This window comes from Salmo salar, chromosome 04, assembly GCF_965601325.2.
Source record: "Salmo salar chromosome 04, fSalSal1, whole genome shotgun sequence".
NCBI classification, from domain to species: Eukaryota; Metazoa; Chordata; class Actinopteri; order Salmoniformes; family Salmonidae; genus Salmo; species Salmo salar.
In genome coordinates this window covers 72,800,015-72,872,103 of record NC_138294.1, presented here as the reverse complement: position 1 = coordinate 72,872,103, position 72,089 = coordinate 72,800,015, and the positions used below count along the sequence as shown (strand labels likewise).

The window sequence follows — 72,089 nt, the reverse complement described above, 5'->3', positions numbered from 1 at the left end:
AGGGACATGCTCGGGCAGGGTGTGGTGGTGTACATCGATGACATCCTGATCTGCTCCGCCACACGCGCCGAGCATGTGTCCCTGGTGCGTAAAGTGCTTGGGCGGCTGCTGGAGCATAACCTATACGTCAAGGCTGAGAAATGTGAGTTCTTCAAACGAGCCGTCTCATTTCTAGGATATCGCATTTCCACCTCGGGGGTGGAGGTGGAGTGTGACCGCGTGACGGCTGTGCGTAATTGGCCAACCCCAGCCACGGTGAAGGAGGTGCAGCGGTTCTTGGGGTTCGCTAATTATTATCGGAGGTTTATCCGGGGTTTTGGCCAAGTGGCAGCTCCCATTACCTCACTGATGAAGGGGGGGCCGGTGCGGCTACGATGGTCGGCAGAGGCGGACAGAGCCTTCCATCGTCTGAAGGTTCTGTTTACCAATGCACCTGTTCTGGCGCATCCGGACCCCTCTTTGCCATTCATAGTGGAGGTGGACGCGTCCGAGGCTGGGGTAGGAGCTGTGCTGTCGCAGCACTAGGGCGTTCCTCCGAAGCTCCACCCATGTGCGTTCTTTTCTAAGAAGCTGAGCCCGGCGGAGCGCAACTATGATGTGGGGGACCGGGAGCTGTTAGCCGTGGTCAGGGCTATGACGGTGTGGAGACATTGGCTTGAGGGGGCACGTCACCCTTTTCTCATCTGGACCGACCACCGTAACCTGGAGTATATTCGGGCAGCGAGGAGACTTAATCCCCGTCAGGCAAGGTGGGCCATGTTTTTTACGAGGTTTAACTTTACCCTCTCGTACATTCCAGGTTCCCGGAACCGGAAGGCTGACGCACTGTCGCGTCTCTACGACACCGAGGAGCGGACCATCGATCCTACTCCCATACTTCCCGCCTCCTGTCTGGTGGCACCGGTGGTATGGGAGGTGGATGCGGACATCGAGCGGGCGGGCCGGTCAGAACCCACTCCACCGCAGTGTCCCGTGGGCTGGAAATACGTTCCGCTTGGTGTTCGTGATCGCCTGATCCGATGGTCCCATACTCTACCCTCCTCGGGTCATCCTGGGGTGGAATGGACAGTGCGGGGCCTGAAGGGAAGGTACTGGTGGCCCACCTTGGCTGAGGATGTTCGGCGTTATGTCTCTTCCTGTTCGGTGTGCGCTCAGTGTAAGGCTCCGAGGCACCTACCTCGAGGGAAATTACAGCCCCTCCCCGTTCCACAACGGCGCTGGACTCACCTCTCGGTGGATTTCCTTACGGATCTCCCGCCGTCTCAGGGGAACACGGCGATCCTGGTCGTTGTGGACAGGTTCTCTAAGTCCTGCCGTCTGCTCCCTTTGCCCGGTCTTCCTACGGCCCTGCAGACCGCGGAGGCCCTGTTCACCCACGTCTTCCGGCACTACGGGGTGCCCGAGGACATCGTATCTGATCGGGGTCCCCAGTTTACGTCCAGGGTGTGGAGATCGTTTATGGAGAGGCTGGGGGTCTCGGTCAGCCTGACCTCGGGTTTCCACCCCGAGAGTAATGGGCAGGTAGAGCGCATTAACCAGGATGTGGGCAGGGTCCTGCGGTCGTATTCCCGGGACCGGCCAGGGGAGTGGGCGCAGTTCGTGCCATGGGCCGAGATGGCCCAGAACTCTCAGCGCCACTCCTCCACTAACCTGTCACCCTTCCAGGTGGTGCTGGGGTATCAGCCGGTCCTGGTGCCATGGCAACAGAGCCAGACAGAGGCTCCTGTGGTGGAGGCATGGGTCAAGCGCTCTAAGGAGACCTGGAACGCGGTCCAGGAATGTTTAAAGAGGGCTAGCGAACGTCACAAGGAGAGCGCTGACCACCACCGCAGTGACGCCCCCGTGTACAATCCGGGGGATAGAGTCTGGCTCTCGACCCGGAACCTGCCTCTCCGCCTGCCCTGCCGGAAGCTGGGTCCGCGGTTTGTGGGGCCGTTCAAAGTCCTGAGGAGGATAAACGAGGTGTGTTACAGGTTACAACTCCCTGCGTATTACCGCATTAACCCCTCGTTTCATGTGTCTCTCCTCAGGCTGGTGGTAGCTGGTCCGCTGCAGGACAATGAGGTGCTGGAGGTCCCCCCGCCCCCCCTGGACATCGGGGGGGGTCCCGGCGTACACAGTCCGAGCCATCCTGGACTCCCGACGTCGGGTAGGGGGCCTGCAGTACCTCGTGGACTGGGAGGGGTACGGTCTGGAGGAGAGGTGCTGGGTTCCGGCGGCGGACGTTCTGGACCCCCCTATGCTGCTGGATTTCCACCGTTGTCGACCGGATCGGCCGGCGCCTCGCCCTCCGGGCCGTCCCCGAGGCCGGCGTCAGGGGAGGGGTACTGTCACAGGATCCAACGAAAGTGGCGCCCCTCCTCGGTCGGGCGGCGCTCGGCGGTCGTCGTCGCCGGCCTATTAGCTGCCACCGATCGTTGGTTCTGTGTCTTCTGGTTTCGTCTGTCTGTTCCGCACCTGTTTTGTGTCTGTCATTAGTGGGGCCTTATTTAGTGTGTGTTTTCAGTTGGGGTTTTGTGCGGGATTGTTGATTGTCCACTCAGGACGGTGGTCCGTGTTTTATTACGGGTTTGTTTCTGACAGTTTCACGAAGAGAGGATTTACCGGGCTGCGCCCCGTGCCTTTTTGTGCCGCTTATACAGTGGGGGAAAAAAGTATTTAGTCAGCCACCAATTGTGCAAGTTCTCCCACTTAAAAAGATGAGAGAGGCCTGTAATATTCATTATAGGTACACGTCAACAATGACAGACAAAATGAGAAAAAAATATCCAGAAAATCACATTGTAGGATTTTTTATGAATTTATTAGCAAATTATGGTGGAAAATAAGTATTTGGTCACCTACAAACAAGCAAGATTTCTGGCTCTCACAGACCTGTAACTTCTTCTTTAAGAGGCTCCTCTGTCCTCCACTCGTTACCTGTATTAATGGCACCTGTTTGAACTTGTTATCAGTATAAAAGACACCTGTCCACAACCTCAAACAGTCACACTCCAAACTCCACTATGGCCAAGACCAAAGAGCTGTCAAAGGACACCAGAAAAAAATTGTAGACCTGCACCAGGCTGGGAAGACTGAATCTGCAATAGGTAAGCAGCTTCGTTTGAAGAAATCAACTGTGGGAGCAATTATTAGGAAATGGAAGACATACAAGACCACTGATAATCTCCCTCGATCTGGGGCTCCACGCAAGATCTCACCCCGTGGGGTCAAAATGATCACAAGAACGGTGAGCAAAAATCCCAGAACCACACGGGGGGACCTAGTGAATGACCTGCAGAGAGCTGGGACCAAAGTAACAAAGCCTACCATCAGTAACACACTACGCCGCCAGGGACTCAAATCCTGCAGTGCCAGACGTGTCCCCCTGCTTAAGCCAGTACATGTCCAGGCCCGTCTGAAGTTTGCTAGAGAGCATTTGGATGATCCAGAAAAGGATTGGGAGAATGTCATATGGTCAGATGAAACCAAAATAGAACTTTTTGGTAAAAACTCAACTCGTCGTGTTTGGAGGACAAAGAATGCTGAGTTGCATCCAAAGAACACCATACCTACTGTGAAGCATGGGGGTGGAAACATCATGCTTTGGGGCTGTTTTTCTGCAAAGGGACCAGGACGACTGATCCGTGTAAAGGAAAGAATGAATGGGGCCATGTATTGTGAGATTTTGAGTGAAAACCTCCTTCCATCAGCAAGGGCATTGAAGATGAAATGTGGCTGGGTCTTTCAGCATGACAATGATCCCAAACACACCGCCCGGGCAACGAAGAAGTGGCTTCGTAAGAAGCATTTCAAGGTCCTGGAGTGGCCTAGCCAGTCTCCAGATCTCAACCCCATAGAAAATCTTTGGAGGGAGTTGAAAGTCCGTGTTGCCCAGCGACAGCCCCAAAACATCACTGCTCTAGAGGAGATCTGCATGGAGGAATGGGCCAAAATACCAGCAACAGTGTGTGAAAACCTTGTGAAGACTTACAGAAAACGTTTGACCTGTGTCATTGCCAACAAAGGGTATATAACAAAGTATTGAGATAAACTTTTGTTATTTACCAAATACTTATTTTCCACCATAATTTGCAAATAAATTCATAAAAAATCCTACAATGTGATTTTCTGGATTTTTTTCTCTCATTTTGTCTGTCATTGTTGACGTGTACCTATGATGAAAATTACAGGCCTCTCTCATCTTTTTAAGTGGGAGAACTTGTACAATTGGTGGCTGACTAAATACTTTTTTCCCCCACTGTATATATATTTTGTTCGCAATATTGGGAATGTGTTTTTCCCAGGCAGTCTGTCTGTAGTGCCCTGTGCCTCGCCGGTTTTTGTTTTGTGTGTCAAATTATTAAAAAGGACACTCACCTCCAGCACCTGCCTCCTGCATCTGATTCCGCCTTACACCAGTCCAAGTCAACTGTGACATACACACAATCTAGTAAAGGAATGGGATAAGAATATATAAGTATAAAATATATGGATGAGCACTGACACAGCGGCTAAGATGAAATAGATAGTAAAGAATAGATAGACTCAGCAAAAAAAGAAACGTCCTCTCACTGTCAACTGCGTTTATTTTCAGCAAACTTAACATGTGTAAATATTTGTAAGAACATAACAAGATTCAACAACTGAGACATAAACTGAACATGTTCCACAGACATGTGACTAACAGAAATGGAATAATATGTCCCTGAACAAAGGGGGTCAAAAGTAACAGCATTTCCTCCTCATGGACTACACCAGATTTGGCAGTTCTTGCTGTGAGATGTTACCCCACACTTCCACCAAGACACCTGCAAGTTCATGGACATTTCTGGGGGGAATGGCCCTAGCCCTCACTCTCCGATCCAACAGGTCCCAGACGTGCTCAATGGGATTGAGATCCAGGCTCTTCACTGGCCATGGCAGAACACTGACATTCCTGTCTTGCAGGAAATCACGCACAGAATGAGCAGTATGGCTGGTGGCATTGTCATGCTGGAGGGTCATGTCAGGATGATGTCAGGATACCACATGAGGGAGGAGGATATCTTCCCAGTAATGCACAGTGTTGAGATTGCCTGCAATGACAACAAGCTCAGTCCGATGATGCTGTGACACACCGCCCCAGACCATAACGGACAGCTCCACCTCCAAATCGATCCCGCTTCAGAGTACAGGCCTCGGTGTAACGCTCATTCCTTCGACGATAAACGCGAATCTGACCACCATCCCTGGTGAGATAAAACCGCGACTCGTCAGTGAAGAGCACTTTTTGCCAGTCCTGTCTGGTCCAGCGATGGTGGGTTTGTGCCCATAGGCGACATGTAGGCGACATAGGCGACATGATGTCTGGTGAGGACCTGCCTTACGACAGGCATACAAGCCCTCAGTCCAGCCTCTCTCAGCCTGAACACTGATGGAGGGATTGTGCGTTCCTGGTGTAACTCGGGCAGTTGTTGTTGCCATCCTGTACCTGTCCCGCAGGTGTGATGTTCGGATGTACCGATCCTGTGCAGGTGTTGTTACACGTGGTCTGCCACTGCGAGGACGATCAGCTGTCCGTCCTGTCTCCTTGTAGCGCTGTCTTAGGCGTCTTACAGGACGGACATTTCAATTTATTGCCCTGACCACATCTGCAGTCCTCATGCCTCCATGCAGCATGCCTAAGGCACGTTCACGCCGATGAGCAGGGACCCTGGGCATCTTTCTTTTGGTGTTTTTCAGTCAGTAGTAAGGCCTCTTTAGTGTCCTAAGTTTTCATAACTGTGACCTTAATTGCCTACCGTCTGTAAGCTGTTAGTGTCTTAACGACCGTTCCACAGGTGCATGTTCATTAATTGTTTATGGTTCATTGAACAAGCATGGGAAACAGTGTTTAAACCTTTTACAATGAAGATCTGTGAAGTTATTTGGATTTTTATGAAATATCTTTGAAAGACAGGGTCCTGAAAAAGGGATGTTTCTTTTTTTGCTGAGTTTGTGAGATGAGTAATGCGAGATATGTAAGCATTCCTAAAGTGGCATTATTAAAGTGACTAGTGTTCCATTTATTAAAGAGGCCAATGATATCAAGTCTGTAGATAGGCAGCCGCCTCTCTGTGCTAGTGTTGGCTGTTTTACAATCTGATGGCCTTGAGATAGAAGCTGTTTTTCAAACTCTCTGTCCCAGCTTTGATGCACCTGTGCTGACCTCGCCTTCTCGATGGAAGCGGGGTGAACAGATAGTGGCTTGGGTGGTTATTGCCCTTGATTATCTTTTTTGCCTTCCTGTGACATCGGGTGTTGTAGATGTCCTGGAGGGCAGGTAGTTTGCCCCCGGTGATGCGTTGTGCAGACCGCACCACCCTCTGGAGAGCCCTACGGTTGTGGGCGGTGCAGTTACCGTACCAGGTGGTGATACAGCCTGACAGGATGCTCTCAATTGTGCACCTGTAAAAGTTAATGAGGGTTTTCGGTGACAAGCCAATTTTTTCAGCCTCCTGAGGTTGAAGAGGTGCTGTGCGTGGACCATTTCAGTTTGTCCGTGACATGTACACCGAGGAACTTAAAAAATTCCACTTTCTCCACTGCTGTCCCGTCGATGTGGATATGGGGGTGCTCCCTTTGCTGTTTCCTGAAGTCCACGATCATCTCATTTGTTTTGCTGACATTGAGTGAGAGGTTATTTTCCTGACACCACATTCCAAGGGCCTTCCCCTCCTCCCTGTAGGCTGTCTCGTCATTGTTGGTAATCAAGCCTACCATTGTAGTGTCGTTTGCAAACTTAATGATTGAGTTGGAGGCGTGCATGACCACGCAGTCGTGGGTGAACAGGAAGTACAGAAGGGGGCTGAGAACGCACCCTTGTAGGGCCCCAGTGTTGAGGATCAGCGGAGTGGAGATGTTGTTTCCTACCTTCACCACCTGGAGATGGCCTGTCAGGAAGTCCAGGACCCAGTTGCACAGGGTGGGGTTGAGACCTGGTTGAGACCTAGCAAGACATTGATGTCCGCGACGGGACTGGTTTTCTTTTTGTAATCCGTGATTGTCTGTAGACCCTGCCACATACGTCTCGTGTTTGAGCCGTTGAATTGCGACTCGCTTTGTCTCAATACTGACGCTTTGCTTGTTTGATTGCCATACGGAGGGAATAACTACACTGTTTGTATTCGGCCATGTTTCCAGTCACCTTGCCATGATTAAATGCGGTGGTATGTGCTTTCAGTTTTGCGCGAATGCTGCCATCAATCCACGGTTTCTGGTTAGGGGAGGTTTTAATAGTCACAGTGGGTACAACATCTCCTATACACTTCCTTATAAACTCGCTCACCGCGCCAGCGTATACGTCAATGTTATTGTCTGAGGCTACCCGGAACATATCCCAGTCCATGTGAGAGAAGTGTCGTGTCTTTGGCATCATTAAACTGAAGACATGTTTATCAAATAACTCTCTGTAATTATTATTACGCGATTAACTGATTAATCGTGTAACTGTAATTAACTAGGAGGTTGGGGCACCAATTTTATAATTTTCCTAATATAACTCTTAGATATGATAATATCTGATCGATTAGTCTTCTGATTTAATTATGTATTTTTTACCTCGCGTCAGTCTCATTCCAAACGTCGTAAATTGTTGTTTATCTGCACGAACCCTGTCTTCACTAAGTCATCCATACATCAATTGTCTTAAAATAATTGATTTACTAAACTAAGTAATTCACAGAAAGCATACAAAACAGTAGGTATCGTTACAAAGAAATGGTACAGGCATGTGCCCTAGTGGGCTAAAACGGCATGGCGGCTTGTTAAACAAATGAGTTGGTTCAAAGTTGAATATTATACAATTGATATGCTAATCCTTTGCACATGAACGCTCACTCATTCGGGAACAATTGCATCAATATATATATTTACGCTCAGTGTGTCGTCGGGGTCTTTGTTGGAGAGTTTGGTTCTGTTGGAAAGTTTCGTCCTTGCGTTCTCTCTCTCTCTCTCTCTCTCTCTCTCGGTTAGAATGGATATTTCAACGTGACATTCATTAATGTCGTTATAGAATGGATGTTTCGGCGGTCTTTGCGTTCAATGATACCGAATTCCTAGCTGCAGACTAGTAATTAATATCAAAGACTTGTTCTTATTCTGTCGGTAGTCTAATAGTTTAACCACGTGGTATGGTTAAAGTTCAGAAGAGGAATGCATGGTCAAACCTTGGCCCTCTCGTTATTGAGGTAAGCTGGTCTGCAACCTTTAGCCACTCGTAATGGAGGTAAGCTCGGTCTGAGGAATGAAACCCTGGGTGGGGGATCATATACTGAAAGTAGAAAAGGCTGTCACATGACGCCTTGTCCTGTCTGTGTCCCTGGGGGCGTGCCGGTGACTTGGTAAAACTTTAAACAGAAAATACAATTCTCTCACATTAACATCTTACAAGCATCCCAACATATTCCAAATAGGTTAATCCTTATTCATTAATTTTAAACAACCATTAGATGTAAGTCTCATTGCTGAGGCTAGTATATAAACTTTATTATGGTAATATTGCCGTATTGTCTCTCATGAGTTTCACAACATTGTACCAAACGGACCAGCTCGTAGCTGGATTCTTTACCGATCTTTTATACCTTCTCCAGAACATAAATGTCGTTTGGTTCCCCCATACTGTGAGGTGGAAGAATTCCTTTGTCTCTCTATGAAACCACTCTGTCTCAACACTGTGGCCATGAGGCAGGACATTCCCTTTGGAATTTACGACCGCCTTCTGACCACAGCAGCCTGGGTGTAGGAGACAGAGGGAGATGGTGCAGAAGTAGGGGGATGGTGCAGGGGTAGGTGGTCAACTGTGCTTGCTGTACTCAGAGGGCAACGTCATGACAGAAGCAATCTTGAAGCGTGGAATCCGATTGGTCAGACCAGCATTGGATAGACCTAAGCACGGGCACTTCCTGTTTCAGTTTCTGCCTATAGTAGAGGAGCAACAAGATGGAGTCATGGTCAGATTTGCCAAAAGGAGGGCTGGGGAGGGCCTTGATTGCATCGCGGAAGTTAGAGTAGCAATGGTCGAGCGTATTACTCACTTGTTTATTGCAATCGATGCTGATAGAATTTAGGCAGTCTTGTTCTCAAATTAGCTTTGTTGAAATTCCCAGCTACAATAAATGCAGCCTCAGGATATATGGTTTCCAGTTTGCATAAAGTCCAGTGAAGTTCCTTGATGGCCATCTTGGTATCCGCTTGCGGGGGGATATACACAACTGTGACGATAACCGAGGAGAGTCCCATTGGGAGATAATACGGTCAGCATTTGATTGTGAGGAATTCTAGGTTAGGTGAACAAAAGGACTTGAGTTATTGTATGTTGTTACAATTACACCATGAGTCGTTAATCATGAAACATACACCCACGTCCTTCTTCTTACCGGAGAGATGTTTGTTCCTGTTGGCGCGATGTACTGAAAATCCCGTTGGCTGTACGGACTCCAACAGCATGTCCCCAGCTAGCCATGTCGCCGTGAAACAGAGTATGTTACAATCCCAGATATCTCTTTGGAAAGCAACTCTTGCCCTAATTTCGTCGACTTTGATCACTAGGGACTGGACTTTAGAGTAATATACTCAAAAGCGGTGGGCAGTGTGCGCGCACTGGAAGCACCCTCTCCTCCGACGGCATTGTTTTGGGTCGGCCTCTGGAATCAGTTAAAATGCCCTGGGAGGTGCAGACAAAGGATACGCTTTGGGAAAGTCGTATTCCTGGTCGTAGTGCTGGTTGTGCTTGTAAATTGACATCTCTCTGATATCCAATAGTTCTTCCCGTCTGTATGTAATAACACTTAAGGTTTTCAGGGCTAAAAATTTAAGAAATAATACATACAAAACAAAATACTGCACAGTTTCTTAAGGACTAGAAGCGAAGCTGCCATCTCTATCGGTGCTATCATTTCTTACCAGAAATACTAATATAGACGTCTTTAGCGCGGGCATATTTTTAAGCAATCCACCCCCCCGCAGGGGTTATATGGTGTTGGGTTCTGAGAATATGAAATATACTTATTCATGTCACTGAGGTTTAGAGGGTCTACAACAGAAGTTAATGGCTATCTGTAGGAGGAAGGTATATAGTGTGTGCAATTAAGCTTAGAATGTACTGAGTGTAGGGAACGTGATCACGTGACAGGCATTGATAAGGGGAGAGAGCCATGGATTAATGATGAGGGGGGGTCGAGATCCGGTCAGGTCATGTTAAGGGAGAAATACAAGTTTATGGACCGTATTACTTAGTTTCCTGCTTAAGCAATAAAGAAACAACGTTTGTTCAGATGTACAGTGAGGGAAAAAAGTATTTGATCCCCTGCTGATTTTGTACGTTTGCCCACTGACAAAGAAATTATCAGTCTATAATTTTAATGGTAGGTTTATTTGAACAGTGAGAGACAGAATAACAACAAAAAAATCCAGAAAAATGCATGTAAAAAAATGTTATAAATTGATTTGCATTTTATTGAGGGAAATAAGTATTTGACCCCCTCTCAATCAGAAAGATTTCTGGCTCCCAGGTGTCTTTTATACAGGTAACGAGCTGAGATTAGGAGCACACTCTAAAAGGGAGTGCTCCTAATCTCAGTTTGTTACCTGTATAGAAGACCCCTGTCCACAGAAGCAATCAATCAACCAGATTCCAAACTCTCCACCATGGCCAAGACCAAAGAGCTCTCCAAGGATGTCAGGGACAAGATTGTAGACCTACACATTTACATTTACATTTTAGTCATTTAGCAGACGCTCTTATCCAGAGCGACTTACAGTAGTGAATGCATACATTTCATACAATTTCTTTTTTTTTTGTACTACACAAGGCTGGAATGGGCTACAAGACCATCGCCAAGCAGCTTGCTGTGAAGGTGACAACAGTTGGTGCGATTATTCGCAAATGGAAGAAACACAAAAGAACTGTCAATCTCCCTCAGCCTGGGGCTCCATGCAAGATCTCACCTCGTGGAGTTGCAATGATCATGAGAACGGTGAGGAATCAGTCCAGAACTACACGGGAGGATCTTGTCAATGATCTCAAGGTAGCTGGGACCATAGTCACCAAGAAAACTATTGGTAACACACTACGCCATGAAGGACTGGAATCCTGCAGTGCCCGCAAGGTCCCCCTGCTCAAGAAAGCACATATACATGCCCGTCTGAAGTTTGTCAATGAACATCTGAATGATTCAGAGGACAACTGGGTGAAAGTGTTGTGGTCAGATGAGACCAAAATGGAGCTCTTTGGCATCAACTCAACTCACCATGTTTGGAGGAGGAGGAATGCTGCCTATGACCCCAAGAAAACCATCCCCACCGTCTAACATGGAGGTGGAAACATTATGCTTTGGGGGTGTTTTTCTGCTAAGGGGACAGGACAACTTCACCGCATCAAAGGGACGATGGACGGGGCCATGTACCGTCAAATCTTGGGTGAGAACCTCCTTCCCTCAGCCAAGGCATTGAAAATGGGTCATGGATGGGTATTCCAGCATGACAATGACCCAAAACACACGGCCAAGGCAACAAAGGAGTGGCTCAAGAAGAAGCACATTAAGGTCCTGGAGTGGCCTAGTCAGTCTCCAGACCTTAATCCCATAAAAAATCTGTGGAGGGAGCTGAAGGTTTGAATTGCCAAACGTCAGCCTTGAAACCTTAATGACTTGGAGAAGATCTGCAAAGAGGAGTGGGACAAAATCCCTCCTGAGATGTGTGCAAACCTGGTGGCCAACTACAAGAAACATCTGACCTCTGTGATTGCCAACAAGGGTTTTGCCACCAAGTACTAAGTCATGTTCTGAAGAGGGGTCAAATACTTATTTCCCTCATTAAAATGCAAATCAATTTATAACATTTTTGACATGCGTTTTTCAGGATTTTTTTGTTGTTATTCTGTCTCTCACTGTTCAAATAAACCTACCATTAAAATTATAGACTGATCCTTTCTTTGTCAGTGGGCAAACATTTAAAAAAATTCCCTCACTGTATAGGAGGAGACTCAACATAGAGAAATGGTTAAATATCAGTGATTGTGTGAACAATGTCTTTGTCTAAATGCAGTTTTATTGACCCTCTGGGAAGAATAAACTTGGGTTAAGCTTTCATAGTGTGCGTTTAGTCTTTACTCTGAGAATTAGAACCTAACAATGGGTAGGCAACAACAATAAAAATCTAGACTAAAATCATTCCAAACCTGATTAAAATGCATTGGCTGTGTATGAATTGGATGGCTTCAGGACCATGTGGACCATTGCTCAGAGAGCAGCTGCCAGCCTGTGAAACTTTTCTGTCACTTTTAGAAAGCAGAGGGCAGAGACAGGGCCATTTGCTTTGCAGGTCAGCTGTTTAGGCAATGCACCAATTGCTTTGAATTTGATGTTGGCATTTGAAGTTGGCCTTGTAAGCCTTGTTGTAATCTGATAGCCAGGGGTTCATTTAATTGGGAGGTAGGGAACCTCCCTTTTGGTGACCATTCGAAACCAAAAGCTGTTTTATTGCTATTAAAATATAGGTTTTGATAGCTGTAAGCATAATTGTTATTTTCATTTATTCGCCAAGTAGGCTAGTGAAATTTGGTTTCATGTAGACCTATTGGTATGAAAATAAACAACTGGACAACTTGGTATTTAAAGCATTTCCTCAAAACACATGCCTTGTTTTTGGCTTCAAAGACAGTAACAATTGTAGGCTATAACAAATGTGTGTTGTCATGCAGTGACAGAATGATAATTGATATAATAGCGCTGGCTACTATATTGCAATATTAATATTCTCGGAGCAGTATTGTTAATACAACATGTTTCAATATTCTAATAACCGCCTAGTTCATTGATACAATGTTTCAATATTCTCAGAAACCTTGTTGATGCAATGCTTCGATATTTGCAGAATGATTCCCTTCCTGGCGAATAATGCAGACAGGCAAATACAAAAATGAGCTGGGCGCACACATTATAAGGAACGTCTCTGAATGCAGAAGCAACAATGTCGGGGGGAAGAGCACCCGCGGCATTCCACAAGGGTGACTTCATATAGCCTATAGCTGGGGATCTGCACCTTTGTCATATGAGTGACAATTTACAATTGATCCTACAATTTCTAAAGATCTGCGGGCACATTATCATTTTCATATAAGCATTGTAGGCTATCTCAACTGTGCCCAGAAAAACTGCCCACAAACTGAATAGCCTAATTCTAGCTGGCTACCGGATAGAGAAACTGTCCATTCAGCAGTGCGGAATCACAGGCAACACCTTAATGTGTTGATTTTTCCTCATTCCTTGGTTGAGTTTGTCTTTATGGGTCCTTGTCGATTGTAGGCCTAAGTAATTCCTTTGATGTATGCCTTTTATTTTAACGCATGTGTAGGATTTATCTGCCAAAGTTTGCAGTCAGCTGTTTTATGCTCCGGTTACCTTCACATTGATGTCAGTATTTGAAGTCGGCCTTGATAGCGTGTATTATGCATCTATTTCATGTTGCACCGTATGCACTTTTCCACAAGTATGCTAAATGAGTCAATGTAGCCAATGTATGATGAGGATGAGCAGTACATTGTACATGACATTCTACATTACACCTGCCAAACCCAATATCAAATAAATATGGAAATGATAATATCTGGGAGACATTTTTTTTTAATTTTTGAGTTTTCAAATTGTGTAGAAGTACAGTAAATGAGCTTCAACTGGTGGAAGATGGTGCATCATACATGTCAACATGTACAGTTGGCTAATTTACTGAAGGGGCTTTTTTTTGGAAGAACATTTGCGCTATGTTAGTCCCAAACATGTGGCAGGGACATCATGCTCTCCCTGGAGAGATAACAATCATACCTTGGGAGAAAATACAAAAATTAGTCCTCTGCGAGTCCTGTCACCTCTGCGTGAACCCCCTGCCATCTTTCATCATTGGGAGTTGTGGTTTGACCCTGTTGTCTAAAAACCTGTTTTCGCTTTGTCATTATGGGGTATTGTGTGTAGATTTGAGGGGGGAAATTATTTTATCAATTTTAGAATAAGGCTGTAACGTAACAAAATGTGGAAAAAGTCAAGGAGTCTGATTTACTTTCTGAACGCACTGCATGTGGTACATTTTCATAACCCTTAGTACAAAACTCAAAACTGGTCACACGTAACGCAGCCAAGCTTTCATTAAAAACCTGCCATTGTGCATTCATTTGGATTGTAAACATCTCTCACCAAACGACCATGGATTGAAAATATAAGTTGTGAAATGTAATGAGAACATTGGTTTAATCACCGAAACACAAAATAATGATATATTTTCAAGTTGTTTTAACTACCAGTTAATCCAATAGCAAACCATGCAAGATACACGTTTCAAATCGCCCTTAGAAGTGCTGAAAGTAATATGCTACAGTACTGTAAATTACAGTTTTCACTTTAGGCAATACACTTACGTTACCAAACAAAATGTACAGAAAATTGATAATTTCCATAATATCTATGCAATGTGTAATCAAAGGTGATTTCAATGAAGACATCCTCTACAATCACTCATGCAAAAAATAAAATAATCTGATATAATTGCAACATATAGGTGTACTGTCTGTAATCAAATGTAAGAAATTAAATTAAACTAATTAAATGAATGTCACAACTAATTAAATGAATGTCACAGTGAATGTCCTCATTGTTTGTGCACCCTGGGAAAAACCTTTTGGCATGGCAAATCCAAGTTTAACGTTGTGTGCCTCATCCATGGCCAGAAGTAGGGTGGCACGCTCATGGGGATGATGATCGTAAACACATTCCACCTCTATGCTGAAAGAAATAGGGTTGAGGAAAGGAGTGTATGGGGGCCGGTATAGGGTCAAGAATTGGGGAAGGGCCCAAAACCATTCCTGAAAAACCTCTGCATGGTGGAACCTGACATTGTCCCACACAATGACATAGGTGACCCCTTCACCTTGACAGGCCTGCTCAATTTCATTGAGAAACACAATGGGGTGCACAGCATTATAGGATCCAAGTAATGGCCTACGTTCTACCATACCATCGTCATAGATAGCTGTGCACATGGAGATGTTTCTCCCACGTTGTCCAGGCACTTGGACGGTCGCCCATTTACCAATGAGGTTCTGCCCACGGCGCTGAGTTTTGGCCATTTTGAAGCCTGCTTCATCAACAAAGATATACTTGTGATGGTTCAAAGCAGCATCAAGCACCATCACCCTCTAAAAATATATTTTGATGAGTTATTTTTACAATATAGATCCAATATGGTATTGTGAAGTAACACGTGCATCATTTTAACAGTAATACAGTATATAGTGCTGTACCCGAACATCCTTGGCCAGCAATTGTTTCACCCGGTCGTTGTTTCTCTCAAAAGGTACCAGGTAAATGTGTTTCATAGATACCTGGTGCCGCCTCAAAAGGCGGGGTGATTGTTGGTAGGCTGATGGATGCCACATCGGCAAAGATGTCATCGTTCTCCTCAATAGCCTGCTTTATTTCGGACAGCCATATGCCATTCCTGGCCCTCACCCTTTCAACCACTGCTGGACGGTCAGCACACGGCAACCACCATAGTGTCTTCTATTACTTCTGAGGGTAGGACAGAGTATACAGTCAATAAATCATACTGTACGAATACCATAACATGTTCCGTGAATTTACACTAATTATAATGTCATTTACTGTAAATGTAATGGTAAAGCATAGTACATATCCTGCAGACTTATCGGTTTAGTTGGTGAAATGTTTCCATGATTGAATTGACAGTTGATCTTGTCAGACTGAGGTGAACTAATCTGTCAGCCTCTGCCATGGTAATGCCTCTTTTTGCCACATGGTCAACAATGATGGCCCGGAAATCATTAGACACAATGTCACGTCCTGACCATAGTAAGATGTTATTTTCTATGGTAGAGTAGGTCAGGGCGTGACAGGGGGTGTTTTTCTATGTTTTGTATTTCTATGTTCATGTTATAGTTTTGTATTTCTATGTTTGTTTTGTTTGGGATGATCTCCAATTAGAGGCAACTGGTCCTCGTTGTCTCTAATTGGAGATCATACTTAAGCTGTTTTTTTTTTCTTCCACCTGGTGTCGTGGGATCTTGTTTTTGTACAGCTCTGTAAAGCCTGCAGAACGTGACGTTCGTTTTCCGTTATTTGTTGTTTTGCTTTAGTGTTCTGAGTTTAAATAAATATTTATCATGAGCACTCAACACGCTGCACCTTGGTCTACTCCTTTTGACGAGCGTCACACACAACAGTTCCCTCTCTCTTATGTCCACATCTTTGACGGGGCCCATGCCCATCTCTCTGACGGGCCCCTTGTCTACAAGCTCTTTGATTTCTTCCTCTCCCTTGCTATCTATCCTGCTCTATATTGAAAGAAATTGCAAGTGTTCACACACACTCTTTTATATGGTGAACATATTGTGGTTATAACTATGTGAAATCAATTAGCAATAACGAGTAGTCATTATGTATGGTTATCAGGTATCATACACGTAATTTAGATGTTTATACCTAACAAACACACATTTTATTTCTGTAGTTCTCAAAATCCATTTATAGTAGACAAACCAGTTTAAAATCTATAGGTTTACCAAATGGTGAAGTGATTAAACTTTAAGCGCAGTTGGATTAAGTGATGGTCAAATGTATTTAAACAAATGAGAAGAGAATCATATGAAAAGTACTGTGACCATTGCATTGTGAAAGGCAATTACTTTATATGAAAGGTATTTCTAGATTAGGTTTGGTGAAAAAGTTACTGTGTGATTTTGTGACAACACACTGGTACCATCTGCTGGAAGCTTTAAAGCACTGCAGGGTTGTGCCCCTGCTGGGTAGACCAAGGGCATTGTTTAAAAACATACTTCCTTCCATCCTTTCACACTTCCTTGAAGTAATCACCTATCTAACATCAAGATTTCCACTACATTAATTTCACCAATTCACATAAGCTCAAGGGAGGAAGGAAGGGAGGAAAGATGCATGTTGTGTGTATTTGAACAAGGCCCATACCTGAATAGGAAAGGATCCCAATCTACTTGGTTGCTCTAGCATCAATATCACCAAACTCATGTGTTAGTATGTGCTGATAGTATATGTGTTAATAGACAATGCTGCATATAGACATGGTTTACGTCCCAAATGGCACCCTATTCCCTATATAGTGCACTACTTTTGACCAGAGCACAGGGTCAGCCACAGCAGCTCCGCTGGATGGAGAGCAATTTAGGGTTAGGTGCTTTACACAAGGGCACAATAGCATTGATTTGTATGGTTTCAGGGAAATTCTTAGGATTTGGGATGTAAATTTGTATCCCTCCATTTATATGGATGAATTGGACGTCGTAACGTATTATACGTCTTGCTCTGAGACCAGGCTGCTTGTTGCTTCGTTAGAATTTATGATAAAGACAAAGTTCAGGAGAATTTATGTTGCAGCTTAAGAGAACTAATGACAAAGTTTAGGAGAATTTATGTTGCAGTTTAAGAGAACTATTGACAAAGTTTAGGAGAATTTACGTAGCAGGTTTGGATAGATAACGCAGCAGGTTAAGAGATTTAGGTTAAGGTTCGGAAAAGGGTTAGCTAAGGGGTGCCAAATTCCAGTGACTTTCCCCAAATTCTGTTTGGAGGAATTTTGCAACCCTATGACTGAGAAACTGTTAGATCCTATTTTTACCCCATTGCACCCCCACCCAAATCAAAATTCACAACAATAAAGACTGACCTATATTTGCTCAAATCAAAATATCAACATTGTTGTTACAAAGGCTGCTTAACTGTTATAACCATGTAACGACACATTGTTACATCGTCTACCCTCAGCTGTGCCTTGCATTTTATAACACATACAATTTTTGTTTTTATCTACGATTTAGATGTGCAAACATTTGACTTCCTTTACTTCTTATACACTTTAATATTAGGCTATACACTTTTGGCCTAGTCCTGATTTTATTTGCAACATAGTTGTAATTAGGCTAGTCCAAGTCTACAATACCAAAAGTGATGTCCAATTAACTCTACCCTTTGGAATAATTTATTCATATGAATCTTCATATCATAAAAAATGGCCAGGCTCCCGATTTGACTAGAGAAGGTATATTGGTCGATCTGTAGGCTAGCCTACAATAATCCCAATTTGTGCACCTGCTCTGGAGTGATGCCTGTGGTTGGGAGAATACCTTAAAAATGGATTGATGCATTGGAGAGCGTGGCGGGGTGTTTGTTTATCTAAATACTGGCTTAGGCTATAGCTAACCAATCGGGATAGCGCCGATCGTAATGTACTGTAACGGTTTGGATACAAATGCAAGAACAAACAATAGGCTACATAAATGATGCAGTAGACATAAGACATATTGAAGATGGGTCAGTGATTTAAACCCGCTCATTCCCTCTGCAGTTTTGGATAGGTTTATTTTACGCTCAAGTTTACGCTCATAAAATAGGCAGTGCGTTTTCGATCGGTGGATGTGTCAGTAAGCGTCTTTGACGGGAGAATTGGCGCATCCCACGGAGCAGCCACCAGGACAATCGGGTTATGAACGATTCGGCCTTTTCGTGCAAAATACCCTATGTTTTCCCGTGGAGTGATGCAATCACCGTCGGTTGCATGCAGGACAGCGATGGGGCATTGGTAGATCATACAGTTGTATTATTATAAACGGGGACGCTCCTCCCGAAGCCATATTTGTTTTGTATGCCAAACTGAGGCAGGGGGTGGAGAGGCGCTACAGAAACATTGGGCTTTGGCCAAACATCACCCTGTGTTAGTCCATAATTTACGTTTAGTCGTGGGTTTGCGTTCCTTTTCGTGCAAAATTACCGAATTGAGCGAATTTTGCCAGAGAAATGCAGCTTGCTTGAGGACACCCCCGATATCGGTTGGCTGCTGCAACCATGATTGGCAGAAGTCTCCTCTCGATCACGGCTTCGCGGGTTGGAGAAGAAGCAGATTGATTTGGACCTGGTCTCAGCTGCGGAACTGCCGATGTCGAATGTTATTATCAGTGGAGCCTGATCCTGTAAATATTAGAAGCGCAAACAAAGAGTAATTCTGGAAAAACTCAGGGAAAATGTCTTCTCGTTCTGCGTTACCGTCTGGGATCGACAGGGGCACGGACCATGTAAGTGGAATTATTAGGCTATCCCCATAATTTGTGTGCATGCAGAAATTCTGCATCCTATGTGGATTATTGTTTTATGTCTCATAATATGGTGCCTTACATTCACCATATTTATTTGTAGCGCTTATTATATGGTGTGCATTTTGGTTGTTTGAAAAGGGAACCTGTTTATGAGAGTGGATGGCTATTTAGCATAGCAGGTTCTCTCAAAATGGGCCGTATCCTTGAACGTCTTAACAGCGAAAGAGATGATGGCTATAGGCGAACAGACCGGGATGAGTCCATCCGCATACGATAACACTCAGTCAGTGGATATGCGCAGAAGCTTCATACTAACCGTCACCTATTTATAACGCTGTATAGATAGTGATGTCACGTACTGCCGGTGTATTCCAGCCGTTATGACTGGCATATTGTCGCACCCTATTAATAAAAACGAGAAAACTTCCCCAGTCCGATTGATTTTAAGATAACTCTTTCGGATCATTGCATACAATGTTGTGCAAATTAAATTGATTGCTGCGTATAGCGGACTATATACACAGCTATCGGGTTAAACAGCGCAGCGCCATCCGCTACAGCCTCTAGCCAGTAGCAGTCGGGCCCGCACAAGCAACAATAGAGATTAGTAATAAACATAATCTATCTATCTACAGCGCCTTCGGAAAGAATTCAGACCCTTGACTTTTTCCACATTTTGTTACATTGCAGCCTTATTCTAAAATGGATTAAATAAAAATAAAAAATCCGCAATCTACACACAATACCCTATAATGACAAAGCGAAAACAGGTTTTTAGACATTTTTGCAAATACTGAAATATGTAATTTACATAAGTATTCAGACCCTTTACTTAGTACTTTGTTGAAGCACCTTCTACAGCGATTACAGCCTTGAGTCTACTTGGTTCCTTGATAACCATGACACTACAAGCTTGGCACACCTATATTTGGGGAGTTTCTCCCATTCTTCCCTGCAGATCCTCTCAAGCTCTGTCAGATTGGATGGGGAGCATTGCTGCACAGCTATTTTCAGGTCTCACCAGAGATGTTTGATGGGTTCTAGTCCAGGCTCTGGCTAGGCCACTCAAGGACATTCAGAGAATTGTCCCGAAGCCACTCCTGCGTTGTCTTGGCTGTGTGCATAGGGTTGTTGTCCTGTTGGAAGGTGAACCTTCATCCCAGTCAGGTCCTGAGCGCTCTGGAGCAGGTTTTCATCAAGGATCTCTATGTACTTTTCTCCATTCATCTTTCCCTAGATCCTGACTAATCTCCCAGTCCCTGCTGCTGAAAAACATCCCCACAGTATGACGCTGCTGCCACCGTGCTTCACCGTAGGGATGGTGCTAGGTTTCCTCCAGACGTGACGCTTGGCATTCAGGCCATCTTAGTTTCATCAGACCAGAGAATCTTGTTTGTCATGGTTTGAGAGTCCTTTAGGTGCCTTTTGGCAAACTCCAAGTGGGCTGTCATGTGCCTTTTACTGAGGAGTGGCTTCCGTCTGGCCACTCTACTATAAAGGCCTGATTGGTGGAGTGCTCCAGAGATGGTTGTCCTTCTGGAAGGTTCTCCCATCTCCACAGAGGAACTCTGGAGCTCTGTCAGAGTGACCATCGGGTTCTTGCTCTAGGAAGAGTTCTGGTGGTTCTAAACTTCTTCCATTTAAGAATGATGGAGGCCACTGTGTTCTTGGGGACCATCAATGCTGCCGAAAGTTTGCGGTACCCTTCCCCGGATTTGTGCCTCGACACAATCCAGTCTAGGAGCTCTACGGACAATTCCTTCGACTTCATGGCTTGGTTTTTGCTCTGACATGTACAGTCAACTGTGGGACCTTATATAGACAGGTGTGTGCCTTTCCAAATCATGTCCAATCAATTTACCACAGGTGGACTCCAATCAAGTTGTAGAAACATCTCAAGGATGATCAATGGAAACATGTGCACCTGAGCTCAATTTCGAGTCTCATAGCAAAGGGTCTGAATAATTATGTAAATAAGGTATTTCTGTTTTAAATTTTTAATACATTTGCAGAAATGTCTAAACCTGTTTTTGATTTGTCATTACGGGGTATTGTGTGTAGATTGATGAGGAAAAGTTGTATTTAATCAATTTTAGAATAAGGCTGTAAGATAACAAAATGTGGAAAAGGGGAAGGGGCCTGAATTCTTTCCAAATGCACTGTAGGCATATCTAATTTGCTTAACGTACTATCCACTTGTGTATGGGGGTTCCTCTTTAGATGTGATTCCATAAATGGTCATTTCTCTGCTGAAATGTGTGTTTATCAAGGAACTGTTTGATGAAGCAATCTGTCATTATTACGAATCCCAAATATTTGTGTGGAGACTGGGTCTGAATCCCAAATGGCACCCTATTCCCTATAAAGTGCAGTACTTTTGACCAGAGCCCCAATGGGCCTCTTCCTTATTTAGTGGACATAAGTATTTCGCTACACTCGCAATAACATCTGCTAACCATGTGTATGTGACCAATAAAATTTGATTTGATTTGATACTTTTGACCAGATGGGCCCTATTCAAATGTAGTGCATTTTAAAGGGAATAGGTTGCCATTCAGGCAGAGAGCAGGAGGACATGCTGAGGGGATGGAAGTGTTAAGCCTCAGGCTCGAGACCGGCCAGGGACTACTGTGCCTGCATCTGCTCTCTCGCTCACTCTCTCTCTCTCTCTCTCTCTCTCTCTCTCTCTCTCTCTCTCTCTCTCGTGCTCTCTCTCGTGCTCTCTCTCTCTCTCTACCTCTCTCTCTCTTTGCAACTCTGCCTCTCTCTCTCTCTCTGCGCCGCTCTCTCTCTCCGCCTTTCTCTCTCGCCGCATCTCTCTCTCTCCGCCTCTCTCTCTCTGCGCTTCTCTCTCTCGCCGCATCTCTCTCTCGCTCTCTCTCTCTGTTTCTCTCTCTTTTCTCTCCCTCTCTTACTGGCATCTTATTCTCATGTTTTTTGGGCCCTGTTTCCTTTTGATCACATGACAAGGAGCTGTACATTTTATATTTTTTCCTGTAAAAAGTATATTGGTGTCTTTTTTCTTATGCTTTGCTGCCTGCCTGAATGACTGAAAATTAGCCATGACTCAAGCTTTGGATTGGATCTTCACGGCACCTATTACTAAACCTGTTGGGTTCTGGAATCGAGCACTTACTAGCATGTGATGCATACCAGACCTGGGTTCAAATTGTATTTGAAATCATTTCAAATACTTTAGCTGTGTTTGATTGAGCTTACCTCTTGCAATAGAGCTGATAGAAAACTCCCAAAATTGTAAATCCTGCACAAATGTCACTCCAGGCAGTCTAAAACAAACACTCAAAATATTTGAAAGATTTCAAATAGTATTTCAAACCAGGTTTGATGTACACGAGCTCAGTATTTGTAGTGCTAGAAGTAACATCAGTGATCTTGGCATCTTGGCCCCTGACTAAGTATTTAACACGGACATTATGTGACTGGTCACCAGTGGTGTAAATTACTTAAGTAAAAATACTTTAAAGTACTACTTAAGTCGTTTTTGGGGGTATCTGTACTTTACTATTTATATTTTTGACAACATTTCCTTTTACTCCACTACATTCCTAAAGAAAATATGTACTTTTACTCCATACATTTTCCCTGACACCCAAAAGTACTTGTTACATTTAGAATGCTCAGGCAGGGTAGCAATATGGTCTAATTCACTCACCTATCAATATAACGCGATGTCATACCTACTGCCTCTGATCTGGCGGACTCACTAAACACAAATACTGCGTTTGTAAATGATGTCTGAGTGTGCTTCTGTTTGTCCCTAAATAAAAAGAAAACATGAAAATGGTGCCATCTGGTTTGCTTAATATAGGAATTTTGATGTATTGCATTTACTTGTACTTTTTACTTTTACTCAAGTATGACAATTGAATACTTTTTCCACCACTGTACTAAAGTACATTTAGAACCGGATACGTTTAGACATTTACTCAAGTAGTATTTTGCTGGGTGATTTTCACTTAAGTCATTTTAAATTAAGGTACCTTTATTTTTTACTCAAGTAGAACAATTGGGTGCTTTTCCCACCACTGATAGTCACCTCACACAGTAGTACGTTTGTCCCAGGTATCAGACAGATCAGAAAGTCCAAAATTGGCACAAGCTGTTCTATGACAGTAGTATTTATAATTTAACATATTCATATGGTCAGCAACATCTGTTACCAAGAAGTGAATGATCTCACGTATTTCTATTCAAGCTGCACTAGGGCCACGTTCCATAGGTAAACCTTGAGCGTCGCAAATATAAATATGAATAGAACATGGTTCCTTAGTCTACATGTTTGTAGAGAGACATCTGTTCTACATGATATGTTTCTATCTAAACGTTCCTGTCACGCCCTGACCTTAGAGATCCTTGTTATTCTCTATGTTTGGTTAGATCAGGGTGTGACACGGGTGGGAAATTCTATGTTTTCTGTTTCTTTGTTTTTGGGAATCATACTTAGGCAGCCTGTTTTCAACCTGAGTTTGTGGGATCTTGTTTTCTGTTTAGTATCTGTGCCTGACAGAACTGTGCACTTTTGTTTTGTTACTTTGGTATTTTGTTGAAGTGTTTTTGTGAATAAAAGTATCATGAACACTTACCACGCTGCGCCTTGGTCCACTTCTACCACCAATGAGAGCCGTTACAGTTCCACAATATTGTGCCCTGTTGAACACAGCCCAGGCATGATGTTGTCCAAATCAAAGATAATATAACAACTTAGAATATAATTTCAGTGTAGAACTATGGCGTACCAGCAGTCCTGGGTGTTGCTTTCAGTCCATTAAACCTTCGCCTACAGTTGAAGTCAGAAGTTAACATACACTTAGGTTGGAGTCATTCAAAGTTGTTGTTCAACCACTCCACAAATTTCTTGTTAACTTCATCGGGGTAGGGGGCAGTATTTTGATGTCCGGATGAAAAGCATGCCCGTAGTAAACTGCCTGATACTCAGGCCCAGAAGGTAGGATATGCATATTATTAGTAGATTTGGATGGAAAACACTCTGAAGTTTATAAAACTGTTTGAATGATGTCTGTGAGTATAACAGAACTCATATGGCAGGCAAAAACCTGAGAAAAAATCCAACCAGGAAGTGTGGAAATCTGTGGTTTGTAGTTTTTCAAGTGATTGCCTATCTAATACACAGTGTCTGTGGGGTCATTTTGCACTTCCTAAGGCTTCCACTAGATGTCAACAGTCTTTAGAACATTGTTTCATGCTTATACTGTGAATAGGGAGAGAATAAGAGCCATTGGAGTCAGATGACTGAGAAAATGACATGAGCTCAATCGTGCACGCTCCCGTGCGAGTTAGGTGTGTTCCTTTTCATTTCTGAAGACAAAGGAATCGTCCGGTTGGAATATTATGGAAGATTTATGATAAAAACATCCTAAAGATTGATTCTATATATCGTTTGACATGTTTCTACGAACTGTAATATAACTTTTTTGACTTTTCGTCTGAAGTTACTGCGCGAGCACAGTGAATTTGGATTACTCGACTGAACGCGCAAACAAAATGGAGGTATTTGGACATAAAGATGAACTTTATCGAACAAAACTAACATTTATTATGGAACTGGGATTCCTGGGAGTGCTTTCCGATGAAGATCATCAAAGTTAAGTGAATATTTATAATGCTATTTGTGACTTCTGTTGACTCCAAAATGGCGGGTATCTGTGTGGCTTGTTTTGATGTCTGAGCGCTGTACTCAGATTATTGCAAAGTTTGCTTTGTTACATTTTTGAAATCGGACAGTGTGGTTGGATTAACCTGTTAGGGCTAGGGGGCAGTATTGACACGGCTGGATAAAAAACGTACCCGATTTAATCTGGTTACTACTCCTGCCCAGTAACTAGAATATGCATATACTTATTGGCTTTGGATAGAAAACACCCTAAAGTTTCTAAAACTGTTTGAATGGTGTCTGTGAGTATAACAGAACTCATATGGCAGGCCAAAACCTGAGAAGATTCCATGCAGGAAGTGGCCTGTCTGACAATTTCTTGCCCTTCTTGATTATCTCTATCCATTACAGAGGATCTCTGCTGTTACGTGACACTTCCTACGGCTCCCATGGGCTCTCAGAAGGCGTCAAAAAGCTGAATCGTGGCTTTGCAGGCTCTGGTTGAAAAAAAGTAGCGCGTTTGGGTAGTGGCTGGTTACAGTACTGTGAGACTCAGGCGCGTGCCCGCGTCGACCCCATGCTTTGTTTTCTTTTGTCTGTTTACCTAAACGCAGATTGCCGGTCGGAATATTATCGCTTTTTTACGAGAAAAATGGCATAAAAATGGATTTTAAACAGCGGTTGACATGCTTCGAAGTATGGTAATGGGATATTTAGAATTTTTTTGTCACGAATTGCGCCATGCTCGTGACCCTTATTTACACTTCGGATAGTGTCTTGAACGCACGAACAAAACGCCGCTATTTGGATATAACGATGGATTATTTTGGACCAAACCAACATTTGTTATTGAAGTAGCAGTCCTGGGAGTGCATTCTGACGAAGAAGATCAAAGGTAATCAAACTTTTGTAATAGTAAATCGGAGTTTGGTCAGGGCTAAACTTGGTGGGTGTCTAAATAGCTAGCCGTGATGGCTGGGCTATCTACTCAGAATATTGCAAAATGTGCTTTCACCGAAAAGCTATTTTAAAATCGGACACCTCGATTGCACAAAGGAGTTCTGTATCTATAATTCTTAAAATAATTGTTATATTTTTTGTGAACGTTTATCGTGAGTAATTTAGTAAATTCCTCCGGAGGTTTGCTAGTTCTGAACTTCACATGCTAATGTAAAAGCTGGTTTTTGATATAAATATGAACTTGATTGAACAAAACATGCATGTATTGTATAACATAATGTCCTAGGTGTGTCATCTGATGAAGATCATCAAAGGTTAGTGTTGCATTTAGCTGTCTTCTGGGTTTTTGTGACATTATATGCTAGCTTGAAAAATGGGTGTCTGATTATTTCTGGCTGGGTACTCTGCTGACATAATCTAATGTTTTGCTTTCGTTGTAAAGCCTTTTTGAAATCGGACAGTGTGGTTAGATTAACGAGAGTCTTGTCTTTAAAATGGTGTAAAATAGTCATATGTTTGAGAAATTGAAGTAATAGCATTTCTAAGGTATTTGAAAATCGTGCCACGGGATTACACTGGCTGTTGTGTAGGTGGGACGATTTCGTCCCGCCTAGCCCAGAGAGGTTAACGAGAAGTGTATCTTTAAAATGGGATATAATAGTTGTATGTTTGAGAAATTTGAATTATGAGATTTTTGTTGTTTTGAATTTGGCACCCTGCTATTTCACTGGCTTTTGATGAGTGTATCCCGCAGGTGGGACGCTCGCGTCCCACATACCCCAGAGAGGTTAACAAACTATAGTTTTGGCAAATCGGTTAGGACATCTACTTTGTGCATGACACAAGTAATTTTTCCAACATCTGTTTACAGACAAATTATTTCACTTATAATTTACTGTACCACAATTCCAGTGGGTCAGAAGTTTACATACACTAAGCTGACAGTGCCTTTAAACAGCTTGGAAAAGCTAGCCACCGAGGCTAGGGATCTCCGAGGTCAGGGCTAGATGCCAACCCGGACCCTCCCCTATAGAGTCAGGTTCTGCGGCCGGAGTCCGCAACTTTGGGGGGGTGGGGGGGGGGGGGGGGGGGGGTGGTACTGTCACGCCCTGACCTTAGAGATCCCTTTTATTCTCTATTTGGTTAGGTCAGGGTGTGACTAGGGTGGCAAATCTATGTTTCTATTTCTTTGTTGGCCTAGTATGGTTCCCAATCAGAGACAGCTGTTTGTCGTTGTCTCTGATTGGGGATCATACTTAGGCAGCCCTTTTTCCCACCTTAGATTGTGGGATCTTGTTTTTGGTACTGTGCTGTATGCCCTACTGAACGTTACGTTTTCGTTTTGTATTTATTTGGGTTTTGTTTCGGTGTTTATCTAATAAAGAAAGATGTACGCTTACCACGCTGCACCTTGGTCTAGTTCTTCCCTCAATGAACGTAACAGCTCTAATCTATGGATTTCGCAATACTGGGCAGGGGTGCAGCCACGGGTGGGCTGGGGGGGCATCATCCACTGGAGAGCTAGGCCCAGCCAATCAGAATGAGTTTGTGGAGGTCCTGGGCTGGCGTAGTTACACATGCTCTGGGGTTGTGAGGCTGTTTGGACGTACTGCCAAATTCTCTAAAACGGCGTTGGAGGCAGCTTACGGTAGAAAAATGTACATTCAATTCTCTGGCAACAGCTCTGGTGGACATTCCTGCAGTCAGCATGCCAATTGCACACTCTCTCAAAACTTGAGACATCTGTGGCATTGTGTTGTGTGGCAAAACTGCACATTTTACACACCTGTATAATGAACATGCTGTTTAATCAGCTTCTTGATATGCAACACCTGTCAGGTGGATGGATTATCTTGTCGAAGGATAAATGCTCACTAACAAGGATGTAGACACATTTGTTCACCAAATTTGAGAGAAATAAGATTTTGCGTGTATGTACTGTAGCATTTCTGGGAATTATTTGATCAGCTCATGAAACATGGGACCAACACTTTAAATGTTGCAATTTATATTTTTGTTCAGTGTATGTTTCGGGTCACCAGTATAGTGTGAAAAGAGTTTGAGTTCCCAGGCTTTGCATGGTCATTGTCATCGGGGTGCTGGTGGTGACCCCCCCCCCCCCTTTTCCCATATATTCTCTCCCCCCAGCATGTGTCCCTGGCTGCCAGCCGCTCAGACAAGGGAACCAGCCTGTCCAGCCGCTCGCTGGGTGCCCGCTGCAGGAACTCCATGGCCTCCTGCTCTGACGAGACTCCGCACATCGGCAACTACCGCCTGCTCAAGACCATCGGCAAGGGCAACTTTGCCAAGGTCAAGCTGGCGCGCCACATCCTGACGGGCAAGGAGGTGAGGCTGGGGGACGGGAAGGGTGGGGGGTTGTTGGGTAAGGTACATGATGCAAAGGAAGGGTGCTAGTCATAGAAAGCATAGAAATAGTGTATATTTCTATGGTAATGAGTTGGACGGATGCATGGGGCCCAATCCCAAATCGACCCCTAGACCCAGCATAGCCAGAAGCTTCACCCTAGTGTTTATACCAAGCAAATTATCTCAAATCTCTTCAGGTGCAAAGGATGTAAAGTCTAGGGCAGGGATCATCAACTAGATTCAGTCGCGGGCCGATTTGTTTTCTTGAGCGGCTGGTCGGGGGCCAGAACATAATTACAAATAATTTGTAGACTGCAAGAAGCCTAAACAGATATAATATTTGAATTAAACATAATCATTTCAAACCTTGCTTACATTTGTATAGGATCACGTCTCTCTATTATGCTTGGGAATACTTGGGAACAGATTTCCAAAATTAAAATCACTTGGAGCTGATTTCCTGGAGTTTTTACATTATTTTATGTCCATCAATTACAGAGAGTGGCACAGAGAGAGAGAAAGAGCGGCACAGAGAGAGAGGGAGAGAGCAGCGTGGAGAGAGGGAGAGAGAGGAGGAGGGAGAGAGAAAGCGAGAGAGATGGAGAGAGAGCAAGCGAGGCAAAGAGAGAGGGGGAGGTGGGGAAAAAAACCACCCATGGGTCGTCAGTTGGGGAACCCTGGTCTTGGGATTGGGTTGTTCTAGTGACTTGGTCATGGATAGGAGGGGTAGGAAGTGGATGGGAGGGGGATCTGTATCTGTGGTTGTTCTTTTATTTAGATGGATCCCCATTAGCTTTGGCCTTAGCGACCACTAGTTTTACTACTGCAATGTTTTTGTCTTCTTGTTGTGCTTTTTTGTAAAATGTCCTTCTTTGCTTTCTCTGACCCCAAGTCCTCCTCATGTCTCCTCCAGGTTGCAATAAAAATCATTGACAAAACTCAGTTGAATCCAACCAGCCTACAAAAGGTGAGTATTGGCCATTTGCGTTTTTAAATGATCAATCTGTTTTATCTCAGTCACAGTGGACATGACTTTAATAAACGCTTAATGAACAATTAATAAATGCTTAATAAACTCCCTCTTTTCCCATTGACATTACACTGAGTAAGAACACCATAAGTCTCACAATCAGGCAGGGGCATCTTTATTAAGTGAGTTTTATCAATGACTGAATTTCTAAAGTGAAGTACCTGGAAACCTGCAGCAGGATCAGTGTTTTTGTGGAGCGCGGCTACTCTGGTCTCCTGTTTAGTGAGAGAGCAAGAGAGAGAGAGGGACGTGATACTGTTTGGCAGGTGCTGTGAACTGGATGACTGGATAACTGACTGAAAGGAAGGATGTCTGGATGACTGGATAACTGACTGAAAGGCAGGATGTCTGGATGACTGGATGACTAGATGGAAGGACGACTGGATGACGAGTTGACTGCATAATTATATGACTGGGTGACTGGATTACTGGGTGACTGGATAACTGGATTACTAGATGGAAGGATGGCTGGCTGACTGGATAGAAGGATGACTGGATGACTGACTGGGTGACTGGGTGACTGGAAGATGGAACAGCTGTGGATTTGAAGGTGTATATATTGGTTGTTGCTGTGAAAGCAGCTATTTTGTTTTGCGGTTGGCATGAGTTGCAAGAGTGTCTTTGGGAATGCTGAGGTCTGTCACAGTGAGATGATTTGATGTTCATCAGCATGTTCAGGGTATATCCCGAATGATAGACAGTGGACACTTGGGTTTTACCAGAACCAGAATGGTGGACAAACAGGCTAGTTGTTCCTGTGCATAAATGGAAGACACACAATGGACGCTCAGGGTTTGCTGTGCATGAAGGGTATAAGTAACATGGCTGACAATTAGGGATCATTGACCGTTGGCTACGTTCCAATGTCCATACTAGCACATCGCTTTCAATGCATGCCCAATATATTGCCTAATTTGAAGTCGTATGCTTGTATATGGATATTGGAACAGAGCCTTCAGGATGACTCCAAGATTTTTCCTGGCTCAAAAAAGGGAGTAGGTGGTAACTCAGTGAGGCAGTAGTTACGGTCAGCCAACCTAAGAATTCACCATGCAGGGAAACTGTAAAGACATGAAGACACATATAGTACTTTAGTAGTGCACATGGTAACATTGACTCATAACCCCCCACATGCACATACAGTGAGGGGAAAAAGTATTTGATCCCCTGCTGATTTTGTACGTTTGCCCACAGACAAAGAAATGATCAGTCTATCATTTTAATGGCAGGTTTATTTGAACAGTGAGAGACAGAATAACAACAAGAAAATCCAGAAATGTCAAAAATGTTATAAATTGATTAGCATTTTATTGAGGGAAATAAATATTTGACCCCCTCTCAATCAGAAAGATTTCTGGCTCCCAGGTGTCTTTTATACAGGTAACGAGCTGAGATTAGGAGCACACTCTAAAAGGGAGTGCTCCTAATCTCAATTTGTGACCTGTATAAAAGACACCTGTCCACAGAAGCAATCAATCAATCAGATTCCAAACTCTCCACCATGGCCAAGACCAAAGAGCTCTCCAAGGATGTCAGGGACAAGATTGTAGACCTACACAAGGCTGGAATGGGCTGCAAGACCATCGCCAAGCAGCTTGGTGAGAAGGTGACAACAGTTGGTGTGATTATTCGCAAATGGAAGAAACACAAAAGAACTGTCAATCTCCCTCGGCCTGGGGCTCCATGCAAGATCTCACCTTGTGGAGTTGCAATGACCATGAGAACGGTGAGGAATCAGCACAGAACTACACGGGAGGATCTTGTCAAGGATCTCAAGGCAGCTGGGACCATAGTCACCAAGAAAACTATTGGTAACACACTACGCCGTGAAGGACTGAAATCCTGCAGCGTCCGCAAGGTCCCCCTGCTCAAGAAAACACATATACATGCCCGTCTGAAGTTTGCCAATGAACATCTGAATGATTCAGAGGACAACTGGGTGAAAGTGTTGTGGTCAGATGAGACCAAAATGGAGCTCTTTGGCATCAACTCAACTCGCCGTGTTTGGAGGAGGAGGAATGCTGCCTATGACCCCAAGAAAACCATCCCCACCGTCAAACATGGAGGTGGAAACATTATGCTTTGGGGGTGTTTTTCTGCTAAGGTGACAGGACAACTTCACCGCATCAAAGGGACGATGGACGGGGCCATGTACCGTCAAATCTTGGGTGAGAACCTCCTTCCCTCAGCCAGGGCATTGAAAATGGGTCATGGATAGGTATTCCAGCATGACAATGACCCAAAACACATGACCAAGGCAACAAAGGAGTGGCTCAAGAAGAAGAACATTAAGGTCCTGGAGTGGCCTAGCCAGTCTCCAGACCTTAATCCCATAGAAAATCTGTGGAGGGAGCTGAAGGTTCGAGTTGCCATACGTCAGTCTCGAAACCTTAATGACTTGGAGAAGATCTGCAAAGCGGAGTGGGACAAAATCCCTCCTGAGATGTGTGCAAACCTAGTGGCCAACTACAAGAAACGTCTGACCTCTGTGATTCCCAACAAGGGTTTTGCCACCAAGTACTAAGTCATGTTTTGCAGAGGGGTGAAATATTTATTTCCCTCATTAAAATGCAAATAATTTTATAACATTTTTGACATGTGTTTTTCTGGATTTTTTTGTTTGTTATTCTGTCTCTCACTGTTCAAATAAACCTACCATTAAAATTATAGACTGATCATTTCTTTGTCAGTGGGCAAATGTACAAAATCAGATCAAATTTTCCCTCACTGTACATGTTTGTTTCACGTTTGTTTTATTATACTTGTTGGGTCCAAACAATTGATTCCCATTCAAAATCCTGTTTCCCTTACCCCTAACTTAACCCTAAGATTTTGATGGCGCTGACGGAGATGGCTGCATCGTGACCAGCTCTTAAGCAACTCTGCAGTATTTTGTTGTTTATGTAGTATTTCTTCCATCATTAGCTCAGAAATTGTTTTGTGTCATTACATACAGCCGGGAAGAACTATTGGATATTAGAGCGGCGGTAACTCACCAGAACTTCCAGCATTACGACCAGGATTACAATTTCCCTGAAGAGGATCCTTTGTTTGCTCTCCCCAGAGCAATTGAACTCATTCCAGTGGCTGACCCAAAACAACGCTGGCGAAGGAGAGGTACTCGAGGCGGTCTTCTGGTCCGACTTAGGAAGCGTGCACAACACCCACCGCTCCCGAGTGTTTTACTTGCTAATGTCCAACCTCTGGATAATACAATTGATGAGCTCAAGGTGAGAGTTGCTTTTCAGAGAGACACCAGGGATTGTAACATACTCTGCTTCACGGAAACATGGCTCTCGCGATATACAGTCTGACTCTGTAAAACCAGTTGGGTTCTCAGTACATCGCGCCGACAGGAACAAACATCTCTCCGGGAAACAGAAGGGTGGAGGTATATGTTTTATGTTTAACGACTTATAGTGTAACTGTCATAACATACAGGAAATCAAGTCCTTCTGTTCACCCGACCTAGAATATCTCACAATCAAATGCCGACCGTACTATCTCCCGAGAGAATTTTCGTCAATAATAGCCACAGCGGTCTATATCCCCCCAAGCGGATACCACGATGGCCCTCAAAGAACTTCACTGGACTTTATGCAAACTGAAAACCACATATCCTGAAGCTGCATTTATTGTAGCTGGGGATTTTATCAAAGCCAATTTGAGGAAAAGGCTCCCGAAATTCTATCAACATATTGATTGTTGTACTTGCGCTGCTAAAACGCTCGACCATTGCTATACTACCTTCCAGAATGCATATAAGGCCCTCCCCCGCCCTCCATTCGGCAAATCGGACCACGATACCGTCTTGCTCCTCCCATCCTATAGGCAGAAACTCAAACAGGAAGCACCCGTGGTAAGGACTATTCAACGCTTGTCTGACCAATCGGAATCCACGCTTCAATGTTTTGATCACGCGGACTGGGATATGTTCAGAATAGCTTCAGAAAATATTATCGACACATATACCGATACGGTGAATGAGTTTATCAGGATGTGCATAGGAGATTGTTGCATAGGAGATTGAGTCAGTTGTACCCACTGTGACTATTAAAACCTACCCCAACCAGAAACCGTGGCTAGATGGGAGCATTCACACAAAAAACTGAAAGCGCGAACCATCGCATTTAACCAGGGCAAGAAGACTGGGAATATGGAAGAATACAAGCAGTGTACTTATTCCCTCTGCAAAGCAATCAAGCAGGCTCAACATCGGTATAGGGACAAAGTTGAGTCCCAGTTCAAAGCTTAGTCACTTTAATTAATTGTGTGTAAATATTGCATCACCCATCTCATATATATACTGTACTCTCTACTATGCCATTGTATCTTATCCAATGCCTCTCTGACATATATGGATTTATATTCTTAATCCATTCCTTACTTAGATTTACACGTATTTTGGGCATATGTTGTGAAACTGTTAGATATTACTGCACTGTCGGAGCTAGCATTTTGCTACACCCGCAATAACATCTGCTAAACACGTGTATGTGACCAATAAAATTTGATTTGATTTGATAACCTCAAACCCCTAACCCTGACATCTAACCCCTAACCCCTTCTGGTCCCCACAAGGATAGTAAAACCAAACACACACACACACTATGTCGACTCAGTGCTGAGATGTGTCTCCCTCGTTGTGCTAGTCAGAGGTCCGTCTCTCTCTCTTTCTCTCTCTCCTCTTTCTCTTTTTCTCTCTCTCTCTCTCTCTCTCCTCTTTCTCCTCTTCTCTCTCTCTCTCTTTCTCCTCCTCTCTCTCTCTTTCTTTCTCTTTGTCCTCCCCCCCCTCTCTCTCTCTCTCTCTCTCTCTCTCTCTCTCTCTCTCTCTCTCTCTCTCTCTCTCTCTCTCTCTCTCTCTCTCTCTCTCTCTCTCTCTCTCTCTCTCTACCCCCTTAGCTCTGTGGCGGCACACATGAACTCTGCCTCCGGGGGGCACGAATTGAACAGACCGGAAGGAGCCAATCAAGGATGAATTAATTGTTCATAATTGCGCTGTGTGTGTGTGTGCGTGCGTGTGTGTGTGTGTGTGTGTGTGTGTGTGTGTGGGGGGGGGGGGGAGATAGTGTTGGATTGGGAGAATGTCTGTAGTGTTCAGCACATCATGGTTTTGTTGGACTGTAGGACCATCTCATATGTGGGTTAATGAAATAGACATGAGGTACAGGATCTGCGTTTCTATGAGCTCCTAGTGTCATCATTGTGGGTTCGATTCCTGCTGAGGCCACCCATACGGAGATGTATGCACGAATGACTGTAAGTCACTTTGGATAAAAAGTTTTTTCTAAATGGTGTACAGTCCTCATCATATGTATTTGTGTAACCGATGTAAAATGGCTAGTTAGTTAGCGGTGGTGCACGCTAACAGCGTTTCAATCAGTGACGTCACTCGCTCTGAGACCTGAAGTGGTTGTTCCCCTTGCTCGGCAAGGGCCGCGGCTTTTGTGGCGCGATGGGTAACGATGCTTCGTGGGGTGTCAGTTGTTGATGTGTGCAAGGGTCCCTGGTTCGAGCCCAGGTTGGGGCGAAGAGAGGGACGGAACCTACACTGTTACATTTGGAAAGTGAAGCTAACAGTACAATTTTGTCTCTATACTCCAACATTTTCGATTTGAGATCAAATGTCTACATAAATGGCCAATACTCACATAAATATGTATTACTATTTAGAAATGAATGCACTTGTCATGTCCAATAGTAACTAAATGATGGATGATACCTGAAGTAATTTTCTTTCTAAGTGTGGAGATAAGAAGTTTGTGAATACTTCTCAATTGATCCTGATAATACCATGATAAAGAAAAAACATGAATGGATCATGAATAATGATGCACAAAAACATGCTAGTCACTCACCATTAGGAATAAAAGGGGCGGTTAGCATTTTTTTGGGGGGTGTGGACTTTGTGCCTCTGTGCCTTTTTTGTGTTTAGGAACCTGTTCTATTCTCACTTACAAAAAAGTGACTCCAAAATGACAGAAGACATTATTCAATATTCAGTTACTATTGGACAAGACATTACCCAAAACACAGCCAAAGCAAACTGTAAATTAATCTAACACGATGCTGATGATGAAGCATGATGATGCAGTTATTGTGTGCAAGGGATATGAGACAAAATACTTAACTTTTGACTACTTTAAAACAATATAAGTGAATCTGTCCAAATACTTATGGCTTCTTATTTATGGCACTAGATACATAAAGTGCTTTTTATGGCTTAATGGTAAAACTGATATATATAGATATATATAAATCAATCACTCAATCAAATATATTTATAAAGCCCTTTTTACATCAGCAGATGTCACAAACTGCTCATACAGAAATCCAGCCTAAAACCCCAAACAGCAAGCGGTGCAAATCAAATTTTACTTGTCACATACACGTGTTTAGCAGATGTTATTGCGGGTGAAACGAAATGCTTGTGTTTCTAGCTTCAACAGCGCAGTAATATCTAACAAGTAATATCTAACAATGTCACGACAATACACACAATGCACACAAATCTAAAGTAAAGGAATGGAATTAAGAATATATAGATATTTGGGCGAGATATGTCAGAGCGGCATAGACTAAGATACAGTAGAATAGTATAGAATACAGAATATACATACGAGATGAGTTATATAAAATATGTAAACATTATTAAAGTGACTAGTGTTCGATTATTAAAGTGGCCAGTGATTTCAAGTCTATGTATATAGGGCAGCAGCCTATAATGTGCTAGTGATGGCTATTTAACAGTCTGATGGCCTTGAGATAGAAGCTGTTTTTCAGTCTCTTGGTCCCAGCTTTTATGCACCTGTACTGACGTTGCCTTCTGGATGATAGCGGGGTGAACAGGCAGTGGCTCGGGTGGTTGTTGTCCTTGATTAACTTTTTGGTCTTCCTGTGACATCGGGTGCTGTAGATGTCCTGGAGGGCAGGTAGTTTGCCCCCGGTGATGCGTTGGGCAGACCGCACCACCCTCTGGAGAGTCTTGCAGTTGTGAGCGGTGCAGTGATGTGTACGCCGAGGAACTTGAAGCTTTCCACCTTCTCGTTTGTGGCCACGCAGTCATGGGTGAACAGGGAGTACAAGAGGGGGCTGAGTACGCATCCTTGTGGGGCCCCAGTGTTGAGGATCAGCGAAGTGGAGGTGTTCTTTCCTTCCTTCACCACCTGGGGGCAGCCCGTCAGGAAGTCCAGGACCAAATTGCACAGGGCGTGGTTCAGACCCAGGGCCTCAAGCTTAATGATGAGCTTGGAGGGTACTATGGTGTTGAATGCTGAGCTATAGTCAATGAACAGCATTCCTACATAGGTATTACTCTTGTCCAGATGGGATAGGGCAGTGTGCAGTGCGATGGAGATTGCATCGTCTGTGGATCTATTGGGGCGGTAAGCATATAGAAGTGGGTCGAGGGTGTCAGAAAAGGTAGAGGTGATGTAATCCTTAACTAGCCTCTCAAAGTACTTCATGATGATGGGGCGATAGTCATTTATTTCAGTTACCTTTGCTTTCTTGGGTACAGGAATAATGGTGGACATCTTGAAGCATGTGGGGACAGCAGACTGGGATAGGGAGAGATTGAATATGTCCGTAAACACTCCAGCCAGCTGGTCTGCGCATGCTCTGAGGACGTGGCTAGGGATGCCGTCTGGGCCAACAGCCTTGCGAGAGTTAACTCACTTAAATGTCTTACTCACGTCGACCAAGGCGAAGGAGAGCCCACATTCCTTGGTAGCGGGCCGTGTCGGTGGCACTGTGTTATCTTCAAAGCGGGCGAAGAAGGTGTTTAGCTTGTCCGGATGCAAGACGTGACTGGTTTTCCCTTTGTAATCCGTGATTGTTTGTAGACCCTGCCACATACATCTTGTGTCTGAGCCGTTGAATTGTGACTCCACTTTGTCTCTATACTGACGTTATACCTGTTTGATTGCCTTACGGAGGGAATAACTCCACTGTTTGTATTCGGCCATATTCCCAGTCACCTTGCCATGGTTAAATACGAATGCTGCCATCTATCCACAGTTTCTGGTTAGGGTAGGTTTTAATAGTCACAGTTGATACAACATCTCCTATACACTTCCTGATAAACTCAGTCACCGTATCAGTGTATTCGTTGATGTTATTCTCAGAGGCTACCCGGAACATATCTCAGTCCGCGTGATCAAAACAAACTTGAAGTGTGGATTCCGATTGCTCAGACCAGCATTGAATAGTTCTTAGCACGGGTACTTCCTGTTTGAGTTTATGCCTATAGGAAGGGAGGAGCAAAATGGAGTTGTGATCAGATTTGCCGAAGGGAGGGCGGGGGAGGGCCTTGTAAGCATCTCACAAGTTGGAGTAGTAGTGGTTGAGTGTTTTAGCAACGCGAGAACTACAGTCAATGTGTTGATGGAACTTCGGTAGCATTTTTCTCAAATTTACTTTGCTTAAATCCCTAGCTACAATAAATGCTAAGCAGAGAGCGCACTGAACAGAGAGCGCAGATGCACTTGGCCAAATCAATTCCAGTAATTAATTAAATAATTATACATTTACTCTGACACATCGTGACCCACCATTAACAGGTCCGTGACCCACCCATACTTTAACAAAGGCTGCTGTATGTTATCACAATCACACCATGAGTAGTTAATCATGAAACATACACCCCTGCCCTTCTTCTTCCCAGAGAGATATTTATTCCTGTCTGCGCAATGAACTGAGAACCTAACTGGCTGTACGGACTCAACTTTAGCGAGTAATATACTCGGAAGCGATGGGTGGTGTGCGCGCCTCCTGTGTCGGACTAGAAGTCCACTCCGAGTACCTCTCCTCCGCCGGCAGTGTTTTGGATCAGCCTCTGGAATCAGTTCAATTGCCCTGTGGGGTACAAACAAAGGATCTGATTCTGGAAAGTCGTATTCCTGGTCGTAATGTTGGCAATGCTGGTTACCACCAGTCAATATATCCAAAAGTTCTTCCCGGATGTAATAATGTAAGAAATAACACATAAAAAAACACTGCAAAGTTTCCTGAGAGCTAGAAGCACAGCAACCCTATCTGTCGGCGCAATTTTAACAGAATGTAGAAGCATGGTGGCTAGGAAAAACTCCCTAGAAGGCAGGAACCTAGGAAGAAACCTAGAGAAGAACCACTCTCTGAGGGGTGGCCTTGTTCCCGGTGGATATTATGAGAGTACATGGCCATTAAGGCCAGATCATTCTTCAAGATGTTCAAACGTTCATAGATGACGAGCGGGGTCAAAAAATAATCACAGTGGTTGTAGAGGGTGCAACAGGTCAGCACCTCAGGAGGAAATGTCAGTTGGCTTTTCATAGCCGAGCATTCAGAGGTCGAGACAGCTGGTGCGGTAGAGAACGAGAGAGAGAGGGAGGGAGATACAGAAAAATACCCTCAAATAAAAAGTGACATTCTGTACTGTCTCCTCTAAATTTGATTTCAAATCCAAAATGCTAGAGTATAAAGCCCAAATTCTAATTCTATCTTCACTGTCCATAGATGAGAACTGTATTATGTTATGTATGTAATTTACATTTATTTTTGATCTATTGTACCTGGTATTTATTTGAAGATATATAGGATGATTCAAATTCATCATCTTTCTGATGGCCACTGTGTTGGTTCTAATGCATGGCTACTTTGTCTTTCCCTTGAGATAGCACTGTTCTTGCCTGGATGACATGTCTTACCAAGATCTGTGATCTTATGCCTATGCCCTTCCTTGATAGGTCCACCTAAATTCTCTCGCTTATCTTCTATTGGGCAGCGGTGCAAGAGAGGAGTCTGATTGGATGGCTGCTTGAGACCAAACATTGCGATTGGGCCATTGTCAGAGACAACACCAACTATCTATCAGATTTGGCCTAGATTGATGAGAGTGGTCCGGGATTGGCTAGCAACGAGAGAACGCTCTACAATTGGCGTTGATAACATGCTGCTTTACATACCCGTGGCTAGAGAAAATCCTCAATACAGAAGACATGAAAGAGCCCATATTAGCATAATCTGGTCTGTTATGCATAAAGAAGGAAGGGGTAGAGGGAAAGAGAGAGTTGGGGGAGGTAAAGAGACAGAGGAGAGAGTTTGGTGAGAGAGTGAGGCGTTGGGTAGTGTTAATGCAATCTAGAGGTGGTCAGAACTGTGTCAATTTTAAGTACTTGCACTAATAAGCCTCACAATTATACAACTGACAATCAAATGCATCTGTACTCTATATACTGTATTAATGGTATATCAGTGACAGTAGGTCAGATAGGCGTTTGTGATAGCGAATGTGCTGGGGCATGTTTGGTCTGTGGAATTATGGGATTTCTGGACGACGACGGCAAGACATCGGGGGGCGGCATCATCGTATCCCATAATTCCCTCTGGCACAGCTGGAGAAGCGAGGAAGGGCCTAGTCTTAATACCCGGGTCGCTATGGCAACAGTGACGTTGGGCAGTGCCGGAGTCTTTAGACTGAGAAAATAAGGGATTGAATGAAGGAGGAAACGGCGGGAGAGAGAGACATATAGAAAGAGGGGGAGGAATGAAGAAAGAGGATATAAAAGCTTATCATACTATCTTTTTTCTGAGTCTGACTTGAACCCCACCATATTCCTGCAAAATTATACACGTGGCTGACGTTAGACCACGCACTTCATGCGAGACTTCCTACCACAATCTACCACTGTTAAGACAGCAGGAATATGGTGCGGTTTGGACAAAAGTTGGATTAAAATGTTTATTTTGATATCAAGGGACACATTTCACTTAACGTAGAGTTGCTACAGATTATACATATGCTTTTGTTGACAGGAAACGTTGAAACTTTTTTGGTGAAGCCGGCTATATTGTGGTATGGTTATTTTCCGTCGCCAACCACCAGAACGATGCACAACTCAGGGAGTCCAACCAATACACAGACTCCCGATGCTGTGTCCCAAAGCTAGGAGCTTATATATATTGTGAACCAGATGAGCCAGATAGATGGTTCAAATTAAATATCCTTCTTTATGACAATGCATTTGAACTGATTTCCTCCAATACTGTAAGTGTAAGCCTTACAGCAGTTTGAATTGAAAATGCATAACATTTTGAAAAAACACATGGTACACATTGCTGTAACATTTACTCTCAGTTGAAGACCCCATATGAATATGTTCTATATATATTATTTGTATTCTATTCACTTCTAACAAAAATCCTTCTGCCTTTCGCAGCTTTTTCGAGAGGTTCGGATAATGAAAGGTTTAAATCACCCAAACATAGGTAAGGGCCTGCATTAAGTGTGTGCGTGTGTGTGTGTGTGTGTGTGTGTGTGTGTGTGTGTGTGTGTGTGTGTGTGTGTGTGTGTGTGTGTGTGTGTGTGTGTGTGTGTGTGTGTGTGTGTGTGTGTGTGTGTGTGTGTGGTGGTGGTTGTTTATGTTGATACATGCTGTGTTGTATCTATTCTATATTTCTATCAAGCTTTTGTGCTAGTATGTACTGAACTGTAACACCATCCTATGCATTTGTGCTGGTGTTTATGCTGTGTGTCTGTCTTTCACATGATCACACTATGTCTATATGTAGGCAACTACAGTGCTGTATACTTATATTGTGGCCATGGCTTAAATGTACTTTTAGTCCGCAGTCAATGTACTAGTCCATGTTGTTTGTGTATAGTTAGTATAGCATAGCATAGCTTAGTATAGCATAAGATAGCATAGCATAGCTTGGTATAGCGTAAGATAGCATAGCATAGCTTAGTATAGCATAAGATAGCATAGCTTAGTATAGCATAAGATAGCATAGCATAGTTTAGTATAGCGTAAGATAGCATAGCATAGCTTAGTATAGCATAAGATAGCATAGCATAGCTTAGTATAGCGTAAGATAGCATAGCTTAGTATAGCATAAGATAGCATAGCATAGTTTAGTATAGCATAAGATAGCATAGCATAGCTTAGTATAGCGTAAGATAGCATAGCATAGTGATAGTATTGTGTGTAGTCTAAATGGTTGGTCCACTCCTGTCTCATCCACCCAGACAGCAGGCCTCTCACTGTATGTGTTGAATAGACTACACTACTAGCACATACAGTTGCTAGCTAGACGCGGGGAAGGAGGGCCCAGAGTTGGGTTGGCGAGGGGAACAGGATTTTCTAAAGCTGAAATGTGATAAAAAATAAAAAAACACATGGCATTAGACTAGACCGTTTTCATGCCCCGCTGGATTTATCAGACAGAGATTTGTGTTTAAAAAAATAAAAAATAATAATGAATGGGGATTTTTTATTTTATTTTATTTTTTTATCTGATTTTGTTTGTGCATTACAGTGCAGCTGTTCGAGGTGATTGAGACTGATAAGACCCTTTACCTAATCATGGAGTATGCCAGTGGAGGTGGGTGCATCTGCCTTCCTGTCTGTTTCAATAGACCTAGCTACTGTGTCTCCGTAATGGTGGATTAGCTTGTGTTTGATTGACAGGGGAGAAAAGTATAAATAAACCAATGGAGATGACTCAAAACCATAACCGAACACAACGGTTGTACAGTTCGTACTACTGTATGTGTAAGTAAACATAACCTAATGTTGCGTATTTTACGTTTGGTGTTCTACGAAATGATATTGTAAATGTAGGGGGGGATTTCGGTAATAGGCTTATAGCTAATGACAGGGTTTAGTGGCCAGGGAGAATATTTCTACCAGCTGAAATGTCATTAGGATAAAATCTGGGAGGAAGCAGGCCACAGCCCCACAGTCTCTGTCACTATAACATTAGTGTTAGGCCTTTGATATTAGCTACTGGAAAGATATTAGTTTAACTGTTAATGATGGTTGAAAATACTGCAGATTCTACAAGCACAATATGAGTACATTATGGAACCAGGAAAGGGTTTAAGGAAGATTGAGTGTACAGTATGATGCATTGAAACATATTTTGACACATACAGTATTTCCCTCATCATGTTGACCACTCTCTTTGTTTTAAGGTGAAGTGTTTGACTACCTCGTATCTCATGGTAGAATGAAGGAGATTGAAGCCAGAGCCAAATTTCGACAGGTATGACGACCACAGTGCCTCACACACTTGTCTGTCTGTCTGTTTCTCTGGCTGTCTAGCTGTCTTTTTAGTCTGTTTGTCTGGCTTGCTGGCTGGCTTGCTGCTTGCTAAAGCTGCCTGTCTGTGTGTCTGTCAATCTGCCTGTCTGTATGTATGTTTGTGTGTCTGTTTGTCTGTCTGTCTGATTACCTGTCTCTCTGCCCTCTAGATTGTGTCTGCTGTCCACTACTGCCACATGAAGAACATTGTCCACCGAGACCTGAAGGTGAGAATGCTGATTAAATATACACTTAGCAAAAATATAAACGCAACATGCAACTATTTCAGATTTTACAAAGTTACAGTTCATATAAGGAAATCAGTCAATTTAAATAAATTCATTAGGCCCTCATCTATGGATTTCACATGACTGGGAATACAGATATGCATCTGTTGGAAACAGATACTTAAAAAAAACAGGAGGGGCGTGAATCAGAAAACCAGTCACTATCTGGTGTGAACACCATTTGCCTCATACAGCACATAGTGTTGATCAGGCTGTTGATTGTGGCCTGTGGAATCGTGTCCCACTCCTCTTCAATGGCTGTGCGAATTTGCTGGATACTGGTGGGAACTGGAACATGCTGTTGTAAACGTCGATCCAGAGCATCCCAAACATGCTCAATGGGTGACATATCTGGTGAGTATGCAGGCCATGGAATAACTGGGACATTTTCAGCTTCCAGGAATTGTGTTCAAATCCTTGCGTCATGGGGCCTTGCATTATCATGCTGAAACATGAGGTGATGGCGGCGGATGAATGGCACGACAATGGGCCTCATGATTTCGTCACGGTATCTCTGTGCATTCAAATTGACATTGAGAAAATGCAATTGTCTTGTCCGTAGCTTATGCCTGCCCATACCATAAACCCACCGCCACCATGGGGCACTCGGTTCACAACGTTGACATCAGCAAACCGCTCGCCCACACGACGTCTGCCATCTGCCCTGTACAGTTGAAACCGGAATTCATCACTGAAGAGCACACTTCTCCAGCGTGCCACTGGCCATGGAAGGTGAGCATTTGCCCACTGAAGTTGGTTACAACGCTGACCTACAGTCAGTTCAAGACCCTGGTGAGGACGACGTGCACACAGATTAGCTTTCCTGATACGGTTTCTGACAGTTTGTTCAGAGATTCTTCAGTTGTGCAAACTCACAGTTTCATCAGCTGTCCGGGTGGCTGGTCTCAGAAGTCCTGGGCTGGCGTGGTTACACACACAATTGGACGTACTGCCAAATTCTTTAAAACAACTTTTATGGTAGAGAAATGAACATGAATTATCTGGCAACAGCTCTGGTGGACATTCCTGCAGTCAGCATGCCAATTTCACATTCCCTCAAAACCTGAGACATCTGTGGCATTGTGTTGTGTGACAAAACTGCACATTTTAGAGTGGCCTTTTATTCTCCCCAGCACAAGGTGCACTTGTGTAATGATCATGCTGTTTAATAAGCTTTTTTATATGCCAGACCTGTCAGGTGGATGGATTATCTTGGCAAATAAGTAATGCTCACTAAAAGGGATGTAAACAAATTTGTGCACAAAATTTGAGAGAAATAAGCTTTTCGTGTGTATGGAAACTTTCTGGGATCTTTTATTTCAGTTCATGAAACATGGGACCAACACTTTACATATTGCGTTCATATTTTTGTCCTGTGTAAATTATCTGTGATTGTAATTGTTATTATAATCCTAAACATAAAAGTTGTGACCTTGCAGTCAGTCATCCTCCTATTTTATAGATGTGAATGTTTATGGATGTACAGTACATGTATTTATAGATGTGGAATGGGTAGAGGAAATAGATACGTCTTCTGATTGTTATTGGATATTATGTCCCTGAACATAAGCACAGACAGACGCAGTGTGAGTCACTTCTTCTCCCAGTCTTTCCGGACTACTCTATCTATATAAATCCTGGATGACTGCTCTCCTTCTCCATCACCCCACCTCCATCCCTCCATCCCTCCCCCTCTGTCCCTCCGACCATCTGCTCCATGCATCCCTCTACCCCTCCATCCTCCTCCATCCTTCTTTCCCTCTACTCTCTCTCCTCCCTCTCTTCCCTCCATCCCTTCTCCAGGCCGAGAACCTCCTGCTGGATTCTAACGCCAACATCAAGATCGCCGACTTCGGCTTCAGTAATGAGTTCACGCTGGGCAACAAGCTGGACACGTTCTGTGGCTCCCCGCCCTACGCTGCCCCGGAACTGTTCCAGGGGAAGAAGTACGACGGGCCTGAGGTGGACGTCTGGAGCCTGGGAGTCATACTGTACACGCTGGTGTCAGGGTCGCTGCCCTTCGATGGGCAGAACCTCAAGGTGTGTGTGTGGGGGGAGGTGAGGTGTTGGGGGGGGGGTTAGAGATGGATGTCTGTAGTCTGGGAATCAAACTGTACACTCTGGTCAGCAGCTCGCTGCCCTTCGACGTGTGTGGCTGTGTGGCTGCTAATCCGAACGCTTCATAGGATATAGTGTTGTAGTGAGTGCAGAGTGCATTGAGTGTACAATGGGTGTCTTATTTGTACTGTACTGTATGTCTGTGTTGGTGTGTGTCGGGGTTGGCCGGTTGTTTGATGTGTGTTTGACTATTTCTGTTTTCTTGTGTATTTGGTGTGCTTGACAACAAGTTTGGTGTGTGCTTGACAATGTGTTTTTGGTCTGTGGTTGACAATCCGCGTTTGGTGTGTGTGTTCGGTGTGTGCTTAAAAACTTCTGTGTATGTGTGTGTGTTTGTCACTGCCCACAGGAGCTGCGTGAGCGCGTCCTGAGAGGGAAGTATCGTGTGCCCTTCTACATGTCCACCGACTGCGAGGGGATCCTACGCCGGTTCCTGGTGCTCAATCCCACCAAGCGCTGCACCTTAGATGTGAGGAGAAACAACCACACATGCCTGATTCACACTATAGGACCAACCCAAACTGTATTGTGCTGGCTTGGATATTGTCTTTTCACATTGTCCTTTCTTGCATAGTTTCAGCAATTATAGTGGATGTGTAACTATTCCAGCCCAGTACAGCTTGGCTTGGTTTGGTTTGGCTCAGTAGTGTAAAAAGGGTATAACAGCAGTGCACCTGTCACACACTAATACCCCAACATGTAATAAAGCCCCAAACCACTAGGGCCAGGACCATACCAGTATCGCAATATTTTTTCCATGGCAACATTTTTTACACAAAGCAGACCAAACTCTTTGGTCCTTTAAAAACCTCCTGTATGTTAAATATTGCGTGCTATAGCTTGGAAAATAAATACATGTGTCTCTGGATGACAACATAATGTTTTTTCCAACATTAGGGTGGTTTTCCTTAAGAATTTAAATCCACTTCGTGTTTTGTTTCCTTGCCACAATACTAACGAGTATTGCGGTACTGGTATCGCCACCAGCCTTACAAACCACCATAACATGAATTTCATCTACATCCCCAAAACTCTAACACACACACACACACACAGGATTTCCAACTTTAGCTACTCTCTAACATGGAATCTTGTTGTGATCTCCACAGCAAGTCATGAAGGACAAGTGGATAAACGCAGGGTATGATGAGGATTCCTTGAAGCCCCATATAGAGCCTGTTGAGGACTACAGTGACGCCGCTCGCATAGGTGAGCCAGCTATGTCCAGGCCACTGCGTTGCTATCCACCATTTCGGCACTAAAGGCAATGTGTTACTCTTCCATTTTGGCTCTGGTGGCTTATTTAGCCAGGTCACTTCATGCCTTTTGGCATTCTTATGAAACACATTTCAGATACAGTATCCTTTCAGTTAATATCTGTTCATGAAATGTTAGCTTAAAATTAACTTTAACTTAAAATGATTTCCAAAATGGCCACCTACTTTTTCTCCATCTCCCCTTATTTGTGGTCTTCAGAGGTGATGGTGGGGATGGGCTTTACTCCCGAGGAGATCAAGGACGCTCTGCTCAACCAGAAGTACAATGAGGTCACCGCTACCTACCTATTGCTGGGCCTCAAGAATGAGGTGAGCAGTCTGGGCCTGGCCACCAGAGGGCAGCACAAGATATCAATGTGCTGTTACACAGAAAAACACTGCAGCCCTAGTAATCAGTATGTATACTGGATTTAGGTAAGAATATGAATTTTTGTAAGGACATACTAAAATGCTTATTTGACGAAGAATTATGTAGACAAACAATGGAGGTATTTTGATATTTATATAGGCGTATTATGTTAATGTCAAACAACATATCGGTACACGGAAAGCCACAGTGCTCTTGGTGGCTCCACATTTAGTCCATGCAGCTGGTTAACACCCGTGCTGTGGTTGTCTTGGTAACAGGATGGTGGCGAGTCTCGTTCGGCCAGTACCCTGTCCCTGGCACGGGTCCGGCCCAGCCCCAGCCCCATCACCAACGGGACCAACAAGCAATCCTTGGCCACTGCAGGCTCCTCTTCCTCCTCTTCATCCTCCTCGCACAGCAAGACCCAGCGTAGCGCTTCCACCTATCACAGGCAGCGGCGGCACAGTGACTTCTGTGAGTGTTCAACTGTGCATTCTGCTGCACCTTCTACTGTACCCTCTTGTTTACTTTCTACTTTAGATTCTACTGTACCTTCCCTCACCATCTCATATCCCCCCCTCACAAACACAGAAATCCTAATTTTGCTCATGGTGTAGTGGACATTGTTTAGGTGCCGGAGCGCAATACAAATGTAAATAACATCATAATTTCTCAGTTTCTACCAACAGATAGCCTATTGAATATCATTATATAAAATGCATCCTCCAATTGCAACATCTGACCTCATATTGTCACAAGAAAATGTTCTATTTGTAATACCCTCAAACACCAAGTTAGGCATACCTCATTTCAAAATAGGCCATGACATCATCATTGTCAATCGTGAATGATAATTCTTCACGTTATACGGTGAAATGTCCAAACTGCATCTGCATGCCAATTATTTGATCTCAATTAGTTTACATTTTACATTTTACATTTTAGTCATTTAGCAGACGCTCTTATCCAGAGCGACTTACAGTAGTGAATGCATACATTTCATTTCATACATTTTTTTTTTCTGTGCTGGGAATATTTTCTGTGCTGGGAATATGCATTTAGTTCTTCTTGAATTACCGTGAGCATATTAGAGCAGATGGTGTTAAACAATATAGACTTCCTGTATTTAGTTTCAATCAAAGCACATTCTGTCTAGTGGCACATGCTGTTGTGTTTTGGCCACATTCTATCATTTTATTTACTATTCTGCTATCCAATCATAAAATGTTATACTATTCTATTATATTTGGTTCTGTTATGTAGAATACCAATTCATCATTATGTGATCTTCCAAGACATCATATTCAGCTTTGATCTAACTTTACTAAACTATCACCATTGTCAGAAGTGGCAGAGTGGTTGCTCAGGTGCTCTGTGGCTGCACTACACCCCTGCTCCCGCTGTTCATTGAGGTCATTGAAGCGCACCTAATGTACCCTATTCTTTTGCAGCACTCAAAATTTGGTGATGCAGAAATGAGAGACCACATGTGGCTGTTTTATGAAAACTGGGAATATGTGGCCAAGGAAACATTTCTGGTTAGTCTCGGGGAATGTTAATCAGTTAGGAAGGGAGACTTTTAAAATGTGATTGAGTGAATTAGTAAATATGTTGAATGAACAGCTAATGAGTATGGAGTGCTTCACACGTTTGACGAAATTACCTTATCTTTCAGTCTAATACGGTTATTTACTTACATTTGTAGCACTTCGTCAGAAGCACACTTTTGTAAGTAGTTAGGCCTAACTGTCCTCTCCAAGATTAGCTGGAATTTAGTTGAAAGATTTTGAGAAATGTGATTGGTTGAAATCTTGTTTGCGCTGCGCAGAATATCAGATCTCAACAGCGATTGGAGAAGTGTTTAACATCACCAGTACCACATTCTTATGATAAATATATTTTAAGCTCAACGTGATTGCGTGACAACAAGAGACAGGTTGGAATTGCAGTCACGTTGAGCTTAAAATATATGTATCATCAGAATGTTGAAAAACTATAGTTTTGGCAAGTCGATTAGGACATCTACTTTGTGCATGACACAAGTAATTTTTCCAACAATTGTTTACCGACAGATTATTTCACTTATAACTCACTGTATCACAATTCCAGTGGGTCAGAAGTTTACGTACACTAAGTTGACTGTGCCTTTAAACAGCTTGGAAAATTCCAGAAAACGAGGTCATGGCTTTAGAAGCTTCTGATAGGCTAATAGACATCATTTGAGTCAATTGGAGGTGTACCTGTGGATGTATTTCAAGGCCTACCTTTAAACTTAGTGCCTCTTTGCTTGACATCATGGGAAAATCAAAAGAAATCAGCCAAGACCTCAGAATTTTTTTTTACACCTCCACAAGTCTGGTTCACCCTTGGGAGCAATTTCCAAACGCCTGAAGGTACCACGTTAATCTGTACAAACAATAGCACGCAAGTATAAACACCATGGGACCACGCAGCCATCATACCACTCAGTTAGGAGTTCTGTCTCCTAGAGATGAACGTACTTCGGTGCGAAAAGTGCAAATCAATCCCAGAACCACAGCAAAAGACCTTGTGAAGATGCTGGAGGAAACAGGTACAAAGGTATCTATATCCACAGTAAAACGAGTCCTATATTGCTCAGCAAGGAAGAAGCCACTGCTCCAAAACCGCCATAAAAAAGCCAGACTACGGTTTATAACTGCACATGGGGACAAAGATCGTACTTTTTGGAGAAATGTCCTCTGGTCTGATGAAACAAAAATAGAACTGTTTGGCCATAATGACCATCGTTATGTTTGGAGGAAAAAGGGGGAGGCTTGCAAGCCAAAGAACACCATCCCAACCGTGAAGCACGAGGGTGGCAGCATCATGTTGTGGGGGTGCTTTGCTGCAGGAGGGACTGGTGCACTTCACAAAATAGATGGCATCATGAGGAAGGAGAATTATGTGGATATATTGAAGCAACATCTCAAGACATCAGTCAGGAAGTTAAAGCATGGTCGCAAATGGGTCTTCCAAATGGATAATGACCCCAAGCATACTTCTAAAGTTGTGGCAAAATGGCTTAAGGTCAATAAAGTAAAGGTATTGGAGTGGCCATCACAAAGCCCTGACCTCAATCCCATAGAAAATGTGTGGGCAGAACTGAAAAAGCGTGTGCGAGCAAGGAGGCCTACAAACCTGTCTCAGTTACACCAGCTCTGTCAGGAGGAATGGGCCAAAATTCACCCAACTTATTGTGGGAAGCTTGTGGAAGGGTACCTGAAACGTTTGACCCAAGTAAAACAATTTAAAGGCAATGCTACCAAATACTAATTGAGTGTATGTAAACTTCTGACCCACTGGGAATGTGATGAATGAAATAAAAGCTGAAATAAATAATTCTCTCTACTTTTATTCTGACATTTCACGTTCTTAAAATAAAGTGGTGATCCTAACTGACCTCAGACAGGGAATTTTTACTAGGATTAAATGTCAGGAATTGTGAAAAACTGAGTTTAAATGTATTTGGCTAAGGTGTATGTAAACTTCCGACTTCAACTGTATTACCTCAATTACCTCGACTAACCTGTGCCCCCGCACATTGACTCTTTACTGGTACCCTTTGTATATAGTCTCACTACTGTTATTTTACTGCTGCTCTTTAATTACTTGTTAGTTTTATTTTTTACTTATCTATTTTTTACTTAACACTTATTTTTCTTAAAATTGCATTGTTGGTTAGGGGCTTGTAAGTACGAAAGTAAGCAAGAATTTAACTGTAATACAAATTTTATTTGATTTGGAGAAAAGAAATGTCTGACTTAAATATGGGAGAAAAAAAATGTGGTGTTTGAATTTATAAAATGCGGGACATGTTTGTTTGGTTACGGGACAAAATGTGGAACTGTCCTGCACAATCCAGGACATGTGGTCATCCTACCCATATCCTCAGCTCCTGTCCACTGACTAAGTGTCTGTGAGTGTGTGCATGTGTGTGTATCTGTCTGTGTGCCAGTGTTAACATGTGTGTTCCCCCCTCAGGCGGGCCCTCCATGCCGGTCATGCACCCCAAGCGGAGCCCCACCAGCACAGGTGACCGGGAGCTGCGGGAGGGGCGCATGCCCCCGCGTAAGGCCAGCTGCAGCGTGATGGGCAGTCGCTCGCTGCCACCCTCCAGTCCCATGGTCAGCAGTGCCAATAACCCCAACAAGTCAGAGATCCCCGACCGCCGAAAGGAGATGACTGCCACCACGGTGAGGAACAGTGAGGTAGGATGGATGGGTTGGGTGGTGGGGGGTTATAGGGCTGCATTTGAAGTAGTGCATTAGTATACAGATTACTATACAGATTACAATACCATTTCGGACGCGCCCTGGGAAAGATTTCTGTTTCAAGATATGTGTTTGAAATGGCTTCCTATTCCCTAAGTAGTGCACTACTACACAGGAAATAGGGTGCCATTTTGGATGCAGTCTTGGTTAGGCAAATGGCTGCTAGCTATAAGACTCGTATGGGCACATTTCCACAGGGTAGTATGTAAGGGCGTTTTAACACAAGTTTTTTTCCTATAGTTCTTCATTTGGTCCGGTCCGATTCACATTGCCAAATGTCAAACGAACAAAAATGCATATACAAAACCACAAAACCAACACACACAGGCTATAGCAAGAGAGCAAGGAGGGGGTGAAAAATTAGGCTGTGTCATTTTCATAATATTGACTTTTACAGTGGCCTATCCCACAATGACTATGTAATGCAAATTTATGATATCAGAGTGAAAGTTTGCATACTTCTTTTAGTAGGCAATACACGTTATTGGTCCTACATACAACATTTATAAAAAATGTAGGCCTATCTGAAATGCAGACATATACACAACAACTGTAATTTTGCACACAAGAAAGCATGCGAACTTAAAGACAAGTCCCACGAAGACTGCCCAAGATGTGCTCATTAAAACAACACACCAGGCTACTGCCAGTCAGCGCGATGAAAGGATAACATTAGATGCACGGACAATTTCAGCATCACCGGAGTGGACAGTCAGGATAACAGGAGCACCACGCCGGGGCTCACCTCAGAGCACAACCAATTAGGCTACATTGGTCATTGTCCCTATACCCATCTAATAACGCAAAGTTGTGTATACTGTATATACACTACCTTTCAAAAGTTTGGGGTCACTTAGAAATGTCCTTGTTTTTGAAAGAAAAGCAATTTTTTTGTCCATTAAAATAACGTGAAATTGATCAGAAATACTGTGTAAACATTGTTAATGTTGTAAATGACTATTGTACCTGGAAACGGCAGATTTCTTTATGGAATATCTACATAGGCGTACAGAGGCCCATTATCAGCAACCATCACTCCTGTGTTCCAATGGCACGTTGTGTTAGCTAATCCAAGTTTATCATTTTAAAAGGCTAAATTAGAAAACATTTTCATTAGAAAACCCTTTTGCAATTATGTTAGCACAGCTGAAAACTGTTGTGCATTATTAAAGAAGCAATAAAACTGGCCTTCTTTAGACTAGTTGAGTATCTGGAGCATCAGCATTTGTGGGTTCGATTACAGGCTCAAAATGACCAGAAACAAAGTACTTTCTTCTGAAACTCGTCAGTCTATTATTTTTCTGAGAAATGAAGGTTATTCCATGCGAGAAATTGCCAAGAAACTGAAGATCTCGTACAACGCTGTGTACTACTCCTTTCACAGAACAACGCAAACTGTCTCTAACCAGAATAGAAAGAGTGGGAGGCCCCGGTGCACAACTGAGCAAGAGGACAAGTACATTAGAGTGTCTAGTTTGAGAAACAGACGCCTCACAAGTTCAACTGGCAGCTTCATTAAATAGTACCCGCAAAACACCAGTCTCAACGTCAACAGTGAGGAGGCGACTCTGGGTTACTGTCCTTCTAGGCAGAGATGCAAAGAAAAAGCCATATCTCAGACTGGCCAATAAAAATAAAAGATTAAGATGGGCAAACGAACACAGACACAGGACAGAGGATCTCTGCCTAGAAGGCCAGCATCCCGGAGTCGCCTCTTCTTTGTTGACGTTGAGACTGGTGTTTTGCGGGTACTATTTGATTAAGCTGCCAGTTGAGGACTTGTGAGGCGTCTAGCCATTTTGAGCCTGTAATCAAACAAATGCTGCGGCTCCAGATACACAACTAGTCTACAGAAGGCCAGTTTTATTGCTTCTTTAATCAGGACAACAGTTTTCAGCTGTGCTAACATAATTGCAAAAGGGTTTTCTAATGATCAACTAGCCTTTTAAAATGATAAACTTAGATTTGCTAACACAACGTGCCATTGGAACACAGGAGTGATGGTTGCTGATAATGGGCCTCTGTACGCCTATGTAGATATTCATTAAACAATCTGCCGTTTCCAGCTACAATAGTCATTTACAACATTAACAATGTCTACACTATATTTCTGATCAATTTGATGTTATTTTAATGGACAAAACATTTGCTTTTCTTTCAAAAACAAGGACATTTCTAAGTGACCCCAAACTTTTGAACGGTAGTGTATATCAATAGCAATTACACCCGCATAAGCAAGCAATGGCATTATGAATCTTTGAAGAACACTGAGTGGGGTCCATTTGTAGTTGCTGGCTGTGGTTGAGATTTCACATTGCAAAAATGTGCAAACCACAATAAACTCTGCTTCCACTGGTTCAATTTTAGTTAAATCCAACAGGTCGTCAGTTGCTTGTGGCTGGAGTAACGGAGGTGCAGGTGCTTGTTGTGATGTTAATCTCGTGCTGTTGGTGCTAGGCTCTGGCTCTTCTCGATCTTGTTGGTCAGCAGGCAGCGTAAGGGATGTGCGCATATTACATTTGATGCTAGGCTCCTCAACCTCCGTGGTCGGGCCAGCAGGCTGTTCAGTGAGCTAGGGATCACTCTCGACATGGTGGTCCTCAGTGTTTTGCTCTTGGCAGTGCCCAGCCATTAGCCAGCTATAATTATTCAGCTTGTCGCTACCAAAACATAACGAAACTAGTATATACTAGCTAGACTAGTATTAGCTGTAGCTGTCTGCAAAGGTGAACTTTTTTTCCCTCTGTGTGAGAAAAAAACAATCAATTTGACCCCGCCCTGGTGGGATGCAATGACATTCCTCAACAAGGTAATGAAGGCGTACCTTGTGAAATTGCATGGCTAGGTGCCCAATCAGAATGCATTGGATTTTAACTACTACATGTTACATTATTACATCCCCCCTCCTCAGATCTTGTGCGCTGACCCGGCATATAGCCTCTGGCAGTCCCGGCAGCGCTACATTGGCAAAATCAACCAATTTGTTATGTTTATGGGGAAACAAAACTGTAGGGGCAGAAATTATTTTTCCGGCTTTGCCACCCCGTAGAGCTGGCCCAGGTAGTAGCCTACTCCGCATCGGATGCGCTTAGAAATATTTCAGAGATATAAAGTTATTATATTGCATGCATTTACTCAAATGCTCGCAGTTAAACAACCAATAATACTGCGGCTCTCTGGTTGTTCAAGTTTGTTTATTCGTAATATACACATGATATACATGGAGTACACAGTGCAATGAAATGCTCTCTTGCAGGTTCACCTCTCAACAGTACAACAACAATAGAGAAAGTCAATGGGTAACAAATGGGTAATAAAAATACAAAATATATATAAAATAAAACTCAATGAAATAAAATAGAATAATAATTTTAGCAAGAATGTCCCTGTCCCAGGTTGGAGTCCGCAGATGTTTCAAGACAACCACCATCATACTCCTCTTTGGTAGTATGATGTGGCAACTGGTATCTATGGTAACGTCTGATATGGTCATTTGCCCTCTTACTTTCCCAGAACAACATCCCGGGAAGTGCCATGACCCGGCGGAACACATACGTCTGCACGGACCGCTCCAGCACCGACAGACACTCCCTGCTGCAGAATGGCAAGGAGAACAGGTGAAGGACAAGGGAGGGAAAGCGAGCGAGAGAGAGAGAGACTCCCAAATATATCCCCACTTGTCCCCTGATGATGATTAAGATTAAGATCAATTTATTGGTGAATTGAACACAAGGTCAAACCGAAATTTGACTTCTGCTTTTAAAGGAGAAGTTTTAGTTTTTACAACCAAATATATATTTTGTATGTAAAGTACCAGTCAAAAGTTTGGACACACCTACTCATTCAAATCTAAATATATTTTAAATTTTAGATTCTTCAAAGTATCCACCCTTTGCTTTGTATTTGTATTTTGTATTTATTATGGATCCCCATAATAAATACATCTATGGTAACGTCTTCCTGGGGTCCAGCAAAATTAAGGCAGTTTATACAATTTTAAAACATTACAATACATTCACAGATTTCACAACACATTGTGTGCCCTCAGGCCCCTACTCCACCTCTACCACATATCTACAGTACTCAATCCATGTGTATGTATTGTGTGTGTGTGTGTGTGTGTGTGTGTATTAGATGTCGACCGATGATGATTTTTCAACGCCGATACAGATACCGATTATTGGAGGACCAAAAAAGCTGATACCGATGAATCGGACGATTTTTATATGTATATTTGTAATAATGACAATTACAACAATACTGAATGAACACTTTTATTTTAACTTAATATAATACATAAATAAAATCAATTTAGTCTCAAATAAATAATGAAAGATGTTCAATTTGGTTTAAATAATGCAAAAACAAAGTGTTAGACAAGAAAGTAGAAGTGCAATATGTGCCATGTAAAAAAGCTAACGTTTAAGTTCCTTGCTCAGAACATGAGAACATATGAGAGCTGGTGGTTCCTTTTAACATGAGTCTTCAATATTCCCAGTTAAGAAGTTTTAGGTTGTAGTTATTATAGGACTATTTCTCTCTATACTATTTGTATTTCATATACCTTTGACTATTGGATGTTCTTATAGGCACTATAGTATTGCCGGCCTAATCTCGAGAGTTGACAGGCTTGAAGTCATAAACAGCGCAATGCTTGAAGCACAGCGAAGAGCTGCTGGAAAACGCAGGAAAGTGCTGTTTGAATGAATGCTTACGAGCCTGCTGCTGCCTACCACCGCTCAGTCAGACTGCTCTATCAAATATCAAATCATAGACTTAATATAATAAACACACAGAAATACGAGCCTTAGGTCATTAATATAGTCAAATCCGGAAACTATAATTTTGAAAACAAAACTTTTATTCTTTCAGTCTAAATATTTGTCACGTCCTGACCAGTGAGAAGGGTCATTTTGCCATAGTGATTGGTCAGGGCGTGGCAGGGGGGTTGTTTTGTGTGTTTTGGGGTTGGTTTGTTTCTAGGGGAATTTGTTGTAGTTTTCTGTTTCTATGTTTCATTTTCCATGTGTGGCCGAGTATGGTTTCCAATCAGAGGCAGGTGTCTTTCGTTGTCTCTGATTGGAAGCCATACTTAGGCAGCCTGTTTTTCTTTGGGTTTTGTGGGTGTTTATGTTCCGTTTAGTGATTGTACCTGACGGAACTGTTGGTTGTTTGTTATTTTTGTAAAGTGTTTCTCATTAAAGATTCAAGAATGAGCACTATTCACGCTGCGCCTTGGTCTAATCCTTTCGACGCCTGTGACAGAAACACCCACCATAAGAAGACCAAGCAGCGTGGGAGGAGGTACGTCGATTCGTGGACCTGGGAGGAAATCCTGAATGGGGCAGGACCGTGGACAAGGCCGGGAGAGTATCGCCGCCCGCCGGAGGAGATAGAGGCAGCGAAGGCGGAACGGCGTTACTGGGAGGAACGTCTGGAACGGCAAGAGGAGGCTGAGAGGCAAAAATTGGGGGGGAACATACGGGTAGTTTGGCTAGGTCAGGGGGGAGCCCTGACCTAACTTCCCGGGCGTACAGGAGAGAGCCGTGGAGCAAACCGGAGCCAAAAAGGGAGTCAAGCGCTGAGTCCGGGAAATGGTTCTGGCGGAGAGGGCACTGCGCAGCGGGCGTGCAGAGGGGCGAGAAATGCATTACGGGGTAATGCGCACTATCTCGCCCATCCGCACGCACAGTCCGGTGCGGTCGGTATGGGTTCTGCAGCGTTGCCAGGCGAGAGTTGGCCTGCAGCCAGGAAGAAGTGCGCCGGCTCAACACATCTGGCCGCCAGTGCGTCTCCTCGGCCCAGTTTATCCTGCGCCTGCTCTACGCACGGCAGCCCTCATTCCCCAGCACAGCCCAGTTCGCCCTGTGCCAGCGCTCCGCCCGTGCCGGGCTACAGTGACCATCCAGCCAGGACGGGATGTGCCATCCCTGAGCTCCAGACCTCCGGTGCGCCTCCATGGCCCAGTGTGCCTTGTGCCTGCTCTGCACACCCAGTCTCCTGTGCGTCTCCCCAGTCTGGTGAGACCGGTTCCAGCTCCCCGTAGGAAGCCTCCTGTCATGATCCATGGCACAAAGCCTCCAGTGATGATCCGTGGCCCGGAGCCTGTAGGGATGATCCATGGCACGAAGCCTCCAGTGATGAACCATGGCCCGGAGCCTGTAGGGATGATCCATGGCACAAAGCCTCCAGTGATGATCCGAGGCACGGAACCTACGGAGATGCTCCTCAGCCCGGAGCCTCCAGCTATGCTCCTCAGCCCGGAGCCTCCAGCGACGCCTCTCAGCCCGGAGCCTCCAGCGACGCCTCTCAGCCCGGGGCGTCCAGCGACGCCTCTCAGCCCGGGGCCTCCAGCGACGCCTCTCAGCCCGGGGCCTCCAGCGACGCCTCTCAGCCCGGGGCCTCCAGCGACGCCTCTCAGCCCGGGGCCTCCAGCGACGCCGCTCAGCCCGGGGCCTCCAGCGACGCCTCTCAGCCCGGGGCCTCCAGCGACGCCTCTCAGCCCGGGGCCTCCAGCGACGCCTCTCAGCCCGGGGCCTCCGGCGACGGTCTGCAGCCCAGAGTCTTCGGCGACGGTCTGCAGCCCAGAGTCTTCGGCGACGGTCTGCAGCCCAGAGTCTTTGGCGACGGTCTGCAGCCCAGAGTCTTCGGCGACGGTCTGCAGCCCAGAGTCTTCGGCGACGGTCTGCAGCCCAGAGTCTACGGCGGTGGTCGGCAGCGCAGAACGGGGGCTACGCCCGGAGCCAGAGCCACCTCCGTAGCTGGAGGATTGGCGGAAGGGTTGGGTGTAGCACAGGAACCGTCGTAGACGGTGGCCACCCTCCCTTCCCTCCCTTTAGGTTTGGGGTTGTTTTTGTGGGTTTTTTGTTTGGGGTGCAGTCGGGGTCTGCACCTTCGGGGGGGGGGGGGGTACTGTTTAGTCCTGACCAGTGGGAAGGGTCATTTTGCCATAGTAGATTGGTCAGGGCGTGGCAGAGGGGTTGTTTTGTGTGTTTTGGGGTTGGTTTGTTTCTAGGGGAATTTGTTGTAGTTTTCTGTTTCTATGTTTCATTTTCCATGTGTGGCCGAGTATGGTTTCCAATCAGAGGCAGGTGTCTTTCGTTGTCTCTGATTGGAAGCCATACTTAGGCAGCCTGTTTTTCTTTGGGTTTTGTGGGTGTTGATTTTCCGTTTAGTGATTGTACCTGACGGAACTGTTGGTCGTTTGTTATTTTTGTAAAGTGTTTCTCATTAAAGATTCAAGAATGAGCATTATTCACGCTGCGCCTTGGTCTAATCCTTTCGACGCCTGTGACAATATTGCTGTTACATTGCACAACCTTCAATGTTATGAAATAATGATTTAAAATTCGAGCAAATTACTTACGGTCTTTGTTACTAAGAAATGGTCTTCACACAGTTCGCAACGAGCCAGGCGGCCCAAACTGCTGCACATACCCTGAGTCTGCTTGCACAGAATGCAAGAGAAGTGGCACAATTTCCCTAGTTAAAATAAATTAATGTTAGCAGGCAATATTAAGTAATTACGCAGGTTAAAAAATATATACTTGTGTATTAATTTTAAGAAAGGCATAGATGTTTATGGTTAGGTACACATTGGTGCAACAATAGTGCTTTTTTTCGCGAATGCGCTTGTTAAATCATCACCCGTTTGGCAAAGTAGGCTGTGATTCAATGATAAATGAACATGCACCGCATTGATTATATGCAACGCAGGACAAGCTAGATAAACTAGTAATATCACCATCTATGTGTAGTTAAGTAGTGATTATGTTAAGATTGATTGTTTTTTCTAAGATAAGTTTAATGCTAGCTAGCAACTTACCTTGGCTCCTTGCTGCACTCGCTTAACAAGTGGTCAGCCTGCCATGCAGTCTCCTCATGGAGTGCAATGTCATCGGCCATAATTAATCGGTCGACCTCTAATGTGTATGCATATGTCTGTGCCAATGTTTGTGTTGCCTCACAGTCCATGCTGTTCCATAAGGTGTTTTTTTATCTGTTTTTTAAATCTAATTTTACTGCTTGCGTCAGTTACTTGATGTGGAATAGAATTCCATGCAGTCATGGCTCTATGTACTACTGTCTGCCTTCCATAGTGTGTTCTGGACTTGGGGACTGTGAAGAGACCACTTGTGGCATGTCTTGTGGGGTATGCATGGGTGTCCGAATTGTGTGCCAGTAGTTTAGACAGACAGCTCAGTGCATTCAACATGCCAATACCTCTCACAAATAAAAGAAGTGATGAAGTCAATCTCTCCTCCACTTTCATCCAGGAGAGATTGACATGCATATTATTAATATTAGCTCTCTGTGTACATCCAAGGGCCAGCCGTGCTGCCCTGTTCTGAACCAATTGCAATTTTCCTAAGTCCTTTATTGTGGCACCTGACCACACGACTGAACAGTAGTCAAGGTGCAACAAAACTAGGGCCTGTTGGACCTGCCTTGTTGATAGTGCTGTTAAGAAGGTAGAGCATCGCTTTATTATAGACAGACTTCTCCCCATCTTAGCTACAACTGCATCAATATGTTTTGACCATGACAGTTTACCATCTAGTGTTACTCCAAGCAGTTTAGTCATCTCAACTTGCTTAATTTCCACATTATTTATTACAAGACTTAGTTGAGGTTCAGGGTTTAGTGAGTGTTTTGTTCCAAATACAATGCTTTTAGTTTTAGAAATATTTATGGCTAACGTATTCCTTGTCACCCACTCTGAAACTAACTGCAGCTCTTTGTTGAGTGTTGCAGTCATTTCAGTCGCTGTAGTAGCTGACATGTATAGTGTTGAGTCATCCGTATACATAAAAACTCTGGCTTTACTCAAAGTCAGTGGCATGTCGTTAGTAAAAATTGAAAAAAGCAAGGGGCCTAAACATCTACCCTGGGGAATTCTTGATTCTAACTGGATTATATTTGATAGGCTTCCATTAAAGAACATCCTCTATGTTCTGTTAGACAAGTAACTTTTTATCCACATTATAGCAGGGGGTGTAAAGCCATAACACATACGTTTTTCCAGCAGCAGACTATGATCAATAATGTCAAAAGCTGCACTGAAGTCTAACAAGACAGCCCACACAATCATTGTATCATCAATTTCTCAGTCAATCATCAGTCATTTGTGTTAGTGCTGTGCTTGTTGAATGTCCTTCCCTATAAGCATGCTGAAATTCTGTTGTCAATTTATTTACTTTAAAATAGCATTGTATCTGGTCAAACACTATTTTTTCCAGAAGTTTACTAAGGGTTGGTAACAGGCTGATTGGTCGGCTATTTGTGCCAGTAAAGGGGGCTTTACTATTCTTGGGTAGCGGAATGGCTTTAGCTTCCCTCCAGGCCTGAAGGCACACTCTCTCAAGTAGGTTTAAATTGAAGATGTGGCAAATAGGAGTGGCAATATCGTCTGCTATTATCCTCAGTAATTTTCCATCCAGATTGTCAGACCCTGGTGGCTTGTCATTGTTGATAGACAACAATCATTTTTTCACCTCTTCCACACTGACTTTACGGAATTCAAAAGTACAATTCATGTCTTTCATAATTTGGTCCGATATACTTGGATATAGTATATAGATATACTTGGATATAGTGTCAGCATTTGTTTCTGGCATGTCATCCCTAAGTTTTCTTATCTTGCCAATGAAAAAGTAATTAAAGTAGTTTGCAATATCAGTGGGCTTTGTGATGAATGAGCCATCTGATTCAATAAATAAAGGAGCCGAGTTGGCTTTTTCCCCCAAATTTCATTTAAGGTGCCCCAAAACGTTTTACTATCATTCTTTATATAATTTATCTTTGTTTCATAGTGTAGTTTATTTTTATTTAGTTTAGTCACATGATTTCTTAATTTGCAGTACGTTTGCCAATCAGTTGGGCTGCCAGACTTAATTGGTCAAGTCGGCTCCTCTCCTTGTTCGGGCAGCGTTCCGCGGTCGACGTCACCGGCTTTCTAGCCATCGCCGCTCCATTTTTCATTTATCTATTCGTTTTGTCTTGTTCCCTGCACACCTGGTTTTCATTCCCCAATCACACTACATGTATTTATTCCTCTGTTCCCCCTCATGTCTTTGTGTGTGTGATTGTTTCGTGTTACGTGTCATTTTTGACAAGCTATTTCTGGTGTGCGTTTATTCCATGTTTTATATCACGAGGTATGTTTATTTGTTTGTACTTTATTATTGTGACTGTTTGCGCGTTTTTGCACTTTGGCATATTGGATGGAGGTTTCGACGCAGTGGCGTCCGTCTCTTGGTTTCTCCTGCCTAAATAAGGTGTACGCCTGTTCACAACTCTCTGCTCTCCTGCACCTGACTCCGCTCCCAGTACGCACACCATTGACACCTGTCAACCATACAATTTTTCAATTCCTCATCAATGCAAGGGGATTTAACAGTTTTCACAGTAATTTTCTTAATGGGTGCGTGCTTATTAGTAGCTGGAATAGGTAGTTTCATAAAGGGGTCAAGTGCAGCATCTGGTTGCTCCTCATTACACACCACAGACCAGCAAATATTCTTTACATCATCAACATATGAATCACTACAAAACTTCTTGTAAACTTAGCAAAAAATAAGAAAAGAAAATGACCCACGGGCTTAGTAAATATTGCAAAAGAAAATCAATGATTTTTACTTTAAATAATAGGTTTCTGGTTTTACTTACATTTTTGAATATAGAACTTAATGTGTTGAAAAAAACGGACATTTGCCAATACAAATCCAAGGTAATATGCTGCTAAATTTGAACGAATATTTCAAATTTAGCAGATTTAACAACTTAAAAATATGATATTCAAATTATCATTGTTATGTAGGACTGACATGCTAGATCTCATGCTGAAAAATCTTTAGCTAGCTATATTGCCAGAGTACGTTATATAAACTCAGCAAAAAAAGAAACGTCCCCTCACTGTCAACTGCGTTTATTTTCAGCAAACTTAACGTGTAAATATTTGTATGAACATAACAAGTTTCAACAACTGAGACATAAACTGAACAAGTTCCACAGATATCTTGTCAAGTGTCAGAGTGCAGCGGGTAGGACGGAGTCAGGCACAGGACACAGAACTGAGTAAAAACTTCCTTTACTCGAATAAAACAACAAAATCCTTCCACGCACGGAAACACACCAGCTCACAGAAATCTCGACCACTTAACAACGAACAAACACGCACAAAAACCATGGGGAAAACAGAGGGTTAAATAATGAACATGTAATTGGGGAATTGAAACCAGGTGTGTAAAACAAAGACAAAACAAAAGGAAAATGAAAAGTGGATCGACAATGGCTAGAAGACTGGTGACGCCGAACGCCGCCCGAACAAGGAGAGGGACCGACTTAGGCGGAAATCGTGACAGTACCCCTTCTTGACGCGCGGCTCCAGCAGTGCTCCGACACCGGCCTCGGGGACGACCCGGAGGACGAGGTGCAGGACGACCCGGGTGAAGACGGTGAAATTCCTGCAGTAACAACGGGTCCAGGATGTCCTCCACCGGCACCCAGCATCTCTCCTCCTCCTCCCACTACACGAGGTACTGAAGGCCCCTCGCCCGACACCTTGAGTCCATGATGGCTCGAACAGTATACGCCGGGGCCTCTTCGATGTCCAGAGGGGGCGGAGGAACCTCCCGCACCTCAGACTCCTGGAGCGGACCAGCCACCACCGGCCTGAGGAGAGACACATGGAACGAGGTGTTAATATGGTAATCAGGGGGGAGCTGTAACCTATAACAAACCTCGTTCAGTCTCCTCAGGACTTTAAATGGCCCCACAAACCACGGACCCAGCTTCCGGCAGGGCAGGCGAAGGGGCAGGTTTTGGGTTGAGAGCCAGACCCAGTCCCCCAGCGCATACACCGGGGCCTCACTGCGGTGGCAGTCGACGCACGCCTTCTGCCGCCTGATGGCCCGTTGCAGGTGCACATGGGCCGCGTCCCAGGTCTCCTCCGAGCACCGAAACCATTCATCCACCGCAGGTGCCTCGATCTGGCTCTGATGCCACGGTGCCAGGGCCGGCTCATAACCCAGTACACACTGAAAAGGAGATAGGGGAGTGGCGGAGGGAGTTTTGGGCCATCTCTGCCCAGGGGATGAACACCAGATTCAGCTAAGGTCTAGAACTTAAGGAATGATTTGTACCAAAAACAAATGATAGTCCCACTAAGCACAAACCATATGGAATGCTGTGGTAGCCATGCTGGTTAAGTGTACCTTGAATTCTAAATAAATCACAGACAATGTCACCAGCAAAGCACCCCCACACCATCACACCACCTCCTCCATGCTTCACGGTGGGAACTACACATGCGGCGATCATTCGTTCACCTACTCTGCGTCTCATAAAGACACAGCAGTTGGAACCAAAAATCTCCGTTTTGGACTAATCAGACCAAAGGACAGATTTCCACCGGTCAAATGTCCATTGCTCATGTTTCTTGACCCAAGCAAGTCTCTTCTTCTTGTTTGTGTCCTTTCGTAGTTGTTTTTTTGCAGCAAATCGACCATGAAGGCCTGATTCACGCAGTCTCTTCTGAACAGTTGATGTTGAGATGTGTCTGTTACTTGAACTCTGTGAAGCTTTTATTTGGGCTGCAATTTCTGAGGCTGGTAACTCTTATGAACTTATCCTCTGCAGCAGAGGTAACTCTGTGTCTTCCTTTCCTGTGGCGGTTCTCATAAGAGCCAGTTTCATCATAATGCTTGATGGTTTTTACGACTGCATTTGAAGTAACTTTCAGTTTCAAGTTCTTGAAATTTTCTGCATTAACTGACCTTCATGTCTTAAAGTAAGGATGGGCTGTCGTTTCTCTTTGCTTATTTTAGCTGTTCTTGCCAAAATATGGACTTGATCTTTACCAAATAGGGCTATCTTCTGTATACCACCCCTACCTTGTCACAACAGAACTGATTGGCTCAAACGCATTAAGAAGGAAATACATTTCACAAATGTACTTTTAACAAGGCACACCTGTTAATTGCAATGCTTTCCAGACGACTACCTCTTGAAGCTGGTTGAGAGAATGCCAAGAGTCTGCAAAGCTTTCAAGGCTTTTGAAGAATCTCAAAATTAAAATAGATTTGTTTAACACTTTTTTTGTTACTACATGATTCCATATGTGTTATTTCATAGTTTCGATGTCTTCACTATTATTCTACAATGTAGAAAATAGTAAAAATAAAGAAAGACCCTTGAATGAGTAAGTGTGTCCAAACTTTGACTGGTACTGTAAATTGTATGTTACAGAAGTGTCCAGACACCTTTTTTTGTGATTTCACTTGGTTTTTTTTACATTTTCCCCAAACAGCAAATCACTTCCTCATCCTTGTGTGTGGGCACTTCCTCATTCTCATTGTGTAGTATGGGGCCCCCAAAAAAACATGAACAAAGGCTCCAAAAACACCCCAATACTTATTTTTAGAACCTGCAAAGCTCTCAGAATAGTGAAGCAGGTCTTTTTTGTTGTACACATGAAATTGTGTAATTCTTAATTTTATCCGCAACATTATATTCCATTTTGTTGCGACTTGAGCGATACCTTTACATCCATTCTACAGGTAACTGCTAAAATAAAGGAAACACTTGAGTAAATGTGGTATACAATGTCGTCACAAATGTGGGACCAGCGCCCTTGTAACTACCAGCGCTGTTGCTAACTAGCATAGCTGGTACCATTTGTTGCCAAGAGTAATGGGATATTAGAATCGTGTTGTCCACTGGGCACACACTGGTTAAATTTCAATGAAATTATGTTGAACCAATGTAGAATAGAGGTTGAATCTACATCTGTGCCCAGTGGGGGATTTTCTGTTTGGGGTAAGTTTCTCAAAAACAAGTGAAATCACAGAATAGGTGTCTGGACCCATCTATAACATTCTATTTACATATACATTTGAGATTTGATTGTTAAAAACAAAACTTCTCCTTTAACCCAACTCATACGAAAGACACACATACATGCATACAGGCTTTTGGAGAGGTGCGGGGGGCTGCCAGACTGAGCGCCCGGAGAGCTGTTGTTGTGAGGAGTTGAGTGCCTTGCTGAAGGGGACAACGGCAGGCAATGGCATCTAGGATTTGATACCAGCAACTCTCCGGTTGGTTGCCAGATCACTTCCCATTTCCTGCCAGGTCACTTCTGACAGATTTTTCCCGTTGGACCCGGGATTTGAACTGGCAACCCTCTGGCTGCTTGATCACCTTTCTAACTGCTAGGCTACCCGGCGCCCCGTTTCTAGTGTTGTTTTTTGTCAACCATGTTATTGTGAAGCCGAAGACAAGCTTCCACTTAGTGTGGACAGTAATATTTGTCTAATTGTAATTGTCTCTCTGCTCCAGCTCCCTGTCCCACCGCCTGCCCCCCACATCCCCCTCCACCCTGAGCATCTCTGGGGCCGGGGCCTCCTCCTCCTCTAGCGAGCGCTGCCGTCTGACACGGGGCTCCACCATTCGAAGCACCTTCCACGGGGGCCAGCTGAGAGACCGGGGCCCGCCCGTCTACTCGGCCCCACCCACCTCCCCCACTCTGTCCCACCATGATGCAAGTCCCCTGCCGCACGCCCGTAGCCGTGCCACCTCCAACCTCTTCACCAAGCTCACCTCCAAACTCACACGCAGGTAAGCGGTCACCTCCGTAACGGTCACCTCCGTAACGGTCAACTCCGTAACGGTCACCTCCGTAACGGTCACCTCCGTAACAGTCACCTCCGTAACACCTTCCTCCTTACTCACGCGCAGGTAATCGGTCACCTCCGCAACACTCACCTCAGTAACGCTTGCCTCCAAATGCAGGGGACAATCACCTTAGTGAATAGTAGCAGTCACCTCCGTAACACCTGCCTCCAAACTCACAAGCAAGTAGTTGTGGACCAGGGTCGTGTTTAGAAGGGGAAATGGGGGAGGTAGGCACACTAACTGAATTTGTTCAAGAAGATCACTGATTATCATTTTCTGTTACACAAAGTTACAGACCACAGCCCTGGGCCCTGACATTGGAAACAGAGCTTACCCAGCTCTCCCTGGAATCAGCTATAATATACAGTATAATCACATATATGTAATGTAATGAAACATATGCTTCCTCCATGCCAATCAGCTACAGCTGCGCTGTTATCCACCATTCCTTTGGCCATGATTCAATTATATTCTCTTTCTCCCCTTCCTCTCCCATTTCTTTTTCTATCTCTCTCTTTTGCTCTTCCTCTCCTTACATCAGGGTCAATCTAGAACCCTCTAAGCGCCAGGGCTCAAACAAATCAGTCTCGGGTTGTACCCTTCCCCAGGGATCAAAAACAGTTAGTAAGTTCCCATGTCTCTAGCTTCTCTCTGTCGGCCTGCTTGCCTGCCTGCCTGCCTGCCTGCCTGCCTTCTGGACATACTAACACTGTGTGTGTGTGTGTGTGTGTGTGTTTGTGTGTGTGTGTGTGTGTGTGTGTGTGTGTGTGTGTGTGTGTGTGTGTGTGTGTGTGTGTGGTGTGTGTGTGTGTGTGTGTGTGTGTGTGTGTGTGTGTGTGTGTGTGTGTGTGTGTGCGCCTGTCTGACTGTGTTCCTGTTTACTTACAGTACCAGTCAAAAGTTTGGACACACCTACTCAAACTTAGAAATAACACATATTGAATCATGTTGTAACCAAAAAAGTGTTAAACAAATCAAAATATATGTTAGAGTCCTCAAAGTAGCCACCCTTTGCCTTGATGACAGCTTTGCACACTCTTGGCATTCTGTCAACCAGGTTCATGAGGAATGCTTTTCCAACAGTCTTGAAGGAGTTCCCACATATGCTGAACACTTGTTGGCTGCTTTTCCTTCAATCTGCAGTCCAACTCATCCCAAACCATCTCAATTGGGTTGAGGTCGGGTCATTGTGTAGGCCAGGTCATCTGATACAGCACTCCATCACTCTGCTTCTTGGTCAAATAGCCCTTACACAGCCTGGAGGTGTGTTGGGTCATTGTCCTGTTGAAAAACAAATGATAGTCCCACTAAGCACAAAAGAGATGGGATGGCGTATCGCTGCAGAATGCTGTGGTAGCCATGCTGGTTTAATGTGCCTTGAATTCTAAATAAATCACAGACAGTGTTACCAGCAAAGCACCATCACACCTCCTCCTACATGCTTCACAGTGTGAACCACACATAGGGAGATATTCCGTTCACCGACTCTGCGTCTCACAAAGACACGGTGGTTGGAACCAAAAATCAGACCAAAGGACAAATTTCCACTAGTGTAATGTCCATTGCTCGTGTTTCTTGGCCAAGCAAGTCTCTTCTTCTTATGGTGTCCTTTAGTAATAGTTTCTTTGCAGCAATTCGACCATGATGGCCTGATTCACACAGTCTCCTCTGAACAGTTGATGTTGAGATGTGTCTGTTACTTGAACTCTGTGAAGCATTCATTTGGGCTGCAATCTGAGGTGCAGTTAACTCTAATGAACATCCTCTGCAGCAGAGGTAACTCTGGGTCATCCTTTCCTGTGGCGGTCCTCATGAGAGCCAATTTCATCAAAGTGCTTGATGGTTTTTGCGACTGCACTTGAAGAAACTTTCAAAGTTCTTGAAATTTTCCGAATTGGCTGTAATGATGGAATGTTGTTTGTCTTTGTTTATTTGAGCTGTTCTTGCCATAATATGGACTTGGTCTTTTACTAAATAGGGCTATCTTCTGTATACCACCCCTACCTTGTCACAACACCCCTACCTATACCACCCCTAGCCTGTTAACTTTTAACAAGGCTCACCTGTTAATTGAAATGTATTCCAGGTGACTTCCTCATGAAGCTGGTTGAGAGAATGCCAAGAGTGTGCAAAGCTGTCATCAGGCAAAGCGTGGCTACTTTGAAGAATCTCAAATATAAAATATATTTTGATTTGGTTAAGACTTTTTTGGTTACTGCATTAATCCATTTGTGTTATTTCATAGTTTTGATGTCTTCACTATTATTCTACAATGTAGAAAATAGTAAAATAATGAAAAACCCTTGAATGAGTAGGTGTGTCCAAACTTTTGACTGGTACTGTACCTATCTGTTTGCCTTTCTGTTACATACCTTTGTGTCTATCTGTATGTCTACCTGTCTGTCTGTCTATGTCTTACTGACCTGTCTGTCTGTATGACTTCCTTTCTTTAACTTCCCATGTGCCTAGTACTTACCTGTCTGTCTGTCTGTCTGTCTGTCTGTCTGTCTGTCTGTCTGTCTGTCTGTCTGTCTGTCTGTCTGTCTGTCTGTCTGTCTGTCTGTCTGTCTGTCTGTCTGTCTGTCTGTCTGTCTGTCTGTCTGTCTGTCTGTCGGTATGCCTGTCGGTATGCCTGTCGGTATGCCTGTCGGTATGCCTGTCGGTATGCCTGTCTCTCTGTACGTCTTACCTGTCTGTATGTCTGTCTGCCTTACCTGTCTGTCTGTAGGCCTGTCTGTCTGTCTGTCTGTCTGCCTCTGTCTGTATGCATGTCTGTTTGTCTGTCTATCTGTTTGACTGTCTGTCTACCTACTTGTCTTTATTCTATAGCTCTCTCACACTGCTTTTTGGTTCATTCCTTTGGCATGCCTGGGGGATTACACTTTACTTGAACCCTGCATCATAAGGGCTACATAACACTGTCATAACAATGACTTAACGTGACACAAACAATGAATTAGCTATGGCAGTTTTGATAGACAATTGGCTGATATACAGTAAACATGGTCTCAGTTGTCATAAACTGACACCTATGATATATGTTATGAAAGTGTTATTTATCCTTTTATTATACGTAAGGGCTTGCGTTAAAATAATTATTTGTTCCAGGGGCACCATTCTAGTGCATAAGGTCTTCCTGTGACTCCATCTACTTTGTTTTATTTTGAATGACAGTTGATTCCCGGACATGCGGACTGTCTTTGTTGTGTGGTGGAATTGATAGTGACGTACAGTTGGTGTCACAGAATGCACCAACATTTACGCTGCTGTGGATTCTCCCACCTCACCCTAAAAGACGTGGAGTACAATCATATCAGTACAGATTCACTGTTCCCACTGGACAAACACAATATGAGAAGCATGGGGTTGTTTTTTATTTTTTATATTGATACAGCCTTATTAGTTGACTCTGTTGTGCGAGTCAGGGCGCTCTGATACGGGGGTAATATTGCAGTAATATCACTCCATACTCTGACCCGTATTCATGGGTTGCACTTACGTCACCCAGTCGTGTCACGCCATCTGAATGGAGGCTCCCTAACGTTTTACCAAATATTTTTTAGAACTAAACCAAGATACACCACAACCTGTCGTTTCCAATGGGAGCAAATTAAGCACAGTGGGCAGAACAAGCAAGGAGGTGGGCAGAGCCAAGCACGAGCTAGCGAGATCCTATTGGCGCGTTCTAGCATGCGTTTGCATATTTCCATTAGGAAATGCCTACTCTGTGAAGTGCGTGTGTGCAGTAACTCAATTCGCCATTGCCCTCCTTCTAAACAACAACAAATTTTACAACTTTGGCAAAGGGTCAAGTCTACAAGACTTAGTCAACTCTGTTCGTAACAGATTATTGTTTTGTGAAAAGCAAACTGTATTCAGATCAAATGTTTAATCGCTGAGAAAACTAGCGTATCGGACCAATTCCATCTTGCTCCATGTTCTTCCACTGCCGGCCGCTGGTGCTTCCTCCTCACCATATTTGGTGGGGAGTGGAACTTCAAACCGGATGCTTCAGATTTATACATCTGGTGAAACATATGGCTCCTTGTTCTATCTGTGGTTATACTGCATCTAAAGTTAATCTGACGACATCACAATGATGACAAAAGGTTTTCCTACTCATTATTTGTCTCCTTTAGAAATGACATCGTATTTCCAAGCCACTATAACGCACTTTCGACTAAATCTTCATCAACGCCAATTGACAATGAATTGAGTAAAACATTGACTCAGGAGTCAATAGAACTTTCATGATAATATTGTGAGGCAACATGCAACCCATGAACACCTGGTGGTTTTTGTTGCTGTTGCTGTTTGCTTGTCCTCACTCTGATTTATTTTCATTTCTTTTTGAAAGGCTTCACTGTATTGTGGCTGATGACTGTGTACTTGGTGGACATGGAACTGCATCTCCCATAAATCACCTCTCCGATTCCCCCTTTAACTGTGTGTGTGTGTGTGTGTGTGTGTGTGTGTGTGTGTGTGTGTGTGTGTGTGTGTGTGTGTGTGCGTGTGTGTGTGTGTGTGTGTGTGTGTGTGTGTGTGTGTGTGTGTGTGTGTGTGTGTGTGTGTTCTCTACGCAGGGTCACAAATGAACCTGAGGGAATCTGCCGATCTGCGGTCACAAGGTCAGTATATGTCACAAGGTCAGTATATCCGGCAACCCTTCGTCAACCCATCTAGAACTCATGTTTCAGACAGTAAACTTGCACACCTTAACTGGACATTAAAGTTTCGATTCAACAACCCGTCACAAGTTTTTCTTCAGAACCCACATTTACTACCCCTTTCCCTCTAACAGCTGTTCTCTCCTCTTTTTTCCTAAACTCTTCCACACCTCTGTCCTTTCTCCTACTTTTCTGTCCCTTTCTGGCCTCCAGTCGCCATTTACCTGGGCATCAAAAAGCGTCCGAGCCCCGGGCCGTCGGACGTGGCTGGGATCTGAGGGGACCTGGGGGGCGGCGGGACCCGGCGGAGGTGGTGCTGGCTCTGCGGGAGGCGGCACGGGGTTGCGGCTGCCAGGTCCACCATGCCGGCCCCTTTCTGCTCTCCTGCACCCACGGGGCGGCCGGTGGTCAAGTGGCCTTTGAGGCCGAGGTGTGCCACCTCTCCACAGGGGGCAGTGCCGCCAACAATGAGTCTTCCAACGGGGTGCGCTACACGCGACTCTGGGGGGCACCGCTTGCTTTCCGGGACATCGCCACGCAAATCTCGAAGGACCTCGAACTCTGAATATAATGGGGGTTGAGAAGGATGGAAAGAGAAATAGATAAAGGGACTTGGGGTTGGACCCGAGATAAATACATTTCCTCCTGTCTCTTATGTGGCTAAAGACCTACCCCCCTCCACACCAGTCTCAACCTAACCACCCAAACCCCCCCCTCCACACCAGTCTCAACCTAACCACCCAAACCCCCCCCTCCACACCAGACTCAACCTAACCACCCAAACCCCCCCCCCCTCCACACCAGTCTCAACCTAACCACCCAAACCCCCCCCCCTCTACACCAGTCTCAACCTAACCACCCAAACTCCCCCCTCCACACCAGTCTCAACCTAACCACCCAAACCCCCCCCTCCACACCAGTCTCAACCTAACCACCCAAACCCCCCCCTCTACACCAGTCTCAACCTAACCACCCAAACCCCCCCTCCACACCAGTCTCAACCTAACCACCCAAACTCCCCCCTCCACACCAGTCTCAACCTAACCACCCAACCCCCCCCCTCCACACCAGTCTCAACCTAACCACCCAACCCCCCCCTCCACACCAGTCTCAACCTAACCACCCAACCCACCCCCTCCACACCAGTCTCAACCTAACCACCCAAACCCCCCCCCTCCACACCAGTCTCAACCTAACCACCCAAACCCCCCCCCCCCCGTCCACCACCACCCCCCCCCCCCCCCCGTCTCAACCTAACCACCCAAACCCCCCCCTCCACACCAGTCTCAACCTAACCACCCAAACCCCCCCCCCTCCGCACCAGTCTCAACCTAACCACCCAAACCCCCCCCTCCACACCAGTCTCAACCTAACCACCCAAACCCCCCCCTCCACACCAGTCTCAACCTAACCACCCAAACCCCCCCCCTCCACACCAGTCTCAACCTAACCACCCAAACTCCCCCCCCTCCACACCAGTCTCAACCTAACCACCCAAACCCCCCACGCCACACAGACTCAAGCATACCCTCCCCCCAACTTCATCCACTGGATCCGGACCAGAGAGAAATCCAGCTTCATATTTTTTATCGTTAACTCTAGCCATAATGACTATTATTTTTATGATTGGTATCATTGTGGTTTTTAACCATCACCACCTCCGAATCGACACTATCGAAAACATTCTCGAAAACGTTTCTTGTGTCTCGCCGTCTTTGATCGTCTTATGCGTGTCACTGTATGTGTTTTTGGTCATTCTTCTCCCATTTGAACATTAATATGGATTAAGTGATTATCCAAGGACTTGTCGCCAGTGGACAACATGCACAAATAGGGAGACAGTTAACTCAATGATTTGACAAGTGGCCTGAAAAGTTGCTCTGTTTTTCATTGTGTGCATGGTATGGGCGGGATTAAATTATTGGCAATGACAGAAGAGTTGACAGACACTTTGAACCAGCCAATGGTAACCTTCACATCCATTTTCCACTTACAATATCATCAACTGAATAAAGTAGCAGATGGGGATGTTTTCTTGGACACACCATGAATCTTTCTCAGTAAGTCTTATTGCACATGACAAATATAAACTGGACGGATATAGGTTTCAGTTTTGTAGTATTGTACAACCCACACCGTAATAAGCTGTTTTGTTAATGTATAAGATCAGGTAGTATACACTTTGGTACACATCATGCTCCATCAGCGGCAATATGAAAACGTAATCTATGTAGATCAAAACTG

At 44.1% G+C, this 72,089-nt stretch overlaps 1 protein-coding gene across 7 annotated transcripts; it reads left to right on the top strand.

The window, feature by feature from the left end:
- Positions 1–18,175: 18,175 nt before the first annotated feature.
- On the top strand, positions 18,176–70,628 carry LOC106603692 (MAP/microtubule affinity-regulating kinase 4). 7 transcript variants are annotated; one of them, XM_014197683.3, is made up of 18 exons: positions 18,177–19,105; positions 27,867–28,064; positions 28,999–29,052; positions 40,314–40,362; positions 41,413–41,478; positions 42,071–42,141; positions 42,350–42,406; positions 44,270–44,506; positions 44,934–45,053; positions 45,694–45,793; positions 46,061–46,170; positions 46,489–46,684; positions 50,213–50,424; positions 54,016–54,119; positions 64,843–65,121; positions 65,720–65,802; positions 69,762–69,806; positions 70,059–70,254. In XM_014197683.3, exons 1-18 carry the CDS (start codon positions 19,055–19,057, stop codon positions 70,121–70,123), a joined length of 2,097 nt encoding a protein of 698 aa, XP_014053158.1. In that variant the 5' UTR covers positions 18,177–19,054; the 3' UTR covers positions 70,124–70,254. The 7 variants fall into 7 exon arrangements, with proteins under 7 accessions (XP_014053152.1, XP_014053153.1, XP_014053151.1 ...); XM_014197682.3 differs by having other exon boundaries at positions 18,178–19,105; positions 50,213–50,439; XM_014197680.3 differs by having other exon boundaries at positions 18,178–19,105; positions 50,213–50,439; positions 69,762–69,824.
- The last annotated feature ends 1,461 nt before the right edge of the window (positions 70,629–72,089 follow it).

Excerpts from the sequence above, each read along its gene's own strand:
- LOC106603692 (XM_014197676.3), top strand. The coding sequence starts at position 19,055 with ATGTCTTCTCGTTCTGCGTTACCGTCTGGGATCGACAGGGGCACGGAC. Across the intron at positions 41,479-42,070 it reads CATGGAGTATGCCAGTGGAG|GTGAAGTGTTTGACTACCTC; the intron begins GTGGGTGCATCT and ends CTTTGTTTTAAG. Across the intron at positions 46,685-50,212 it reads GCGGCGGCACAGTGACTTCT|GCGGGCCCTCCATGCCGGTC; the intron begins GTGAGTGTTCAA and ends TTCCCCCCTCAG.